Source organism: Medicago truncatula, chromosome 7 (assembly GCF_003473485.1).
Source record: "Medicago truncatula cultivar Jemalong A17 chromosome 7, MtrunA17r5.0-ANR, whole genome shotgun sequence".
Classification (NCBI taxonomy): Eukaryota; Viridiplantae; Streptophyta; class Magnoliopsida; order Fabales; family Fabaceae; genus Medicago; species Medicago truncatula.
Genome location: NC_053048.1, coordinates 19,143,445 through 19,215,533, shown reverse-complemented (window position 1 = coordinate 19,215,533; position 72,089 = coordinate 19,143,445). Strand labels below are relative to the sequence as shown.

Sequence of the window (72,089 nt, the reverse complement as noted above, 5' to 3'; positions counted from 1 at the left end):
CTATGCACGTAACCCGTTCTCAAATTTGATGCACTTTGAAAACTCAGCAGTCTCTGGAGTGTAGTGTGGATAAAACTTTGCCAATTCCACAAACTTGGCAGCATACTCAGTCACGGACATGTTTCCTTGCTTCAGCTCAAGGAATTCGATCTCTTTCTTCCCGCGAACATCTTCCAGAAAGTATTTGCTTAGGAACTCCCTCCTAAATACAGCCCAAGTAACCACAGCACCATCTTGCTCTAAGGTAGGTAGAAGACTCACCCACCAATCACCAGCTTCCTCGGCTAGCATGTGCGTACCAAAACGCACCTTCTGAACTTCTGAACACTACATCACGCGGAACACTCTCTCAATCTCCTTGAGCCACGTCTGGGCTCTATCAGGGTCATATCTTCCCTTAAAAGTAGGAGGATGATTCCTCAGAAAAGTCTCTAGCATCCTCATCTCAACATTCGCATCAGCATTTGCATTAGGCTGTTGTCCCACAGCTTGAGCTACGGCTTGTAGTGCAGCAGCTAACACATCGTCGTTTCTTCCAGCCATCTCTTAGTTTCTACACATTAAGTAACAACAACATAAGATAGTAATATAACTATTACTAAAACTCGACACGACTCTTCTAATTGGCCGGACGGACCGACCTGCTCTGATACCAATTGTAACACCCCGTTTTCCCAACTTAAAAACTTCATGAAATAATCAGAGTAAAACATCACTTAAACGAGATATCACACTTCTAAAAAATCTTAAATAGATAAATAATAATTTATCCTTCATCAACAAAATAGCAGCGGAATTAATTCAATATCATAAAAAGTCTTGGCACGCAGGCCGCATCAAAATATCTCATAAATTCAGTAAAACAACTTATTCATAAATCAAACACGTAAATGAACAAGAAATAGCCAGAAAAGATCCCATCCCGTTACGTATCAGAACACCTAAAGGACACGGTGAGGGATAACCACTCACGACAGCAGCTCCAGCTACTTAAACTTGATCACCTGCAAGTTACCCATACGAAGAGCAACATTTCCAAGTAGAAGGGGTGAGATTTCACAAAACAATAATATTAAGCATATAATTCAACAATTATATTTAACAACATAAAAACATCTTATTAATCAACATTGATAATAATATATCATAAATCACTTCATTCATAATAATCACAACTTAATCATTTTATCATCATCGACTCGAAAAATGCAACTATGCAACTTAGACCTCTTATATACATGTGGTACTAATACAGGGCATGAAGACCCCATCGCTATTTGAGTTTTAATATACTTCCAGGGCATCAAGCCCCCATCGCTAATTTTGAGCTAATGCTCCAACGTGGCGAGTACAAACCTCCAAGGCATCAAGCCCCCATCGTTAATTTTGAGGTAATGCACCAACATGGTGAGTACAAAGCTCCAGGGCATCAAGCCCCCAACAATGAATCCTAATGCATGGACTCGACCTCTTACACAACTTAATTCGACAACCTCTTATATTAATCCAATAATTTGGAACATCTACATCTTCAACAACTTAGACTGACTCATGCAGTTTAGTTAAATAACAATCAGCAACATAAGCAGTATGCAAACCATTATGATATAATAATATCGAATATAAATCAGCAACTCAATTATCAAACTTAAGTCATGTAATGTATATACAATTATATAACATTATAAGCAACATTAATTAATAAGCATCACTCTTACTGGAGCATTAACAGCAAGGTAAACAACTTAGTTTATAACCTCTAAGATCAACTCACATCAATTCGAACGAAAAAGATCACATTTAACCTAAAAAGGCATTCTGTAACACAAACGCTCGCGAGGCGAGAGCCTCTGCTCGCCATGGCGAGTTCGGTCAGATTCTCTAAATTTTCATTCTAAGTCTTTTCAGGTTCAATCTCATTCTACATTCTTTCCTAATCATTATTAGACATGTTCAGGCACTCAAAAGCATCTAAGGTTCAACTCAAAAGTCAAAAATACGAAATCTTGCATGCTCTCTGGTCTAGCTCGCTAGGCGAGTTCATCTGTTCGCTATGGCGAGCTGCAACGTGCAACTCGCGAGGCGAGGGAAAAAGGTTCGCGAGGCGAGCGATGAACTTCATCGCTCGTGAGGCGAGGATCATCGTTCGCGAGGGCGAGCGATGAATGTAGGCTCGGGGAGAAGTGCAGTTTTCACGAAAATTCATCTTTTCTCATGGTTTTAAGCCTAACATTGATTCCAGAATTCATCCTACACATTATCTAAGGTCTAGGAACGGTTTCTACATCAATCTAACAACTTTTCACCGTTTAATCATCCATTCTATCAATTTAACCTAATTTCCGATTCTTCTTAAACTCATCCTAATTCATGTTAAATGTAACCATTAATTCATAGACTTAATAAAATTGCAAAGTTAGTCTCACCCTTACCTTATAGATGAAAATCGCAGCCCTTCTTGGTGGTTCTCCCTTCTCTTGGCTTTTTCTCCCTTTTTCCAAAACTGATCGTACGTACGTTATTTTTTTCTAAATCTAGGTTTCCCTATTTATACCTCCTCCAATTATCTTATCTTATTTCTCTTTCTCCCCCAAAACTCTCTAAAATATCAAAACAGCCCCTAAACTCAATATTTATTTAACTTGTTATTTGGTTTCCCTATTTATACCTCCTCCAATTATCTTATCTTATTTATTTTTATGGGGCCTAAGTGCCAAAACGTTTTATGAATTATGAAATAATTTCCGCTGCAAAGTGTAAGTTATTTGGTTAAATTGTTATTTAACTGGTTTGGATTATGTTAAATGTGATATCCCGTTTGTTTATGCTGTTTACTCTGATAATTGTTTAAGAAATTTTTATATTGGGAAAACGGGGTGTTACAAAAATCGAAGTCATTTCTTCATCCACTTTGGGATGGTCTTTCTTAGAGATTGATAAGGGAGGTGAGATTCTTTCCGCTGCTAGCTTTTTAACCATTTCGAAAACAGCTTTTAGCTTCCCTTTACCTTTGTCAACATTGGTGATGTCTTGTAAAGCAGTTGCTTTTTTCTGCCGCTAGTATCTACGTCATTGAGTTCTTGTCATAGGTTGCTTACCTTTGTAGTTATTATTGTAAGCGTATCTACTAGGCACTTCTGGTGCCTCTTGTCGAGGAACAGGGAGCTTTCTCTTCACCCATTTGGTTGGGGGAGCAGAATATCCAGAATTTTTGCCTTCTGGAAAGACCCAAGTATCAGTGGGGGACCTTACGGATGGGCTGAAAGTTCTCCTCCAATTCTTCCCTCAAGAATCTCCAGCGGAATGATTATTGTACGGGACACCCCTTTTGTCAAAACTAAATTTAGGGCGATTGTCTTTCCATCTGCCTTTGCGCTTTGTCTGTGGTTGAAAACCCTCAATTGCTTTTGCGGCTTCTTTATCGAAGACTGCGCTGCATCTAGGACAGAGCATAGCACTGGTGTTGGAGATTTTGCATCGATTGAGAAAATCAACTAGATCTTCTTCATCCTTAGGATATGCCCCCTTCATATTCTCATTGAATTGGTCTTCAGTGACCATATTGTTATTTGGAACATTGTCTTCAGTAACCATTTCAACATCATTAAGTAGTACCTTTTCTAATGGTAGTTTGCTATCGCTTGACTCTGCAACATCCACCATATTTATACCAATCACTTCAGCATACATGGAGTTGGCTTTCTTTGAAGATTCGACATCAGATTTTGTAGTTGTTTTAGACTTTTCTCCAAATTTCAGCCTTCCTTCATCGAGATCCTTCTACACAGAATCCCTGAAACGAGTGCAACGGGATAAGTTATGTCCCAAAAAACCATGGAATTTACAAAAACCTCTCTTCTTCCTCTGTTCTAGAGGAGGAAGTTTCATGTTGCTTGGCACTAGAATTATGCCATCAGTAACTAGAAGATCAAAAATCTCTTCGCATTTAGATACATCAAAAGTGTATGTTTTCGGGGGATATGTATCATTCTTAGGTTCTTCTATATTTTTTCCATTTGATGGCCGTAGTAACTTACAAGTATAAGGCGGTCCATCTTTTAATTCTGCGAGATTTATTTCGTTATCATCAACATAATCAGATCCCCAATCGAATTCTGGCTCACTATCTCTAGTATCGATATAAGCAACTTTTTGTTTCTTAGGGAACCTATTTGTTTTGGCTTTTTTAGCCTTAAGTCTTTCAACTTGGCGGACTCTATCTGCTAATTGTGCCATATCCCTAAGATATTGTGTATCTAACTTTTTCCGAACAGAATAGTCTAGGCCACCAGCGGCCATTTCGACCAACTCATGCTCTGGCACAGATGTGAAACATCTGGCTTTAAGGAGTCGAAATCTGTTCAGATAATCATCTATTGACTCATGTGTCTTTCGTCGAACACTAGCCAATTCCTTCAAACTAATCTTAGATTGGCCCATGTAAAATTGTTCACGGAATGCCTTCTCCAATTGGTTCCAACTGACTATCGAGTGAGGAGGCAATGTTGTGAACCATGTAAATGCGTTCTTTGTTAGAGAACTTGGGAAGTATTTCATTTTCAAATTCTTATTATTCGCCAAGTCTCCAGCCTCCATAATATATCGAACTATATGTTCGACTGTTGACTCATTTGTTTCCCAGGAAAATTTAGTGAATTTAGGTATTTTGTGGTTTCTAGGCATTTTCGTTTCTAACACAAATTCGGATAAAGCCGAAACGAAATTAGGACGGTGTAATCCAGTATTAAAACCATTTTGGGCTAACAATGCCTTGACTATGTTAGCTATATTATTCTGCCCTCGTAATTGTTTCGACGGGCCTGCATGACCACTTGGTCTGCATTCTGGTGTCTATTCACCATTACAGAAACCCTAACAGGCTCCTCTGGTATTTCAGGCTGCACTTCTTGTGCTTAATTTTCAGGCACTTGATTTATCTGTTCTTCGACGGGTGCCTCTCTTTGCCTGACATTTGTGTTTCGAACCGTTCGCTCGACTCACACTGGGGTTGCGCCCAGAAAATCGGCTATTCGCCCCATCTGGTGTGATAGGGCTTGATAACTGCTATTGGTTTCTCGAATCAAAGGATTGATAACTGTTGTTACTTGTTAAGTAGCAATATTAACCATGTCGTGGTTAGTTTCTTCCATAGTTTGCCTTAACGCACTTAAAGAAGCGTTGGTCAACGATTGTTGAGGCGAACCGAATGGAGTAAACGTTTGTTGGGGTCTCCCAAATGAGATATTTCCCCCTTGGTTGAACAATGGTGGTATGAACGTGTTTAAATTCTCAGAAAATACCAGAGGACTTGTCTGTGAATTTTGCATCTGATGAGTCATTATTATATCTATTTTATCCATAATATTTAGTATTGTTTTATTTAGATTTTAGTTATATTTATATTTATAATATTTTCTTTTTGAATTATATTACTACAATTGCATATTTTATATTTCAGGAATGAATATTGGATGGATTGAGTCTTGGAGCAAAAGAAAGAGGATTGGACCTGATTCGGTGCAGAAATACGAAGATTCGGAAGACAAAATATGTCTCCCCCAAGTCAGAACCTTGGCACGGCCCGTGCTAGGCTTGGCATGGCCGTGCCACCTTCCAATGCCTCTTTTGCTGCTTTTGCTTAGATTTTAAGCTACTCTATTTTTAGCCCAAATGTAATAGCTTAGATTTTAAGTCGAATAAATGCTATAAATAGAGTAGCCATCCATCACAAATAATCATCTTTTCTTGGAATGCAATATGTGACAATTGTCTTTCTAATAAAAGTTCATTTTACTTTCTTGCTATTTACTTTTATGTTTTCTCTCTTCTTCTCCTTGTCCACAATGAACGTCAGTGAGTAGACTTCTCTTGTCTTGGGATTGTTGGATAAGTCTAATGACATAATCCGAATCAAACCAAGCTTTCAACCTTAATCTTATGTAACCCTAATTCCTTATCTAAATTCACCGCTTTAACATGGATCAACCATTATCAAACTGTGGAAACGAAAGTGGAGGGTTTGATAATTGTTTATCCATCATCTCAAATATCAATTCATAAAACGAAAGTGGAGCTTTGATATTCGAACAGGTGAATTTAGACAAGGATTGCAAAGTCAGCGAAATAGGCTTTGCAATCTTTGAGACATATAGTTTCAATCTTCAAGGGAACTAATAACAATCAAGTCAGCGAAATAGGCTTGGTTGTTAGAGGAACCAAAATCTAATAGTAATCAAGTCAGCGAAATAGGCTTGGTTGCTAGAGGAACAAAAGAGAAACTGTCTTGAGAAATTAGGTCTAACATAAAGTTATAAGTTTAATAGTTTGGTTTGAGAAGGACTTGTCGTTAGGATGAACCAATAACCCCAAGGCTTTTATCTTTTATTTTATTATTTGCTTTTAATTAAAAACCCAAACTTTTCTACCTTATAAACCTTTAGTCTAATCATTATCTAAAAGTCAATTAAATTCCTAACTCCCTGTCGGAACGATACTCTATTTTTACTACTTCGATTGAACCGTGCACTTGCGGTTTTATCTCATCAAGTTTTTGGCGCCGCTGCCGGGGAGTTATTGTAATTTGATTAACTTTTTAATAGTGGTTAGTCTATAAAAAAAAAATAATAAATAATATATATATATATATTTATAAAATATTTTATTTCCTTTTCTTATTTTTTTATTTTTTATTTTTATAAAATATTTTATTTTATTTTCTTATCTTTTTATTTTTTATTTTTATATATATATATATATATATATATATATATATCTCTCTCTCTCTCTCTCCCTTTCTCCTTATTTTATTATTTTATTTTTTATTTTATTTTATTTTTATTATTTCTTATCTTTAACCGTTCTTATCTCAGGCATGGCTCAAAACTACTATCCTTGGACTCCTTCCCCTGTTTTGCCTCCTTGTTATGGAATATTTGGTCATGCTGGTCAACTAGGTAGTGTTGTTAGAAATCCTGAGCAAGTAAACTATGCTCAATATAATCAAGGGTTTAGGAACGATCAATTTTTTCAAACCCCTCAAAATCTTTTTGGACAACAAACAACACCACCTGATTTTGAAAATAACCAAGGAATCCCTCAAAGATCCAACTTGGAACTTTTGCTAGAAAATCTTGTATTAGATAACTCTAGGCACAACAAAGAATTTGAATTCCAAGCTAGAAATTTGAAGGACTCTCTCAATAGGCTTTCCTCAAAAGTAGATTCTCTTTGTACTCACAACAAAATGATAGAGATTCAAATCCCTCACGTCGGCCATCAAGTAGCCTCTCCCTCCCAAACCTCCATAATCCTTCCGAGCCAACCTAAGGCTATCCCAAAGGGTCAACCGAATGATGTTACACTTAGGGATGGTAAACAATTAGAGGTAGAGAGTGAAAAGCCACAAAGTGAGAAAGTTGTGATAGAAAGTGAAAAGCCTAACATATCACCACCTTATGAGCCAAAAATTCCTTTCCCACAAGGGTTTGATGAGTCCAAACTAGATGAGCAGTTTAGGAAAGTTATTGAAATCATTCAAGACAAATTGCCATCTAGACTTAAGGATCCTCTGAGTTTTTCTAAACCATCTGTCATAGGATCCGAGATTATAGAAAGAGCCATGTGTGATTTGGGGGATAATGTCAGTTTGATGCCATTGTCCCTTTGAGAAAGATTGGGTATAGGATAGAGAAACCCTTTGACCGTCAAGCTAATGACTTTAAACGAGCGCTTCGTGGGAGGCAACCCACGCATTTAATTGTTTTTGTTTTATTTGTTTCTTTTTGTTTTAAGTTATTTTGTAGTTAATTGTCCAAGAATGATTCAAGAAAAAGAAAATTTTTGAAGTCCCGGTCTCCAGAAGCTTGGCACGGCCCGTGCTCACACTGGCACGGCCGTGCCAGACCTTGCCTCTCCAAAACCAAGCCCAACCCAGGAACTTAGCACGGCCCGTGCCAACCTCAGCACGGCCGTGCCCGACCCCAGCTAAGGTTAAACCTCATTTTTCTTCCCTCATTCACCAAACCAACATCTCTCATCCTTCCATCTCCTCTCTAAAACCTTCATAACCAAAAACAAAAAAAAACCATTCCAACCACAACCTTTCATTCAAAAACCACTTTCATCCACCCCATCCAAAAATCATCCAAATTCATAGCCCTCATTTACCTCACCCAAAACCCACAAATTCATCACCAATTTCCACAACCCAACACCTAAAACTCACTTAAACCTTCTCCCCATCACTAAACCAACCCTTTCCAGTAGCACATTCCCTAAACACAACCACGCTAAATCCAACCAAGGTCAAGGCTATGGCTTCCGAAAGAGGTGGTAAAGAAGTTGCAAGCTCGTCAAGAGGACCTCCCCCAAAGAAGCAAGTTACAACAAAGAATCTTGGAATACAATTCAAGGACAACAAGCAAAGGGATAGGTATAAAATTCTCATCTCTAAATCTATACATGCTTGTAGATATCCTGATTCTTTTAGCTTGAATGTAGTAGGCATTCACGATAATGTGTTTAACTTTCTAGGAAGCTAGCAGCATTCACAACCTTGTGCTTAGGTACCTTCAAAGGGTTATGGCTTGCACAATTTGGGGTAGGATTGAATTGGGGAACACTAGAACTGATGAACTCTTCATGTTGTGGGCTATGCTTAACAACCACCCCGTTAACACTTACTTTTCCATGCTTGATTACCTTTCCCATCTCGGTAATAGGTCTAATGGTAGGGGAGAGATAGTGGTAGGTGGTATCATCACATACATAGTTAGGCAATTGGGAGTGGGTGAAGACCAAGGGATTAACAAGATTGAGGGGGACAATAGGCTTAACATAGAGGCCCTTATTGAAGAGGGAGGTGCACACTTATTGGGAGTGGGTGAAGACCAAGGTATCATCACATACATGAAGAGCACATTATTGAAGAGGAAGGTGCACACTTGCACCAAGAAGAGGATCACCATGACCATGAAACCGGAGGAAACAATGATAATAAAAGATGGACATGGATGCAAACCGAGGTTGAAAGGATAAGCACCAAGCAACTACGACAAGGTGTTGAATTATCGGGACTAAGGAATGATATCCTAAGGGGCAACCGCATATCCGAAGAAAATAACCAAATGCTTCGGAACATGATGCACCATTTTCACCTCCAAGGTCCTCCCTATAGAACTCAATGAAAAATGTGAGCTTTCCTCTTCCTCTCTTCTCTTACTCCTCCTCCTCCTGCTTCTTCTTCTTCTTCTTCTTCTTCTTCTTCTTCTTCTTTATTTCTCTTATTTTGAATCATTGAGGACAATGCTTCTCCTAAGTGTGGGGGGAGCCTAATAAAGTGTCTTTAGTCGTAGTGTTTCCAAACTCCCTTGAACTTTATTCTTTTGTTGTGTTTTATTGTAAAAGGCATGAATAAGTAGCTTGTTTTTATTGTTTTATTATGACATAATTTTTTGTTGTCTCTTCAATGGTCGTTTCTTGTACATGAAAGTGATTTCTTGTGTTATAAGTATTCTTGCTATACCCACATCAAGTTTTATTGTGAAATTAATTCTCCAATGAGAAAAGCACCTAGTTGCAATCCTTGAGTAAGTGTATGAGTAGGTATTTTAAGGAACACGTTCTAGCTCTAATGGTAACCTGGACCCTTAAAAATCTTCAGAGTAAAAGTAGTATAAGTTTGTGTGGGAATAATTCTAATGTGATGAAATGTGTAAACCGAAATGGGGCGGAAGGATATCACCACACGTGGAGGAAAGGATACCCTCTCACTGACTTCCTAAATGTGGTGATGACTTCTCAAACAAATTGTGCTTGAATTAAACCCTCTAAAAAGAGGAACTTCCTAAGTGAAGTAAACAAGTTGTAGCACTACTTAGGGTGATCATAGAAACTTGGAGGAAAGGATACCCCCTCACGGACTTCCAATGTGAAATGATAGCCCCTAGGCATCTACAAGCCGCCAAATGTATAAATTCATCAAGTCTATCTTAACTCTCCCACTTCTCTTATATGAAATGAAGAAAAGATTTTTCTCGGTCATTTTAGTGTTAAGGTTAGAACCTGTTCCTCATAATATCTATCTTATAGAGGAGCAAGAAAAGGGTTGGACTACACACACACACTCACTTGAGATTTGTTTTCGGGTTGAATAAGTTTACAAGGAATGCTTGAAGTTGTGATTAGTGTACATTGAAATGAAACCTCGAGGGAGACATAAGCTTTTATTTAAAGTGTCATATATTAATCCTTTTGTTGCTGCCATATCTATGCCTTTTGCTTGAGGACAAGCAAAGATTCAAGTGTGGGGGAGTTTGATGAGTCATTATTATATCTATTTTATCCATAATATTTAGTATTGTTTTATTTAGATTTTAGTTATATTTATATTTATAATATTTCCTTTTTGAATTATATTATTACAATTGCATATTTTATATTTCAGGAATGAATATTGGATGGATTGAGTCTTGGAGCAAAAGAAAGAGGATTGGAGCTGATTCGGTGCAGAAATACGAAGATTCGGAAGACAAAATATGTCTCCCCCAAGTCAGAACCTTGGCACGGCCGTGCCACCGTCCAATGCATCTTTTGCTGCTTTTGCTTAGATTTTAAGCTACTATATTTTTAGCCCAAATGTAATAGCTTAGATTTTAAGTCGAATAAATGCTATAAATAGAGTAGCCATCTGTTATCTCGATTTTGGGGTATCAAGTCATTAATTAGGCTTGAACCTTTCAATCTTTGATATTCTCTATTTTTTCTTGGGAAGGGTAAAATTGAGAAAACCCTTAGAAACTCTATGTTCGGGGGTCGTTTTCGTTACGGGAAGGTGTTAAGCACCCGTAACGACTATAGTATTCTATAGGAACCGCTTTCCTAGCTTTATGTCTACGCTTTACTTTTATGCTTATTTATTGAAAAAGAGAGTTTATTTAGGTTAAGGATTTGGAAAGAAAGTGTATGAGATTTCATTTTATTAGACTTGGAGAGGTTTTGACCTCTTGCCTACATACCCTTTTAAGGGATCAAAATTCCATGTAGTTCTCTTCCAAAAGTATTTTTGGTGTGTTTCAATTGATTTTAGTTTTTGAAAATGGTTTTGAAGAAGAGAAAGAGGCCGTAAAGGCATGAGAGGAAAAGATAGTGAATTGTTGGTTCAATTATTAACGAAAAAATGTCTAAGTAGAAATTAAGATTCATTTGAATTTGATTAAGAAAATAAAGGAAAATACAATGGAGTTTTGACTCCAAGGTTTATTAGGAAAGATTTGAGTGATGGAATTAATTTGCTTTGAAAAATGAACATTTTCTAAGCATCGCGTCTCCTAAACATACATCTAAAACGGTAAACATACAACGTGTGTGCGTGTCGGTGCTTGTGTCGGTGTACATCACTATAAAGAGTCCATTGTCCTTTACATTTCCCTAGTTTACATGCTATGGTCTTGTAAGGAATTAAAAGGAAATTAAACTACCTAAAATTACATGTCCATTTGACATAGAAATTGAAAGATAAAATGCCTAAACTACAAAAAAATGAAGATAAAGTGATAAGGTGCTTATGAAATGGATGAAACATGAAATAGAATGATTAGTAGAATAAGGCATAAATGGTAAGAAAAAGTAAGCAATTGAATATGAGATAAAACGGTGAAAATGACGACAATAGCCGAAACGTAAAAGGAAACACATTACTAAACACAAGAAACTAAAAAATCACATCTAAAACAGTAAAACAAACACATGATCAGAGGCATATTCATCACAAAATTGCATATCAATCACTCATATCATATATCAAAATATTATGAACAAAAATGTGGCAAAAATTCCCAAGAATCAACTTAAAAAAGAGAAAAAAAAATCAAGAACTAACACACACATTTTATCAATTTCTTAACATGCAAAAATATCACAAAAATATCAAAAATGTATCAAGAAACACATAGAAAATTTTTAGGAATTTTATGGAAAAAAAATAAAGCAAGCAGGAGGTCCACATAGCAAGAAACAGGGGTGTGCATAGCATGAAAAAAAAGTAAAAACGCAGAAAAAAACCAAAAGAAGCAGGCCCAAGCCCAAGCCTAAGGGGTCCGGCCGCATAGGAACCACAGGATTGATCCAGAGGATCAAACCCTAGATCTAACGGTCAAGATCAAAGGATGGTGAACCAAAGCTGGACCGGTCCGGTTCGGTTGCTTATAAAATGTGGAGGGACCGGTCCAGTTTCATTTTTCACTTCCCTCTCTCTCTCTTCACTAATTCTAGTGAGAGAAGCTCTCACTTCTCTCTTCTCCCTCCCTCGCCGGTTTCTGAGAAAGCCGGCCGGAGAGGATGAAGATCTGGCCGGAACCTTCGAGGTCCGCCGAAATCTTCATCTTCTCCAGTGAGATCTGCAGATTCCGACGTTCAAAAATTCCAGAATTCGACCAAAACTACTTCAATCCACTCGCCTTCTAATCCTGAGTATGAATCCACCACTGAAATTTGCAGGCAAGGCTTAAATCAACGTAGATCTAGAAAAAGCTTTACGGTTTTCCGAAGAAAATTTTAGGTTTTTTTACTTTTTTGAATGAAACTGTTTAGAAACTCCAAGATCTACGTTGATTTGTCTGTGTTGATGTGTTTTGAAAGAAAAGGAAGAAAAAGAAATTTTGAGTATGTTACCTCTGGTTTTAATCGGAGATTTCGAGCAAGATTCTTCGAAAACACTTTATTCTCGTTCTGTTTGATGATTTGGTGCTCGGAACCGAAAATAAATCGGTGATTCTTTCATTGATTTGATTTCTTCTTCTTTACCGGTTCAATTTCTCCATTTCTTTCCTTCTTCTTCTCCTTCCTCTGACTTTGTGATCGGTGCTGGAGTTCCTCGCCTCCGGTGAGGAATTCGTGCCTTGAATTGCAGAGGAGTCAATTCAGTGATGAAGATTCATCAATGAATCTATGAGAATTGACGAATTTTTTCATGGATTTGGTTCTGGAAAATTTAGGGTTTGAACTTGTTCTTGTGTTCTTGGTGAATTTTCTGTTTTTGATCCTAACTGACAAGAGAGAGAACATTCTTCTCTGTTTGTGATGTGGCATGTAATGAATGGGATCCTTTTTTCTTCTGACACTGTGCACTATTTATAAGCTGCCAAGTGTGCCTTTGGACCAGTGAAATGGTGACACTTGTACTTGAACTTGAAATGGCTCGGCCTTGTACAATTTGTGACTTGGGACCTTTCTGCAAAATAATAAACTTGAAGGACTAATCTGCAATTGTAAAAAAAAAAATGCAATTTTAAAAAAAAATGGGACCAAAATGCAATTTTAGAAACTGTCTCAGGGGCCAAAATGCAATAAAAATAAAATTGGACTAGAAATTGGTAAATTGGACAAAACGTAAAGTGAAATCTAAAATAAAATCAACAAAAGGACTAAAATGGACCAATTACAAAAATGAGGTATTTTAAAATACCTCTCTGTCGAAATTTTGATGGGAAAAGACCAAAATGCCCCTAGGGACTAAACTGACTCAAACTGACTCAGATGCAATTTTTGAAATGATTTTTTTTTTTAACAAAAACTCAACAATGATTTATAAAACAAGTTGAAAAGACTCAGAGACAATCACAGGGACTAAAATGGGTTCCACTGCAGGAAATGACCAAGATACCCTTCTTGTATGATTTTTGCAAATATTTGAATTAAAGTGCAAGAAAACAAAGCAATGATTCAGAGAGACTTTTTTAATGACTTGTAACACAAGAAAGGACACTTTGGATGGTTTTATGCAAGAAAATCACAGACAAAATCACAATTGAAAATACTTTGAGATAGAGACAGTAAAAGGTGTAGATAAACAAAGTAAAGGTTTAGAGTAAAACAACAGTAAATTGACAATTATCAGTAGTAGAAAATAAATTTGAATGAGTATTTTTAGGTCCAAAATCAGGGTATAACACCATCCATCACAAATAATCATCTTTTCTTGGAATGCAATATGTGACAATTGTCTTTCTAATAAAAGTTCATTTTACTTTCTTGCTATTTACTTTTATGTTTTCTCTCTTCTTCTCCTTGTCTACAATGAACGTCAGTGAGTAGACTTCTCTTGTCTTGGGATTGTTGGATAAGTCTAATGACATAACCCTAATCAAACCAAGCTTTAAACCTTAATCTTATGTAACCCTAATTCCTTATCTAAATTCACCGCTTTAACATGGATCAACCATTATCAAACTGTGGAAACGAAAGTGGAGGGTTTGATAATTGTTTATCCATCATCTCAAATATCAATTCATAAAACTAAAGTGGAGCTTTGATATTCGAACAAGTGAATTTAGACAAGGATTGCAAAGTCAGCGAAATAGGCTTTGCAATCTTTGAGACATATAGTTTCGATCTTCAAGGGAACTAATAACAATCAAGTCAGCAAAATAGGCTTGGTTGTTAGAGGAACCAAAATCTAATAGTAATCAAGTCAACGAAATAGGCTTGGTTGCTAGAGGAACAAAAGAGTAACTGTCTTGAGAAATTAGGTCTAACATAAAGTTATAAGTTTAATAGTTTGGTTTGAGAAGGACTTGTCGTTAGGATGAACCAATAACCGCAAGGCTTTTATCTTTTACTTTATTATTTGATTTTAATTAAAAACCCAAACTTTTCTACCTTATAAATCTTTAGTCTAATCATTATCTAAAAGTCAATTAAATTCCTAACTCCCTGTCGGAACGATACTCTATTTTTACTACTTCGATAGAACCGTGCACTTGCGGTTTTATCTCATCAGCATCGAAGAGGTTGGTATACCATAGGATCCTCTTCCACCGTTGCCAAGATTGAGAAACCTTTGAGAAAACGTACTTTCTGCAGCCTGGGTAGTTTGCCCGACCGTCGTAACCGCTGGAATGGCTCGAGAAGTGGTGTTGGCCATCGTATTCGACGTGCTGGCCTGTGACGTTTGTGAAGTCACATTATCATCCGCTAGGGTGTATACAGGCTCTATTACTTGAGTCGTACTACTAGTCGGGCTAGGTTGCGTAGATCCTGTCGGTACTGGTGGATTGGTCGCTGTTCCTGATGTGGAAGCGGCGTTCGATGCCGCTGCGCCTAGAATGGGAGGAGGACGCGTCATTGCAGGCAGTAATTTATTATTCCTCAAACGCATGCACAACGCAGACCAAACGTTTTAGGATTCTAAAATTTAATAGTAAAAGCACAAAAGGTCCCACTAGGCGTGCCAATTTGTTTACAATGAAATTTGGTAAACAATCACTGGTTTCAAAAATGTTTACTTGCAAGATCAACCAGTAAATCTTAAGAGCATATTGTGCTTTTATTATCCTTTTCAGACGTAACACTTGTTCTTAAAGAACTTTGATAAAAACAAGAATAAAATAAAGATAATCGAATCCAACGCAGTTGAATCCAATCGAAGTTTGGTGCGAATGACAGTAAAGAAAATACTTAAAATGATTAAGTAAATTGCAAAGATGTTTAAAGAAATGTATTGAAATTGCATTGACTTAATGAAAATTGGTGCACATGTTCATACTTTGCAACTTGTGACTCGTTTGTCGCTTCCATACGGACAGTATTTAGTGTAAGTTTTTAGTATGATTGAATTGTGACCTGTTTTTCCTAAGAAAAACTACTATTTATACAAATAGGATAATAACTACCTAGCCATAGCCATTCGATTTGAATATCGAATATAGCCGTTACTATATTTTGTCCTTATCCACAAAGATAACTACTTTTCGATAACCTTTCCGCCCATCGAACCGGAACTAGCATCTTCAATTCTCGCCACGAACGTATATTCGATAGAATTTCGTAAGGTCAAGTCCATCTCCTTAGGTCAAACTCTTTGACCGTATTTAAATGATACCCTTTTCACAAATATTGGCTAACACAACTCAAGCCACCTTCGTTGCCTCATATTTAATTCATTTTGATCAAATAAATATTTCAAACTTTAGTGATCACTAAACACCTCAAATCTGGAACCGTATAAATAATGTCTCCAAATTTTTAACACAAAAACCACCGTAGCCAACTCCAAATCATGCGTAGGATAATTCCGCTCATGAATTCTCAATTGTCTCGAAGCATAAGCTACCACTTTGCCATCTTGCATAAGTACACCACCTAAGCCCAACTTGGACGCATCACAATATACAACAAAAGGTTCATCTGGCTTCGGTAAAATTAAAATTGGAGCCGTCGTCAACCGTTGCTTCAAGTCATTGAAACTATTCTCACACTGAGCATCCCACACAAATGCTTTACCTTTACAGGTCAACTGAGTCAATGGAAGTGCCAACTTCAAAAATCCTTCTATAAACCTGCGGTAATAACCAGCCAAACCCAAAAAACTTCTAATCTCTGTAACTGACTTCGGAGTTTTCCATTGTGATACTGCATCAACTTTTGATGGGTCTACTGCAATATTGTAACGCCCTATTTTAATATTTATTTATTTTATTGAGTTTAGAGTCTATTTTTATGAGTTATGTGATTTATATGATTTTTGTGATGTGTTGTTGATTTATTAAGTGGCTTACTTTATTATTTAATAGAATAAGATTTGAAAATAAAATAAGATTAAGTTGTGGGGGCTGTTTTGGAAATTAGAAGAGTTTAGTGGAATAAGTGGAAATATTATGTTATTTGGTGTAGAAAAATATATGTTATTTGGTATAGAAATATATATGTTATTTGGTGTGGAAATATTACGTTATTTGGTGTGGAAATATTATGTTATTTGGTTTAGAAATATATATGTTATTTGGTGTAGAAATATATATGTTATCTAGTGTAGAAATATATTTCTTATTTGGTGTAGAAATATATATGTTATAAAAATATATTTGTTATTTTTTATAGAAATATTATATATATATATATATATATATATATATATATATATATATATATATATTAGAATAGAATATTGAGACTTGGAGGGCAAATTTGGAAATAAGAGAAAATAAGTAGGTTAAGGATTTATATAAAAGGGAAGAGTTAGAATTAGAAAACAAGGATTACGTGAAACCTGTTTTTGGAGAAAAAGGGAGAAAACCAAGAGAAGAGAGAAGTCAGAGAAGAGAAGAATCTTGTGAGAAGAGGAGCAATCTTGTAGAGTCTGATCATCTAATTTAAGGTAAGGGTGGGACTAACTTTCTCTAATTCTAAGTTGTATAATTCTGAAATTGAGTTTAGCATGTTGTGGGTTGTAGTTATGGGAATTTGGAAATTAGGTTTTGAAGTTGTATAATTTTTTTTCACACGTTTCTGGTTTCAATTGGCCTTTGGTGTAAACATGAAAGTTGTAGATAATTGAGTTATCTTTCCAGTGGCTTTGGTTTGACGTGAAAATGATTTTTGGTTCTTGAGATATGATGAAAATACTCCAAGGAGGTTTTAGTGAAATCTTATGAAAATTCAGCATAACCGTTTCTAAGTTAATCCAAAACTTAAGGAATAATTCTAAACCTAAAAACTAGAAGTACTATGAGTTAAACTAGGGTGTTTAAGAGTATTTAACCTATGTTGTGATGAATCTAATTTGGTTTGACGTGAATATCTTTGTTGGATAATTTGAAATACATATATTATGTGAATGTTGTTGAATAATTTGAGTTACATATATTTATGTGGAAAAGGTATGATATAGAAAATAATGTTGTTATACCTTTCAAGTTGTTATTATTAATGATGCTATGTTGTGAAAGATGTTAATATGAAGTTGTAATGGTTATATTGGATGATTACCGTTGATGTTGACTTGCTGCATATTATTTAATGGTGCTGCATTACTGTCGTGATTAGGATGAAAATGTTGGTCTAAGTTGTTTAAGTTGTAAGATGTTGATCCAAATTATTGGAGTCATATGAGATGTCTAAGTTGTTTAAGTTGTAAGACGTTGAGTCCATGCATACTCATTTAAGTTGAGGGCTTGATGGCCTATAATGTATATTTATACATATTATGTTGAGGGCTTGATACCCTGTAAGTTGAGGGTTTGATGCCCTGTGAGCCTATTTATGCTCAATATGTTGAGTGCTTGATGTCTTGTGAGCCTATTTACGCTCAATACGTTGGGGGCTTGATGCCCTGGTTGGTACCACTTGCATGATTAAGAAGTTGAAGTTGCATTTGTCGAGTTTAAGTTGTTGAAGTCGCATTGTCGTTGTCGTTAAGTTGTAATTTATCAATGAGTTTTTAATGAAGAACTATGTTAAGTATTAATATTTATTAATCGTTGTTGTTTATGTTGTTATATGATGATGTTTATGATGTGAAGTATATGATGTTATAAGATGATGTTTATGATGTGATGCTTATGTTATATTATGATGATGTTTATGATGTGATGATTATGCTATTACATGATGATGCTATGATGTGATGATTATGTTATTATATGATGAATGTATATGAGGTGATGAATATGATATTAATGATGACTAGAAGTTGATCGATGATTTAATGAAGTATTATATGAAGAGTTAATGTTATTAATTGATGAAACTTAAGTTGTTAAATGCATTTGATGAATTATAGCTGTTGAAATCAAGAATAGCTGTTGAAGTGAGATGACTCTCTCACGTGTCGTCGTCTTAGGGTCGCTCTGATATGTAACGGGATGGGGATTTGCTTGTTTTCCATGTGTTACGTATTTATCATGATTTTATGTTGAAGTTTTGTTTAAACTGGATTTTAATTAAGTTGTTTAAGTTGAGCCGTTGTGCCAACATGATGTTGAACTTAGTTGTTTTCCGCTGCAATGAGATTTAATTTGATGACATATGATGATTGAAATAAATAGTAATTTTACTATATTCATATTTGAAAGAAGTGTAGCATCTTGTTTAGTTGTTTTACTCTGATTTATGCAAAAAATTTCAAGTTGGGAAAACGGGGTGTTACAAATACCACTACCAGAAATGATATGGCCAAGAAAACTTACTTCACTTAACCAGAATTCACATTTGGACAACTTGGCATACAACTTCTTTTCTTTCAACACTTGCAATACAATCTTTAAATGCTCTGTATGCTCTTCTTCAGTCTTAGAATAAATCAAGATGTCATCAATAAACACAACTACAAATTGATCCAAATAAGCATGGAAAATTCTATTCATGTACTCCATAAACACACCAGGCGCATTGGTAACACCGAAAGGCATCACTTTATATTCATAATGCCCGTATCGTGTCTTAAAGGCCGTTTTCTGCATATCTTTTTCTTTCACTTTAATCTGATGGTAACCCGACCTCAAGTCAATCTTGTTGAACACGCGTGCACCCACTAACTGATCCATTAAATCATCAATTCTCGGAAGTGGATACCTATTCTTTATTGTCACTTTATTCAACTGAAGGTAATCTATACACAATCTCATGCTACCATCTTTCTTCTTAACCAACAACACCGGCGCTCCCCAAGGTGAAACGCTCGGTCTTACAAACTTCTTATCAAGTAAATCCTCCAACTGTTTCTTCAACTCAGCTAGCTCAGACGCCGACATACGGTAAGGCGCCATCGACACAGGCTTCGTACCCGGAATAAGATCAATTGAAAATTCAACTTCCCTCTCTGGCGGCACATCAGGAATCTCATCAGGAAAAACCTCTGGAAATTCATTCACAACCGGCAATCTATCAATCACAGCCTGATTCTCCAATGACAAGTATGTCATCAAGGAAAAGATTAAGATCCCATCACGTTCTAACTGCTTTAGCTGTTTAGTAGTCAAGAACTCAACTTTACTCTCTTCCTCAGCAAAAGAAAAATGCACTGTCTTACTAAAACAGTTGATATGAACATGGTTATACTCCAACCAGTTCATCCCAAAAATTACATCCATACCCGACAACAGCAAACATACAAGATCAACTTCAAAATCTCTACCAAACATAGACAAAGGACAACTCAAACAAACAAGAGAAGTAGTTATTGAACCCTTAGCTGGAGTTTCAACAACCATTTCTCCACTCATACCTGACAATCAGACCCAACTTATATGCACAATCAATAGCAATGAAACAATGTGTAGCACCATGGTCTATAATAGCAATTAAAGGAGTACTATTAAAGAAACAAGTATCTCTAATAAGTCGGTCCTCATTAATTGTCTGCGTACCAGTCAATGCAAACACCTTTCCACCTGTCTGAGCCTTCTTAGGCTTCCTGCACTGCGAACTAAGATGACCTTCTTCGTCACAATTGAAGCAAACAATATCACCACGCTTGCATTCCGCTATCGTATGCCCTTTCTTCCCACATCGAAAGCACTTTTTCTCATCACCATTGCAAGCATTACTCTTGTGGCCCTTCTCACCACACTTGTAGCAAACAATCTCAGTAGGAACATGAAGGTGAGAAAAACACAAGAAGTGGGGGTTGAATTGTGTTTTCTTTTTCTCTAAAAAAAAAAAAATACTTCTTCTGATAATACTTCAGACGCAGTTTGGGAATGCTTCTGATGTAATGACCAGAATCAGATATGCAGCGGAAAAGATCAAAGCAGAGAAAAGAAGAATAAGACACAAGCAGTTATCCTGGTTCCTTCCACAAATCGGAAGTAGTCCAGTCCCCCTTGCACTTCCAAGGAGATTTCACTATAATCACAAAGATTACAAATGCTCAATACTCTCTAAGTATGAGACTTCTCAAAATGCTAAAGCACACAGGCAAGAGTCTTCCAATGCTCAAGCACTAAGCAAGAGTCTTCTAATGCTCAAGCACGCAGGCAAGAGTCTTCTGATCAAACAAAAATACAGGGAAATATGTTTGACTTGAACACTTGATATACAATCAGTGGTGTTCACAATACAATACAATAAAGACTCTAGACTTGTGAATTTCTAAGATGTATCAAATCAGTGCAGAAATTCAATGTGCTTTGTAGAATCAAATTGACAGAGTTTTGGCGCTTTTTAACTTGTATATCTCTATCTACAATCTTCAAGTCTTCACCCCTTTATATAGAGGCGTGAAAGAGACGTTGAGATGATTACCACGTCTAAAGAGTCGTTGAGTTCCTTTGATCATCCACCAGTAATCCTTTGCATGATTTGGGTGTAGTCCTTTGAAGAATTAACTTCAAATTCATTCCCATCTTGAAGGAACAATTCTGCAGGCATAGTTGTTGTCTTGTCTTGTAGCGTGGACGAAAACAGAGTAGTGGAGGTTTTGGTTGTACACTTGTACTTTGTCAACTCTGTTAACGAAGGACAAGTACTCAGTGCTCTCCAAATGACCGTTGATACCTCCCTTTCAATTCTTCGTTCTTCTTAGACGAGGTTGAAATGTTAAACAGCTACTTTGAATCTTCAGTTTGAAATTTACTGATCAAATGTAACTTCTGGTGATGATTTCGCTTCTGATGAAAACCTTGCTTCTGATGACCTTCTGCTTCTGATGAGCTTCTGCTTCTGATGACGTCATCACTTCAGAGGCACTTGATACTTCAGAAGCACTTCTTAGCTTCAGACGCAGTTTTCTTCAGATGCTTCGAATTCCTTTGCTCTCCATTGTTCTTCCTAGACCTATTGAAATTCATTGACTTGCCTTTGGTCCTGTACACTTGAACAATTATTAGCAATAACCAATTGACAATTTTTAATACCTTGTTATCATCAAAACTCATTAAGGTTTATTGTAAAACACATTTTGTTCCAACAGAACATCCCTTCTCTTAGGTCTCCTCTCATCATTAAATTTTTGCTTCCCTTTGTCAGCAAGAGCACTGTAGGGTTTCAGACGACCTTGCTGACCTTTGTTCCTCCGCTCACTCATAACCTTATAATTAGTTTTGGTATCCTCCTCATAAATTCTACAGTTGCTCACCAATTCGAGAAAATTGTCTGATCTTTTGGTAACCAATGGCTCGCTTAATATCACCACGCAGACCATTCTCAAACTTTATGCACTTTGAGAACTCAACAGTCTCAGCAGTATAATGTGGATAGAATTTAGCAAGCTCCACAAATTTTGCAGCATACTCAGTTGCAGACATATCTCCCTATTTCAATTTAAGAAACTCGATCTCTTTCTTTCCACGGACATTGTAACACCCCGTTTTCCCAACATAAAAATTCTTAAAAACATTTATCAGAGTAAGCATCATAAACAACGGGATATCACATAAAACATAATCCAAAACAGTTAAATAATAATTTAACCAATATCTTAAACATTGCAGCGGAAAATCATAATCATAATTCATAAAACGTTTTGGCACGCAGGCCCCATCAAAAGTTCATAATCAGAATCCATAACATTATAAAAATAACATATTAGTCACGTAAGAGAATGAAGCATGCATAAACATAAACCCCATCCCGTTACGTATCAGAGCGACCTAGACGACACAGTGAGGCAAGGCCACTCACAGAAGCAACTGCACACTAAGCACGATCACCTGCAAGTTACCCATACGAAGGGCAACATTTTCAAGCAGAAGGGGTGAGATTTCATAACAAAATAATGCTAATCAAAGTAATTCGAATCATAATTAACACTAACATCATAATCATTCTTGGATAACTTTGCATATTCAAATAACAAGTATCACGTATTCATATATTCAACAATATCACGTATTCACTTATTCAACCGTCATCAACAACATAGCATTATGGACATGACAATGTGACAATGCTCTTAGACTCCTTATATGCATGTGGTACCAATCGTCATCATAAGTATTAATATACTTTAATCGTGCGGAGGACAAAGCTCCTAATAATCGTGCGGAGGACAAAGCTCCTAATAAACGTGGTGAGGACTAAGCTCAATGAGATGCTATGCATGGACTCTTATGAACAAAACATCGTAATCAACATATCAACATGCATCCAACAATTTGGAGCTAAACGTCATCATTTCATCATATATAAATACATACAATGCACTTAGTTAAATAACAGCAGCAGCATAATCGAGTCACATAACAGGATGATATCATTATATCAATAGCACATCAATTATTTCATAATTAAACTTCCATATCTTACATAAATATACAATACCTTAATCATACTCAATCAATATCAACATATCTTAAACAGCTTACAGACTGCATTTAACGTCATCATTAGGTCTTATTATCATAAGGGGGTTCGCTCTTGATCAAAACGTGCGACACAAATCGCACAAACACTCACAACACTCAAGGCTGGAGGTGCTCGCGAGGCGAGGGTTCTTGCTCGCCATGGCGAGTACTAAACAATTCCCAAACTAAAGTTGTTCTGGGTCTAATCTTGCCCTACATTCATTCCTAATCATTACTAGGTATGTTCAGGCACACTAAGGCATTCAAGGTCCAACTAAAAAGGTCGAAACACAAAATCTAACATGCACTCTGCCTTAGCTCGCTATGGCGAGTAAGGTCGCTCGCTATGGCGAGCTGCATTGCACAACTCGCGAGGCGAGGAAACAGGGTTCGCGAGGCGAGCGATGAATGTTCATCACTCGCGAGGCGAGATTCATAGCTCGCCGTGGCGAGCGATGAATGTCGCTACGGCCAGACTTCCTAAATTCACAAAAACTCGACGTTTCACATGGTTCTAAGCTTGTTTTTGATTCCAAAGTTCGTCCTAAACATTATCTAAGGTCTAGGGACACTTTCTACATCAATTAAACCAATTCTCACCGTTTGATCATCAATTCTAAGGTTTTGACCTAGTTTTCGTTTTCTCCAATTCACTCCTAATTCTTGTTAACTAATCATCAGGATCACATTCAATTAACAATACTGAGTTATTAGTCTCACCCTTACCTGGTTATGAAGAAATCGCAGCTCTCTCTATGCTCTTCTCCCTTCTAAGCTTTTTCTCCCTTTTCCAAAAGTTTTCACGTACAATGAGTTTCTAAAATATTAGGTCTTCTCCTATTTATACCTCTTTCTAATAACTTATCTTATCTCACTTTCTCCCCCAAAACTATCTAAAATATCAAAACAGCCCTCAACTAAATATTTTTCAAATATTTTTCAAATCTTTATTTTATTTAACAATAAAATAAATTCTCTAATCTTATCAAATCCTCCAAAATTCATAACCTAACACGTCATCAATCAAATCACCAAAATCACCACAATTTATCAAAACATATCAAAATCATACATATATTATATAAATATAATATAATCACCTAAACTCGATTAAATAATGATTAAACGAAAGTGGGCGTTACAACTCTCCCCCACTTAAAAGATTTTCGTCCTCGAAAATTTACCTCAAGCAAACAATTCTGGATAAGATTCCAGCATCTTACTCTCAAGCTCCCACGTCAAGCTTTCACCAGTCGCTCCCGACCAAACGACTCTCACGAGAGATATCTCCTTGCCTCTCAACGTCTTCACTTTACGATCATCAATCCTCACCGGTAAAGTCTCTACCGTAAGGTTGTCTCTAACTTGCACATCGTCACTTTGGATCACATGAGATGGATCCGGAACATACTTTCGAAGTTGCGACACATGGAAAACGTTGTGCAAATTCGAAAGATGCGGCGGTAAACCCACTCGGTAAGCCACCGTTCCAACTCTTTCCAATATCTGATACGGACCAATGAACTTCGGGGTCAACTTCTTCGACTTCAAAGCACGTCCTACACCAGTCATAGGAGTGACTCTCAAAAACACGTGGTCGCCTTCTCGAAATTCAAGATCTTTTCTACGCTTATCATGATAACTCTTTTGTCGACTCTGCGACGCCTTCATTTTCTCTTGGATCATCTGAACTTTCTCAGTAGTTTGCTGAACAATGTCTGGTCCTAAGACCACTCTTTCTCCTGATTCAAACCAACACAACGGAGTTCTGCATCTCCGACCGTACAAAGCCTCGAACGGTGCCATTCCAATACTAGAATGATAACTATTATTATATGTGAACTCGATCAACGGAAGATGACTATCCCAAGTTCCTCCTTGCTCAAGAACACAAATTCTCAACAAATCCTCTAGCGACTGAATTGTCCTCTCCGACTGACCATCTGTCTGTGGATGATACGCCGAACTCAATCTCAACTTCGAACCCAAGGCCTCTTGCAAACTTTTCCAAAATCTAGAAGTAAATCTTGGATCTCTATCTGACACAATGCTCGAAGGAACACCATGCAACTTCACAATCTCCTTGATATAAATCTCTGCCAACTGGGCAACGGGGAAACTAATATTAATCGGTAGAAAATGAGCCGACTTCGTCAACCTATCAACAATAACCCAAATTGCGTCGCTCCCTCTAGGAGTATTCGGCAAACTCGTCACAAAATCCATGGATATACTATCCCATTTCCATTCTGGCACGTCTAAAGGTACCATCATTCCAGCAGGTTTCTGATGCTCAACTTTCGACTTCTGACAAACTAAACAGGAATACACAAACTGTGCCACATCTCGTTTCAAACCAGACCACCAGAAAATCTTCTTTAGATCATGATACATCTTCGTAGCTCCCGGATGAATACTCAAGCTACTTCTATGACTCTCTTCAAGAATCATCTTCTTAATCTCTTCATTGTCTGGGATAAAAATTCTTCCTCGGAATCTCAACACACCTTGATCATCGATTTTAAAATCACTGTCTTCAGTCTGATCTCTAGCAACCAACAAGTCCACAAACTTTACATCAACTTTCTCCCACTGTGATACCGCTTCAACTTTAGACGGATCCACTGCAATACCATCACCAGAAATAACATGGCCTAGAAAACTCACTTCTTTCAACCAGAATTCACACTTAGACAATTTAGCATAAAAATTCTTCTCTTTCAACACTTGCAAAACAATCTTCAGATGCTCAGCATGTTCTTCTTCAGTCTTGGAGTAAATCAAAATATCGTCGATAAACACAACCACAAACCGATCCAAAAATGCATGGAAGATGCGATTCATATACTCCATAAACACTCCAGGTGCATTGGTAACACCAAAAGGCATAACTTTATATTCATAGTGACCATAACGCGTTCTGAAAGCTGTCTTCTGCATATCTTCATCCTTTACTTTAATCTGATGATAACCTGACCTCAAATCAATCTTGCTGAAAACACGTGCACCCACTAACTGATCCATCAAATCATCAATTCTCGGAAGTGGATACCTATTTTTGATAGTTACCTTGTTCAACTGTCGATAATCAATACATAGCCTCATACTACCATCTTTCTTCTTTACTAACAAAACCGGCGCTCCCCAAGGTGAAACACTCGGTCTAACAAACTTCTTCTCAAGCAAGTCTTCCAACTGTTTCTTCAACTCAGATAACTCAGAAGCAGACATACGATAAGGTGCCATCGAGACCGGCTTCGTTCCAGGAACAAGATCAATTGAAAACTCAAACTTCAGGAAAATCACACACCACCGGTAACCTATCAATCACTGCTTGATTCTCAATAGATAAAGTAGTCATTAACGAAAACATCAAGATACCGTCGCGTTCCAGTTGCTTCAGCTGCTTAGTAGATAAAAACTCTGCACCACTTTCCTCTTCGACGGAAGAGAAATGCACTGACTTGCTAAAACAATTAATAAGAACGTGGTTGTACTCTAACCAGTTCATACCCAGAATCACATCCATACCGCTCAAAGGTAGACAAACTAAATCCATTTCGAAATCACGACCAAACATAGACAAAGGACATTTCAAACATACGAGAGAAGTAGTCACCGAACCCTTAGCTGGAGTTTCGACAACCATCTCTCCATTCATATCAGACAAATCAAGACCCAAAGCAGAAACACAATCGAAAGCAATAAAACAATGCGTAGCACCAGTATCAATAATAGCAACTAAAGGAGTATTATTAATATTGCAAGTACCTCTGATCAAACGATCTTCGTTCTCTGTCTGAGTACCAGTCAAAGCAAAGACTCTACCAGTAGTTGGCGCCCTCTTAGGCTGAGTACACTGTGAACTAATATGACCCTCTCCATTGCAATTAAAGCACACAACGTCCGTACGATTGCAATCAGCTACAACATGACCTTTCTTGCCACACCGGACACACTTCTTGATTTCCTCAGGGCAGACGTTGCTTTTGTGGCCTTTCTCACCACAATTGAAACACACAATCTCTGCAGCATCCTTCTTCTTAGGCCGCCTAACATCGACATCTTCTGTTTCCCTTTATCAGCAGGGGCACTGTACGGCTTAGGACGACTCTGCTGTCCCTTCCCCTTTCTCTCATTCACTACCTTGTAGTGAGCCTTCGTATCCTCTTCGTAGATCCTGCAGCTATTAACCAAATCCTGAAAAACTCTCAGCTGTTGGTATCCAATCGCCCTCTTGATGTCGGGCCTCAAACCGTTCTCGAACTTGATGCATCTCGAGAACTCAGCATTCTCAGCAGTATAGTGCGGGTAGAACTTTGACAGCTCCACGAAATTGGCAGCATACTCTGTCACAGACATGTTTCCTTGCTTCAACTCAAGGAACTCGGTCTCCTTCTTCCCGCGAACATCTTCCGGAAAGTATCTTCTCAGGAACTCTTTCCTGAAAACAGCCCAAGTCACAACAGCTCCCTCCTGCCCAAGGGTAGGCAGAAGAGCAACCCACCAGTCATCAGCTTCCTCGGCTAGCTGATGAGTACCAAACCGCACCTTCTGATCTTCAGTGCACTGCATAACCCGGAAAATCCTCTCAATCTCCTTAAGCCACGTCTGGGCTCCATCAGGGTCATAACGTCCTTTGAAAGTCGGAGGGTTCTTCTTCATGAAAGTCTCCAACATCCTGGCTTCAGCATTCGCACCAGCATTTGTGTTAGGTTGTTGTCTGTAACGCCCTAGTTACTATTTTATTTTATTTTTAATTATGTGGAGTCTCAAATGTGATTTTATATGATTTTTGGTGATTTATGTGGTGTGTGCATTTTATTATATAGTTTATTATAATAATAATTAAAATAAGTGGAAATTAGTATTATTTTAGAAATTAGGGAGTTAATTAGAATTTAATAAAAATTAAGGGAGTTTAATGTAATAGGGGGAGTTATAGTTTGGGGGAGTTAGGAAAAAGAATAGTCAGAAAGCAGTTTCACGTACAACAGACAAGTTTTGGGAAAAGGGAGAAGAAGAGAAAGAGCTAGAGAGGAAAGCCTAGAAATCGATCCTTGTTGTCTAACTTTCTGCAAAACTAAGGTAAGGGTGAGACTATCTCTCAATAATCATAATCTATAATTTCTGAAATTGACCTAATTGAATAGTTTTGGAAAATAGGATGAAAATTAGGGTTTGATGATGATTCTGATGGAATGAGTAAAGACGATGTTAGTTTTCTTGAAATTTAATGTTAAGAATGGAATCTTAATCCATATGGTTGCTGTAATCCATGAATTGATTGAATTTTGGATGAATTGATGAGATATTGTGTGATGGTCGAATGATGCTATAATTGTTGTTGTTGATGGCTGAATTGTGTTTCTTTATAATGCCTAGTTGAATATAGGACCTGTAAACATCTGTTGGAAAACATTTCGGGTGATCAGGGGATTAAAATGGGGTTTTTGGAGTGAGAAGAGGTCTGAAACCGTAGGTTTTACACTGCCCAGATGAGTGGTCGCTTAAGCGAAGCATCCGTCGCTTAAGCGAGCATTCAAGCAAGCTGCCCAGAATGCGATTTTACCCGTTCGCTTAAGCGAACCGTGAGCGAACTGGTAAGCGAAAATTAAGTTTGGTTCTGCCAAGAATTCGCTTAAGCGAATGGTAAGCGACCCCGTGAGCGAAAAACCAATTTTGATTCTGTCCAAAGTTCGCTCAAGCGAACCGTGAGCGACCCGTAAGCGAACTGAACCTAGAACCTACTGTAAGCTGGTCGCTTAAGCGAACTAGCCGTCGCTTAAGCGAAGTGAACCTTAGTCAGCCTTTTTCTGAACTGTTGCTTAGTGCATGAGGGGACTTCCTGAGCGTTCTTTAACTTCCTCTTTGACTTGTATAATCCTAGTATAGGTATCAGAATCCTACTAGAACAAGCTGGCGATCGAATTGATTGGTGTTAGTAGATGTTGGAGATAATTGAGTAGGAAGATTAAGTGAATATACAACTATTGAATGAAATTGATGTAAGCGCATAATTATAAATAATTATGAATGTTCTGAATTGTTGAGTTACGGAGTAGTAAGTCAATATGAAACATATGCATTAGTTGAGTTGTATGTAGATATACATAGGTGGGGTAGTTGCATAAACATCAAAGTGGGAGAGCTTCGGCTCTGGAACGCCTTGTCGTTCAAAGCGGTGGAACACTAGTTGTTCAAAGCGGTGTGGAGCGGTGAGGACTTAGGTCCTGCTGAGAATGCTTTAACCATTCGACAGCGGTGTGGGTCATGGCCCTGAATTATGGTACCACATGCATAATTGCATTTATTGAGGAGTATTAGATGGGGATGTCGTGTCATAACATGGGTTGCATTTTGTTGATTTGAATTCTATTGTGGATGATTGTTGTTGATTATGAAATAACTATACTTATTGAATAATCTTTGATATTGTAAGGTGTTAGATTTTCAATTGATGTTTTTATAAATTATTTTTATTGATTGAGAATCTCACCCCTTCTGCTTGGAAACGTTGCCCTTTCTATGGGTAACTTGCAGGTGATCCTGAGTAGTAGGTGGTGGCTCAAAGTGTCTAGGGCTCTGATACGTGGGATGGGATTTTATTGTTTTCTTTCATTCTATGTATCAAATTTTGGTTAATGTTGTTGTAGCCCTATGGTTGATGAATTATTTTGGTTGAGGCTTTTTATGCCAAGATGTTTTTGGAAGTTTAAACGGTTAACGTTGTTGCTTAAATATAAATATTCCGCTGCAGATTAATGACATTATTGATGAAGTTTTATTGAATAGTTTTACATTTTTATTTAAGAGTTTTGAAAATGTAGTGTGACATGCCCAATTTGAATTTAATTACTCTGATGTGTGTTTATCTTGTTAAATAAATTATATTTGGGAATGGGGTGTTACATTGTCCCACAGCTTGGGCAACAGCTTGTAGAGCAGCAGCTAACGCAGCATCGTTTCTTCCAGCCATTTCCGAGATTCTACAAAAGTAGCAACATCAACATAAGACAGTAATATAAATATTACTAAGACTCGACACGACTCTCTAATTGACCGGACGGACCGACCTGCTCTGATACCAATTGTAACACCCCGTTTTCCCAATATACAAATTTCTTAAACATTTATCAGAGTAAAAAAACCATAAACGGGATATCACATAAAAACGTAATCCAAAAACAGTTAAATAATAATTTAACTTCCACATAATATCTTAACATAGCAGCGGAATATTAGTTCATAAACCATAAATCAGTTTGGCACGCAGGCCCCAATAAAGTATCTCAAAAGCGTTAATCAAAATAGAAATTGTCATAGCAGTTCACGTAAAAGAATGAAGCATGTTATAGCATATAACCCCATCCCGTTACGTATCAGAGCGACCTAGCCGACACAGTGAAGGCAAGGCCAACTCACGAAAGCAAACTGCACACTAAGCACGATCACCTGCAAGTTACCCATACGAAGGGCAACATTTTCAAGCAGAAGGGGTGAGATTTCATAATCAAATAACATTAATCAATGTAATTGCGAATCATAAATTAACATCATAATCATTCCTTAGATAACATTGCATATTTGCTAAACAGTTATAACATAATCATATATCCAATTATCATGAACAAAATCACATAATTGATAAACACTTATCACGTAATCACGTATTCAATCATTATCAACAAGGCATTTTAATCATGACAATGTGACAATGCTCTTAGACTCCCTATATGCATGTGGTACCAATCGTCATCATAAGTATTAATATACTTTAATCGTGCGGAGGACAAAGCTCCTATAAAACGTGCGGAGGACAAAGCTCCTATTATTCGTGGTGAGGACTAAATGAGATGCTATGCATGGACACTTATGAACAAAAACATCGTAATCAACATATCAACATGCATCCAATAATTTGGAGCTAACTTCATCATAAACTTATGCACTTAGTTAAATAACGGAAGCAGCATAAACAGGTCACATAAACAAAATGATATCATTATATCAACAACTTATATATATTAGGAATATCAACCTTCATATCTTGCACGAATATACAATACATTAGTTCATGTCCATTTAATATCAACATAACTTAAACAACTCTACAGACTGCATTAAACGTCATCATTAGGTCTTAATACCAACTAGGGGTTCACTCTTGATCAGCACGTGCGACACAGATCGCACAAACACTCAAGCAAGTACATTCTGGTTGTACTCGCGAGGCGAGAGTTCTTACTCGCCGTGGCGAGTACCACTCATCTCCCAAACTAAAGTTGTTCTGGGTTCCCTCTGATCCTACATTCATTCCTAATCAATACTAGGTATGTTCAGGCACTCTAGGGCATCCAAGGTCCAACTAAAAATGTCGAAACACAAAATATGACATGCACTCTGCCTAAGCTCGCGAGGCGAGGAAGGGTTGCTCGCCATGGCGAGTTGCACCAAACAACTCGCGAGGCGAAGGGAAAGGGCTCGCGTGGCGAGCGATGAAGTTCATCACTTGCGAGGCGAGGATCATCCCTCGCCGTGGCGAGCGATGAACAGAAGCACGGGCAAACTAGGGTTTTTCTCAAAAATCCAACACACAACATGGTTCAAAGCCTAATTTTGATTCCATAATCCATCCTAAACATGTTCTAAGGTTAAAGGACGGTTTCTACATCAATCTAAACAAGTTTTACCGTTTGATCATCAATTTTTAGGGTTTTGACCTAATTTCCAAACTTTTCTAAAACAATCCTAACTTTGCCATTTAATCATCAGAATCACAGCAATCAACGTTATTGAATTATTAGTCTCACCCTTACCTTGTTTGAAGAAAATCGCAGCAGTCTTGGTCTCTTGCTCCTATCTAAGCTTTTCTCCCTTTTTCCAAAAGTTTTCACGTACAATGGTTTTCTAAAGATATTAGGTCTTCCCTATTTATACCTCTTTCTAATAACTTATCTTATCTCACTTTCTCCCCCAAAACTATCTAAAATATCAAAACAGCCCTCAACTAAATATTTTATATTATTTTCAAATCTTTATTTTATTTAACAATAAAATAATTCTCATATTCTTATCAAATCTTCCAAAGCTCATAACTTAACACGTCATCGATCAAATCATCATAAATCATCAAGACATACCAAAATCATGCATATATTATATAAATATAATATAATCACCTAAACTCGATTAAATAAACGATTAAACGAAGGTGGGCGTTACACATGGCCTCAACATAAATATCTTTCGAGAATTAATCCAACAACAACAGATTGATAATGATACATAAGGAATGATGAATACAACGGCAAAGTTTCCCCATCCAGCTACGTATCAGAGCCCCTAAGACACATGTGAGGGAAGTAAACTCACAACAGCAAATAACATCAACTACTCTGAATTACCTACAAGTTACCCATACGAAGGGAAACATTTCCAAGCAGAAGGGGTGAGATTCACAAACAATAAAAATAGATATATAATTCATTAATTATATTTAACAACTTAATCAATAACATAATTAGCAACATAAATCAAACAATAATGTTCATGCTTCTTCATCTTTGATGACAATTGAAAATTCAACCAACAACAACGACAATAATGCAACGACACAACGACTAATGCATCAATGCAGATGCATGTGGTACCTGATGAGTCATTTATTACCTATTTCTAGATATTATTTAGTTTAGTTTTAATTAGATTTTAGTTTATTTTATATTAATATTATTTCCTTCTTAAGATAGTTTACTACAAATTGCATTTTATTATATTTCAGGAATGAATATTGGATGGATTGAGTCTTGGAGCAAAGGAAAGGGACTTGGAGCTGATTCGGTACGAAAATACAAAGATTGGAAGACAAAATATGTCTCCCCTAAAGTCAGAAGCTTGGCACGGCCCGTGCTAGCATTGGCACGGCCCGTGCTAGCATTGGCACGGCCGTGCCACCCTCCAGAGTTGCTTTTGCTGCTTTTGCTTAGATTTTAAGCTACTCTATTTTTAGCCCGAATGTAATTGCTTAGATTTTAAGTCGAAAGAATGCTATAAATAGAGTAGCCATCCATCACAAATAATCATCTTTTCTTGGAATGCAATATGTGACAATTGTCTTTCTAATAAAAGTTCATTTTACTTTCTTGCTATTTACTTTTATGTTTTCTCTCTTCTTCTCCTTGTCTACAATGAACGTCAGTGAGTAGACTTCTCTTGTCTTGGGATTGTTGGATAAGTCTAATGACATAATCCTAATCAAACCAAGCTTTAAACCTTAATCTTATCTAACCCTAATTCCTTATCTAAATTCACCGCTTTAACATGGATCAACCATTATCAAACTGTGGAAACGAAAGTGGAGGGTTTGATAATTGTTTATCCATCATCTCAAATATCAATTCATAAAACGAAAGTGGAGCTTTGATATTCGAACAAGTGAATTTAGACAAAGATTGCAAAGTCAGCGAAATAGGCTTTGCAATCTTTGAGACATATAGTTTTGATCTTCAAGGGAACTAATAACAATCAAGTCAGCGAAATAGGCTTGGTTGTTAGAGGAACCAAAATCTAATAGTAATCAAGTCAGCGAAATAGGCTTGGTTGCTAGAGGAACAAAAGAGAAACTGTCTTGATAAATTAGGTCTAACATAAAGTTATAAGTTTAATAGATTGGTTTGAGAAGGACTTGTCGTTAGGATGAACCAATAATCCCAAGACTTTTATCTTTTGTTTTATTTTCTTGTAATTAAAAATCCAAACTTTTATCTAAAATTCTTTCATCTAATCATCATTAAAAGTTAATTGAATTCATAACTCCCTGTCGGAACGATACTCTATTTTTACTACTTCGATAGAACCGTGCACTTGCGGTTTTATCTCATCAAGTTTTTGGCGCCGCTGCCGGGGAGTTATTGCAATTTGATTAATTTTTTTTTAACGATTAGACTGAAAAAAATAAAATAAAATTCTCTCTCTTTATTTTTATTCTTTCTTCCTCTTTTTATTTCTTAGTTTTACCCGTTAACTTCTTGGGTTCTCATTCTTTTATGCGAAGAAACAAAAGTCTTGGTGAATTCGTTCCCGAGATCAAAAGATTCTTACATAAAAGAAGATAACAAACACATAATAATAACGATATGGTTGAGGAACGTGCTCTCAAAGAGTATGCAATCACATCTTCTGATGAGCCATACGATGCTATTGTGTACCCAACGGTTGAGGGTAATAATTTTGAAATAAAACCTGCACTTATTTCCTTAGTGCAGCAGAATCAATTTTTCGGATCACCCACTGAGGATCCGAATTTTCATATTTCAACTTTTCTAAGACTCAGTGGAACTTTGAAGGCAAACCAAGAGGCCGTAAGGCTGCACCTCTTTCCTTTTTCCTTAAGGGATAGAGCTAGTGCTTGGTTTCATTCATTGACAATTGGTTCTATCACTTCATGGGACCAAATGAGGCGAGCTTTCCTTGCCCAATTCTTTCCCCTTTCTCAAACCGCTCAATTAAGGGCGAGGCTTTTTCAATACACTCAAAAAGATGGTGAATCTATTTACGATGCGTGGGAGCGTTTCAAATAAATGCTTAGGCTTTGCCCCCATCATGGTTTAGAGAAGTGGCTTATTATCCACACCTTTTATAATGGTCTTTCGTATACCACAAAAATTTATGTTGATGCAGCTGCAGGTGGAGCTTTGATGAATAAAACTTACACAGCAACATATGATTTAATCGAGGGCATGGCACAAAACCACTATCAGTGGACAAGTGAGAGAGTCATCACTGCTTCTTCACCCTCTAAAAAGGAGGCAGGTATGTACAAAATTCCTCCCTTGATCATCTAACTGCTAAGGTTGACGCACTAAGACAAAAATTTGATACAATGAATACTAGTGCTGTCACACCTGCTCCTGTATCACCTCCTTGTGAAGTTTGTGGTGTATTTGGCCATATTGGCATTGATTGCCAACTAGGTAGTGTTGTTAGAGGTCCTGAGCAAGTAAATCAAAATCTTTTTGGACAACAAACAACACCACCCAGTTATGCAAACAACCAAAGAGTCCCTCAAAAATCCAGCTTGGAACTTTTAATGGAAAATTATGTTATAAATCAATCCAAGCAACTCCAAGCGCTTAAAAACCAAACTGAATTTTTGAATGACTCTCTTGCCACAATCACATCCAAGGTAGACTCCATAGCAACTCACGATAAGATACTTGAAACCCAAATCTCTCAAGTGGCCCAACACGTGACTGCTTCCTCTCGAACCACCGGGATCTTCCCAGGTCAAACTGAAACCAACCCCAAAGGCCATATAAGTTCTATTACTCTTAGGGATGGTAACCAATTAAAGGACAATGAGGGAGAGATAGGAAGTGATGAGCCTCAAAGTGAGAAAACTATAGGAGAGAATAAAAAGCCATTTGTTTCACCACCTCATGAGCCTAAAAATCCATTAGCACAAGTTTTTGTCAAATCCAAGTTAGATGACCAATTTAGATTTTTTATTGAAATACTTCCAAACAAATTGCCATCTAAACTTAAGAATCCAGAAAGTTTTCCCATACCTTGTGTCATAGGATCCGAAAGCATTGAGAAAGCCATGTGTGATTTGGAAGAGAATGCCAGGTTGACGCCGTTATCCCTTTGGGAAAGATTGGGTATAGGGTAGAGAAACCTCTTCATTGTCAAGCTAATGACTTTAAACGAGCGCTTCGTGGGAGGCAACCCACGGGTTTAATTGCTTTTATTTTTGTTTGTTTTGTGTTATTTTAATTTGTTTTGTAGGTATTTGTCCAAATATGATGCGAAAAATGAAGAAAATTGAGCCTTGCATGTCCAGAAGCTTGGCACGGCCAGTGCCAGTGATGGCACGGTCGTGCCTATAACCTAGCCATACTTCACCAACTTCCAGAGAGTTGGCACGGCCCGTGCCTGTAGTGGCACGGCCGTGCCATGGTCCCAGACCCTCTTTTACCATTTTTTTTCACTTTTCTCCTTCTTCCTTCATTCTCAAACACCAACTTCCCTCATCCTTCAACTTCCCTCTCTAAACCTCCATAACATCAACATTTAAACCTCCATATCTATCTCCATTCATCATTCCAAACATTTACCACCAATCAAAACCAACATTCATCCATTTAAACACCAAATTCTACACCATTTAACCCTAACCCAAAAACCAAAAAAAATAAAAAATAAAAAATAAAAAAATCTTCACCAATCTCCATCATTAAACTCATCAACCTCGCTTAAACCCCAACCCATCACTAAACCAACCTTACCAAACCCTAACCTTCCCTAAAACCCAAACCAAGTCAACTAGGTCAATGACATCAAAAAGGTAAGGAGATTGAAAGCTCTAGAAGTGGTGCAACGAAAAAGAAAGCAATAGTCAAGAACCATGGCATCAATTTTAAAGATGACAAGCAAAGGAGTAGGTCTAAAGTTCTTATCTCTCAATCTATTTATGCTTGTAGATACACTGATAATAATGCTATGGATAGACTAGGAAAGAGGTAGGGAATGATGAGGTCTGATGAGCTATTTATGTTATGAGACATGCTTTATAACCACCATGTTAAAATTTGCTATTATTTGCTTGATTATCTTGTTTCATTTGATAGAAAGAAAACCGGATGATAAGGGTAATATAATGGTTGGTGGAATCATCACTTTTATTGCTAAGAAGTTTGGGGTGAGTGTGAATCAAGGGATCAAGAGGAAAGAGGAGAACTATTATCTAAACTTATATACTCTCACTACTTTGTCATTCCTTAAAGCCCATGACCCTACTCACAATTACCAATATGAATGGAGAATCATTAGAGCTAATTGTTTGATTATTCTACCTAAATCGGACATTACTAATCCGGAGGTGGTGGAAAATTTGCTTTATGTTGGTACTAACCCACAGGTACAAGATGATGGTGATGATGATGGTGGTGAAGAAGAGGAGGTAGGTGCACAACACCATGAACAAAAAGCCGGTGGAAACTATAATGATGAACGGTGGGCATGGATGCAAACCAAAGTTCAAAGAACATGCACCGAGCAACAAAGACAAGGTGTTGAAATGATCGGGCTAAGAAACGATGTCCTAAGGGGCAATCAAATGACTGAATAAAACAATCAAATGTTCCGATACATGATGCAACACCTTCACCTCCAAGGTCCACCTTATGGACTACAATAAAATTGTGAGCTCTCCTCTTCCTCTACTTGTAACGCCCTAGTTATTATTTTATTTTATTTTGAATTATGTGGAGTCTCAAATGTGATTTTATATGATTTTTGGTGATTTATGTGGTGTGTGCATTTTATTATATAGTTTATTATAATAATAATTAAAATAAGTGGAAATTAGTATTATTTTAGAAATTAGGGAGTTAATTAGAATTTAATAAAAATTAAGGGAGTTTAATGTAATAGGGGGAGTTATAGTTTGGGGGAGTTAGGAAAAAGAATAGTCAGAAAGCAGTTTCACGTACAACAGACAAGTTTTGGGAAAAGGGAGAAGAAGAGCAAGAGCTAGAGAGGAAAGCCTAGAAATCGATCCTTGTTGTCTAACTTTCTGCAAAACTAAGGTAAGGGTGAGACTATCTCTCAATATTCATAATCTATAATTTCTGAAATTGACCTAATTGAATAGTTTTGGAAAATAGGATGAAAATTAGGGTTTGATGATGATTCTGATGGAATGAGTAAAGATGATGTTAGTTTTCTTGAAATTTAATGTTAAGAATGGAATCTTAATCCATATGGTTGCTGTAATCCATGAATTGATTGAATTTTGGATGATTTGAATGAATTGATGAGATATTGTGTGATGGTGGAATGATTCTATAATTGTTGTTGTTGATGGCTGAATTGTGTTTCTTTATAATGCCTAGTTGAATATAGGACCTGTAAACATCTGTTGGAAAACATTTCGGGTGATCAGGGGATTAAAATGGGGTTTTTGGAGTGAGAAGAGGTCTGAAACCGTAGGTTTTACACTGCCCAGATGAGTGGTCGCTTAAGCGAAGCATCCGTCGCTTAAGCGAGCATTCAAGCAAGCTGCCCAGAATGCGATTTTACCCGTTCGCTTAAGCGAACCGTGAGCGAACTGGTAAGCGAAAATTAAGTTTGGTTCTGCCAAGAATTCGCTTAAGCGAATGGTAAGCGACCCCGTGAGCGAAAAACCAATTTTGATTCTGTCCAAAGTTCGCTCAAGCGAACCGTGAGCGACCCGTAAGCGAACTGAACCCAGAACCTACTGTAAGCTGGTCGCTTAAGCGAACTAGCCGTCGCTTAAGCGAAGTGAACCTTAGTCAGCCTTTTTCTGAACTGTTGCTTAGTGCATGAGGGGACTTCCTGAGCGTTCTTTAACTTCCTCTTTAACTTGTATAATCCTAGTATAGGTATCAGATCCTACTAGAACAAGCTGGCGATCGAATTGATTGGTGTTAGTAGATGTTGGAGATAATTGAGTAGGAAGATTAAGTGAATATACAACTATTGAATGAAATTGATGTAAGCGCATAATTATAAATAATTGTGAATGTTCTGAATTGTTGAGTTACGGAGTAGTAAGTCAATATGAAACACATGCATTAGTTGAGTTGTATGTAGATATACACAGGTGGGGTAGTTGCATAAACATCAAAGTGGGAGAGCTTCGGCTCTGGAACGCCTTGTCGTTCAAAGCGGTGGAACACTAGTTGTTCAAAGCGGTGTGGAGCGGTGAGGACTTAGGTCCTGCTGAGAATGCTTTAACCATTCGACAGCGGTGTGGGTCATGGCCCTGAATTATGGTACCACATGCATAATTGCATTTATTGAGGAGTATTAGATGGGGATGTCGTGTCATAACATGGGTTGCATTTTGTTGATTTGAATTCTATTGTGGATGATTGTTGTTTGATTATGAAATAACTATACTTATTGAATAATCTTTGATATTGTAAGGTGTTAGATTTTCAATTGATGTTTTTATAAATTATTTTTATTGATTGAGAATCTCACCCCTTCTGCTTGGAAACGTTGCCCTTCCTATGGGTAACTTGCAGGTGATCCTAAGTAGTAGGTGGTGGCTCAAAGTGTCTAGGGCTCTGATACGTGGGATGGGATTTTATTGTTTTCTTTCATTCTATGTATCAAATTTTGGTTAATGTTGTTGTAGCCCTATGGTTGATGAATCATTTTGGTTGAGGCTTTTTATGCCAAGATGTTTTTGGAAGTTTAAACGGTTAACGTTGTTGCTTAAATATAAATATTCCGCTACAGATTAATGACATTATTGATGAAGTTTTATTGAATAGTTTTACATTTTTATTTAAGAGTTTTGAAAATGTAGTGTGACATGCCCAATTTGAATTTAATTACTCTGATGTGTGTTTATTTTATTAAATAAATTATATTTGGGAATGGGGTGTTACAATTGGTATCAGAGCAGGTTGGTCCGTCCGACCGTGTAGTAGAGTCGTATTGAGCCACCTAGGATAGAGTGTCAAACTCTAATGTTGTTTTGTCGTGTTCTGAACTGTTATCTCTTATGTAGAATTCTGAAAATGGCTGGTTGTAATGATGCTGCAATCGCTGCTGCACTTGAGGCTGTCGCTCAAGCTGTAGGACAGCAACCAGCTGCTGGTAACGGGGAGGTGAGAATGCTGGAGACCTTCTTGAGGAATCATCCACCGGCATTTAAGGGGAGGTATGATCCAGATGGTGCTCAGACTTGGCTGAAGGAGGTGGAGAGGATCTTTAGGGTCATGCAGTGCTCTGAAATTCAAAAGGTGCGGTTCGGGACGCACATGCTAGCGGAGGAGGCTGATGATTGGTGGGTAAGTCTATTACCTGTGCTTGAGCAGAATGGTGCAGTAGTAACCTGGGCTGTGTTCAGGAAGGAATTCCTAAATAGATATTTTCCGGAAGATGTCCGTGGCAAGAAAGAAATTGAATTCCTGGAGTTGAAACAAGGTGACATGTCTGTCACGGAATACGCTGCAAGGTTCACGGAGCTGGCTAAGTTTTATCCTCACTATACTGCGGAGACGGCCGAATTCTCCAAATGTATTAAGTTCGAGAATGGGTTGAGGGCTGATATCAAGAGGGCCATTGGTTATCAGAAGATCAGGACTCTTTCTGAGTTGATAAGTAGCTGCAGAATCTATGAAGAAGATTCAAAGGCTCATTACAAGGTGATGAGTGAACGGAGGGGCAAGGGACAACAGAGTCGTCCTAAGCCGTACAGCGCCCCTGCTGGCAAGGGAAAGCAACGACTGAATGATGAGAGAAGACCCAAGGGAAGAGACACTCCTGCTGAGATAGTTTGCTTTAAGTGTGGTGAGAAGGGCCACAAAAGTAATGCTTGTACCAAAGATGAGAAGAAGTGCTTTAGGTGCGGACAGAAGGGTCACGTGCTAGCTGATTGCAAGCGTGGTGATATAGTATGCTACAACTGCAGTGGGGAGGGTCATATCAGTTCTCAGTGCACTCAACCGAAGAAGGTTAGGACCGGTGGGAAAGTGTTTGCCTTGGCTGGTACGCAAACCGCGAATGAAGATAGACTTATCACAGGTACTTTTTTCTTTAATAGTATTCCTTTAATTGCTATTATAGACACTGGTGCTACACATTGTTTCATTGCTTTAGAGAGTGCATATAAACTGGATTTGATTGTATCTGATATGAAAGGAGAAATGGTCGTTGAAACTCCAGCTAAGGGTTCAGTGACTACATCTCTTGTTTGTTTGAGATGTCCTATATCTATGTTTGGTAGGGATTTTGAAGTAGACTTAGTTTGCTTACCACTGACGGGGATGGATGTTATATTTGGGATGAATTGGTTAGAATATAACCGAGTTCATATCAACTGCTTTAACAAGACTGTGCATTTTTCTTCTGCTGAAGAAGAGAGTGGAGTTGAGATTTTATCTACGAAAGAGATGAAGCAATTAGAGCGTGATGGGATTCTGATGTATTCTCTAATGGCATGTTTGTCGTTAGAAAACCAAGCTGTGATTGACGGGTTGCCAGTGGTGAACGAGTTTCCTGAAGTTTTTCCAGATGAGATTCCAGATGTACCACCAGAAAGGGAGGTTGAGTTCTCCATCGATCTAGTACCAGGAACGAAGCCGGTGTCGATGGCACCGTATCGTATGTCGGCATCCGAACTTGCTGAGTTGAAGAAACAGTTGGAGGATTTACTCAACAAGAAGTTTGTAAGACCAAGTGTTTCGCCGTGGGGAGCGTCTGTGTTGTTGGTAAAGAAGAAGGATGGTAGTATGAGGTTATGCATTGACTACCGTCAGTTGAATAAAGTTACGATAAAGAATAGATATCCGCTTCCGAGGATTGACGACCTGATGGATCAGTTGGTTGGTGCAAAGATTTTTAGTAAAATTGACTTGAGGTCAGGTTACCATCAGATCAAGGTGAAAGATGGAGACATGCAGAAGACTTCCTTTAGGACACGATATGGTCATTACGAATATAAGGTGATGCCTTTCGGTGTTACAAATGCGCCTGGCGTGTTCATGGAGTATATGAATAGGATTTTTCATGCTTACTTGGATAAATTTGTGGTTGTGTTCATTGATGACATTTTGATCTATTCGAGAACTGAGCAAGAGCATGCAGAACATCTGAGAATTGTATTGCAAGTACTGAAAGAGAAGAAGTTGTATGCCAAATTGTCAAAGTGCGAGTTCTGGTTGAGTGAAGTGAGTTTTCTTGGTCATATTATTTCTGGTAGTGGTATTGCAGTGGATCCTTCAAAGGTTGATGCAGTATCACAATGGGAGACTCCAAAGTCGGTGACAGAGATCAGAAGTTTCTTGGGTTTGGCCGGTTATTACCGCAGGTTTATTGAGGGATTCTCAAAGTTGGCCTTGCCGTTGACTCAGTTAACTTGTAAGGGTAAGTCTTTTGTATGGGATGCTCAATGTGAGAGTAGCTTCAATGAGTTGAAGAGAAAGTTGACGACTGCTCCTGTTTTAATTTTACCTAAGCTGGATGAACCGTTTGTTGTTTACTGTGATGCGTCTAAACTGGGTCTAGGAGGTGTGTTGATGCAAGATGGTAAGGTGGTAGCGTATGCTTCTAGACAGCTGAGGGTACATGAAAAGAATTATCCTACTCACGATTTAGAGTTGGCCGTGGTGGTTTTTGTTTTAAAGATCTGGAGGCACTACTTGTATGGTTCCAGGTTCGAAGTGTTTAGTGACCATAAGAGCTTGAAATATTTATTTGACCAGAAGGAGTTGAACATGAGACAGAGGAGATGGTTAGAGTTATTGAAGGATTATGATTTTGGGTTGAACTATCATCCGGGTAAAGCCAATGTAGTTGCAGATGCCTTGAGTAGAAAGACGTTGCACATGTCGCCATTGATGGTGAAGGAATTTGAGTTGCTTGAACAGTTTAGAGACTTGAGCCTTGTTTGTGAATTGTCACCCCAGAGTGTGCAGTTGGGTATGTTGAAGATCAATAATGAATTCTTGAATAGTATCAGAGAAGCACAACAGGTTGATGTCAAGTTTGTGGATTTAATGGTTGATAGTAATCAAACTGAAGATAGTGACTTCAAAGTTGATGAGCAAGGTGTGTTGAGGTTCAGAGGCAGAATTTGTATTCCTGACAACGATGAGATGAAAAGGGTGATTTTGGAAGAAAGTCACAAGAGTAGCTTGAGTATCCATCCGGGAGCTACGAAGATGTATCACGACTTGAAAAAGCTGTTTTGGTGGTCTGGTTTGAAGCGTGATGTTGCTCATTTTGTGTATTCCTGTTTGACTTGCCAGAAGTCTAAAGTTGAACATCAGAAGCCTGCAGGATTGTTGATGTAACACCCCGTTTTCCCAATATACAAATTTCTTAAACATTTATCAGAGTAAAAACCATAAACGGGATATCACATAAAAACGTAATCCAAAAACAGTTAAATAATAATTTAACTTCCACATAATATCTTAACATAGCAGCGGAATATTAGTTCATAAACCATAAATCAGTTTGGCACGCAGGCCCCAAATAAGTATCTCAAAAGAGTTAATAAAAACAGAAATTGTCATAGTAGTTCACGTAAAACAATGAAGCATGTTATAGCATATAACCCCATCCCGTTACGTATCAGAGCGACCTAGACGACACAGTGAAGGCAAGGCCAACTCACGAAAGCAACTGCACACTAAGCATGATCACCTGCAAGTTACCCATACGAAGGGCAACATTTTCAAGCAGAAGGGGTGAGATTTCATAACAAAATAATGTTAATCAAAGTAATTCGAATCATAATTAACGTTAACATCATAATCATTCTTGGATAACTTTGCATATTCAAATAACAAGTATCACGTATTCACATATTCAATAAACTAATATCACGTATTCACTTATTCAATCGTCATCAACAACATAGCATTATGGACATGACAATGTGACAATGCTCTTAGACTCCTTATATGCATGTGGTATCAATCGTCATCATAAGTATTAATATACTTTAATCGTGCGGAGGACAAAGCTCCTAATAATCGTGCGGAGGACAAAGCTCCTAATAAACGTGGTGAGGACTAAGCTCAATGAGATGTTATGCATGGACTCTTATGAACAAAACATCGTAATCAACATATCAACATGCATCCAACAATTTGGAGCTAAACGTCATCATTTCATCATATATAAATATATACAATGCACTTAGTTAAATAACAGCAGCAGCATAATCAAGTCACATAACAGGATGATATCATTATATCAATAGCACATCAATTATATCATAATTAAACTTCCATATCTTACATAAAGGTACAATACATTAATCATACTCAATCAATATCAACATATCTAAAACAGCTTTACAGACTGCATTTAACGTCATCATTAGGTCTTATTATCATAAGGGGGTTCGCTCTTGATCAAAACGTGCGACACAGATCGCACAAACACTCATAACACACAAGGCTAGAGGTGCTCGCGAGGCGAGAGTTCTTGCTCGCCATGGCGAGTATTAAACAATTCCCAAACTAAAGTTGTTCTGGGTCTAATCTTGCCCTACATTCATTCCTAATCATTACTAGGTATGTTCAGGCACTCTAAGGCATTCAAGGTCCAACTAAAAAGGTCGAAACACAAAATCTAATATGCACTCTGCCTAACCTCGCTATGGCGAGTAAGGTCGCTCGCTATGGCGAGCTGCATTGCACAACTCGCGAGGCGAGGAAACAGGGTTCGCGAGGCGAGCGATGAATGTTCATCACTCGCGAGGCGAGATTCATAGCTCGCCGTGGCGAGCGATGAATGTCGCTACGGCCAGACTTCCTAAATTCACAAAAACTTGACGTTTCACATGGTTCTAAGCTTGTTTTTGATTCCAAAGTTCGTCCTAAACATTATCTAAGGTCTAGGAACACTTTCTACATCAATTAAACCAATTACCACCGTTTGATCATCAATTCTAAGGTTTTGACCTAGTTTTCGTTTTCTCCAATTCACTCCTAATTCTTGTTAACTAATCAACAGAATCACATTCAATTAACAATACTGTGTTATTAGTCTCACCCTTACCTGGTTATGAAGAAATCGCAGCCCTCTCTATGCTCTTCTCCCTTCTAAGCTTTTTCTCCCTTTTCCAAAAGTTTTCACGTACAATGAGTTTCTAAAATATTAGGTCTTCTCCTATTTATAACTCTTCCTAATTACTTATCTTATCTCACTTTCTCCCCCAAAACTATCTAAAATATCAAAACGACCCTTAACTAAATATTTTATATTATTTTCAAATCTTTATTTTATTTAACAATAAAATAATTCTCATATCCTTATCAAATCTTCCGAAACTCATAACTTATCACGATGTCAACCAAACCATCAATATAGTCGTAAATCATTCAAATCATACCAAAATCATGCATATATTATATAAATATAATATAATCACCTAAACTCGATTAAATAAACAATTAACAAAAGTGGGCGTTACAACTCTCCCCCACTTAAAAGATTTTCGTCCTCGAAAATTTACCTCAAGCAAACAACTCTGGATAAGACTCCAGCATCTTATTCTCAAGCTCCCACGTCAAGCTTTCACCAGTCGCTCCCGTCCAAACGACTCTCACGAGAGGTATCTCCTTGCCTCTCAACGTCTTCACTTTACGATCATCAATCCTCACCGGTAAAGTCTCTACCGTAAGGTTGTCTCTAACTTGCACATCGTCACTTTGGATTACATGAGATGGATCCGGAACATACTTTCGAAGTTGCGACACATGGAAAACGTTGTGCAAATTCGAAAGATGCAGCGGTAAACCCACTCGGTAAGCCACCGTTCCAACTCTTTCCAATATCTGATACGGACCAATGAACTTCGGGGTCAACTTCTTTGACTTCAAAGCACGTCCTACACCAGTCATAGGAGTGACTCTCAAAAACACGTGGTCTCCTTCTTGAAACTCAAGATCTTTTCTACGCTTATCATGATAACTCTTTTGTCGACTCTGCGACGCTTTCATTTTCTCTTGGATCATCTGAACTTTCTCAGTAGTTTGCTGAACAATCTCTGGTCCTAAGACCACTCTTTCACCTGACTCAAACCAGCACAACGGAGTTCTGCATCTCCAACCATATAAAGCCTCGAAAGGTGCCATTCCAATACTTGAATGATAACTATTATTGTATGTGAACTCGATCAACGGAAGATGACTATCCCAAGTTCCTCCTTGCTGAAGAACACAAATTCTCAACAAATCCTCTAGCGACTGAATTGTCCTCTCTGACTGACCATCTGTTTGTGGTTGATACTCCGAACTCAACCTCAACTTCGAACCCAAAGCCTCTTGCAAACTTTTCCAAAATCTAGAAGTAAATCTTGGATCTCTATCTGACACAATGCTCGAAGGAACACCATGCAACTTCACAATCTCCTTGATATAAATCTCTGCCAACTGGGCAACGGGGAAACTAATATTAATCGGTAGAAAATGAGCCGACTTCGTCAATCTATCAACAATAACCCAAATTGCATCGTTCCCTCTAGGAGTATTTGGAAAACTCGTCACAAAATCCATGGATATACTATCCCATTTCCATTCTGGCACGTCTAAAGGTACCATCATTCCAGTAGGTTTCTGATGTTCAACTTTCGACTTCTGACAAACTAAACAGGAATACACAAACTGTGCCACATCTCGTTTCAAACCCGACCACCAGAAAATCTTCTTTAAATCATGATACATCTTCGTAGCTCCCGGATGAATACTCAAGCTACTTCTATGACTCTCTTCAAGAATCATCTTCTTAATCTCTTCATTGTCTGGGATACAAATTCTTCCTCGGAATCTCAACACACCTTGATTGTCGATTTTAAAATTACTGTCTTCAGTCTGATCTCTAGCAACCAACAAGTCCACAAACTTGACATCAACTTTCTGCGCTTCCTTGATACTTTTCAGGAATTCACTATCAATCTTCAGCATACCCAGTTTCACACTCTGAGGTGACCATTCGCAAACCAAACTCATATCTCTAAACTGTTCAAGCAATTCGAACTCTCTGACCATCATAGCGGACATATGCAATGTCTTCCTACTCAAGGCATCTGCAACAACATTAGCTTTACCTGGATGATAATTCAAACCAAAGTCATAATCTTTCAACAATTCAAGCCATCTTCGCTGTCTCATATTCAATTCTTTCTGATCGAACAAATACTTCAAACTCTTGTGATCACTAAACACCTCAAATCTCGAACCATACAAGTAATGTCGCCATATCTTCAATACAAAGACTACGGCCGCCAACTCGAGATCATGCGTAGGATAATTCTTCTCATGAATTCTCAACTGTCTTGAAGCATAAGCTACCACTTTACCTCCTTGCATAAGTACACCTCCTAAACCCAACTTGGACGCATCACAATACACCACAAAAGGTTCATCGGACTTCGGCAAAATCAAAACTGGAGCAGTCGTCAAACGCTTCTTTAATTCACTGAAACTGTTCTCACAATGGACGTCCCACACAAAAGTTTTACCTTTACAAGTCAACTGCGTTAGCGGAAGAGCTAACTTAGAAAACCCTTCAATAAACCTTCTATAGTAACCAGCTAAACCCAAAAAGCTTCTAATCTCAGTAACTGACTTAGGAGTCTCCCACTGTGATACCGCTTCAACTTTAGACGGATCCACTGCAATACCATCACCAGAAATAACATGGCCTAGAAAAGTCACTTCTTTCAACCAGAATTCACACTTAGACAATTTAGCATAAAGCTTCTTCTCTTCCAACACTTGCAAAACAATCTTCAGATGCTCAGCATGTTCTTCTTCAGTCTTGGAGTAAATCAAAATATCGTCGATAAACACAACCACAAACCGATCCAAAAATGCATGGAAGATGCGATTCATATACTCCATAAACACTCCAGGTGCATTGGTAACACCAAAAGGCATAACTTTATATTCATAGTGACCATAACGCGTTCTGAAAGCTGTCTTCTGCATATCTTCATCCTTTACTTTAATCTGGTGATAACCTGACCTCAAATCAATCTTGCTAAAAACACGTGCACCCACTAACTGGTCCATCAAATCATCAATTCTCGGAAGTGGATACCTATTCTTGATAGTTACCTTGTTCAACTGCCGATAATCAATACATAACCGCATACTACCATCTTTCTTCTTTACTAACAAAACCGGCGCTCCCCAAGGTGAAACACTTGGTCTAACAAACTTCTTCTCAAGCAAGTCCTCCAACTGTTTCTTCAACTCAGATAACTCGGAAGCAGACATACGATAAGGTGCCATCGAGACCGGCTTCGTTCCAGGGACAAGATCAATAGAAAACTCAACTTCTCTCTCAGGAGGCACATCAGGAATCTCATCTAGAAAAACTTCAGGAAAATCACACACCACCGGTAACCTATCAATCACTGCTTGATTCTCAATAGATAAGGTAGCCATTAACGAAAACATCAAGATACCGTCGCATTCCAGTTGCTTCAGCTGCTTAGTAGATAAAAACTCCGCACCACTTTCCTCTTCGACGGAAGAGAAATGCACAGACTTGCTAAAACAATTAATAAGAACGTGGTTGTACTCTAACCAGTTCATACCCAGAATCACATCCATACCGCTCAAAGGTAGACAAACTAAATCCATTTCGAAATCACGACCAAACATAGACAAAGGACATTTCAAACATACGAGAGAAGTAGTCACCGAACCCTTAGCCGGAGTTTCGACAACCATCTCTCCATTCATATTAGACAAATCAAGACCCAAAGCAGAAACACAATCGAAAGCAATAAAACAATGCGTAGCACCAGTATCAATAATAGCAAATAAAGGAGTATTATTAATATAGCAAGTACCTCTGATCAAACGATCCTCGTTCTCTGTCTGAGTACCAGTCAAAGCAAAGACTCTACCAGTAGTCGGCACCCTCTTAGGCTGAGTACACGGTGAACTAATGTGACCCTCTCCGTTGCAATTAAAGCACACAATGTCCGTACGATTGCAATCAGCTACAACATGACCTTTCTTGCCACACCGGACACACTTCTTGATTTCCTCAGGGCAGACGTTGCTTTTGTGGCCTTTCTCACCACAATTGAAACACACAATCTCTGCAGCATCCTTCTTCTTAGGCCGCCTAACATCGACATCTTCTGTTTCCCTTTATCAGCAGGGGCACTGTACGGCTTAGGACGACTCTGCTGTCCCTTCCCCTTTCTCTCATTCACTACCTTGTAGTGAGCCTTCGTATCCTCTTCGTAGATCCTGCAGCTATTAACCAAATCCTGAAAAACTCTCAGCTGTTGGTATCCAATCGCCCTCTTGATGTCGGGCCTCAAACCGTTCTCGAACTTGATGCATCTCGAGAACTCAGCATTCTCAGCAGTATAGTGCGGGTAGAACTTTGACAGCTCCACGAAATTGGCAGCATACTCTGTCACAGACATGTTTCCTTGCTTCAACTCAAGGAACTCGGTCTCCTTCTTCCCGCGAACATCTTCCGGAAAGTATCTTCTCAGGAACTCTTTCCTGAAAACAGCCCAAGTCACAACAGCTCCCTCCTGCCCAAGGGTAGGCAGAAGAGCAACCCACCAGTCATCAGCTTCCTCGGCTAGCTGATGAGTACCAAACCGCACCTTCTGATCTTTAGTGCACTGCATAACCCGGAAAATCCTCTCAATCTCCTTAAGCCACGTCTGGGCTCCATCAGGGTCATAACGTCCTTTGAAAGTCGGAGGGTTCTTCTTCATGAAAGTCTCCAACATCCTAGCTTCAGCATTCGCACCAGCATTTGCGTTAGGTTGTTGTCCCACAGCTTGGGCAACAGCTTGTAGAGCAGCAGCTAACGCAGCATCGTTTCTTCCAGCCATTTCTGATACTCTACAAAAGTAGCAACAACAACATAAGATAGTAATATAAATATTACTAAGACTCGACACGACTCTCTAATTGACCGGACAGACTGACCTGCTCTGATACCAATTGTAACACCCCGTTTTCCCAATATACAAATTTCTTAAACATTTATCAGAGTAAAAACCATAAACGGGATATCACATAAAAACGTAATCCAAAAATAGTTAAATAATAATTTAACTTCCACATAATATCTTAACATAGCAGCGGAATATTAGTTCATAAACCATAAATCAGTTTGGCACGCAGGCCCCAAATAAGTATCTCAAAAGAGTTAATCAAAACAGAAATTGTCATAGCAGTTCACGTAAAAGAATGAAGCATGTTATAGCATATAACCCCATCCCGTTACGTATCAGAGCGACCTAGACGACACAGTGAAGGCAAGGCCAACTCACGAAAGCAACTGCACACTAAGCACGATCACCTGCAAGTTACCCATACGAAGGGCAACATTTTCAAGCAGAAGGGGTGAGATTTCATAACAAAATAATGCTAATCAAAGTAATTCGAATCATAATTAACGTTAACATCATAATCATTCTTGGATAACTTTGCATATTCAAATAACAAGTATCACGTATTCACATATTCAATAAACTAATATCACGTATTCACTTATTCAATCGTCATCAACAACATAGCATTATGGACATGACAATGTGACAATGCTCTTAGACTCCTTATATGCATGTGGTACCAATCGTCATCATAAGTATTAATATACTTTAATCGTGCGGAGGACAAAGCTCCTAATAATCGTGCGGAGGACAAAGCTCCTAATAAACGTGGTGAGGACTAAGCTCAATGAGATGTTATGCATGGACTCTTATGAACAAAACATCGTAATCAACATATCAACATGCATCCAACAATTTGGAGCTAAACGTCATCATTTCATCATATATAAATATATACAATGCACTTAGTTAAATAACAGCAGCAGCATAATCAAGTCACATAACAGGATGATATCATTATATCAATAGCACATCAATTATATCATAATTAAACTTCCATATCTTACATAAAGGTACAATTCATTAATCATACTCAATCAATATCAGCATATCTAAAACAGCTTTACAGACTGCATTTAACGTCATCATTAGGTCTTATTATCATAAGGGGGTTCGCTCTTGATCAAAACGTGCGACACAGATCGCACAAACACTCATAACACACAAGGCTAGAGGTGCTCGCGAGGCGAGAGTTCTTGCTCGCCATGGCGAGTACTAAACAATTCCCAAACTAAAGTTGTTCTGGGTCTAATCTTGCCCTACATTCATTCCTAATCATTACTAGGTATGTTCAGGCACTCTAAGGCATTCAAGGTCCAACTAAAAAGGTCGAAACACAAAATCTAACATGCACTCTGCCTAAGCTCGCTATGGCGAGTAAGGTCGCTCGCTATGGCGAGCTGCATTGCACAACTCGCGAGGCGAGGAAACAGGGTTCGCGAGGCGAGCGATGAATGTTCATCACTCGCGAGGCGAGATTCATAGCTCGCCGTGGCGAGCGATGAATGTCGCTACGGCCAGACTTCCTAAATTCACAAAAACTCGACGTTTCACATGGTTCTAAGCTTGTTTTTGATTCCAAAGTTCGTCCTAAACATTATCTAAGGTGTAGGAACACTTTCTACATCAATTAAACCAATTACCACCGTTTGATCATCAATTCTAAGGTTTTGACCTAGTTTTCGTTTTCTCCAATTCACTCCTAATTCTTGTTAACTAATCAACATAATCACATTCAATTAACAATACTGTGTTATTAGTCTCACCCTTACCTGGTTATGAAGAAATCGCAGCCCTCTCTATGCTCTTCTCCCTTCTAAGCTTTTTCTCCCTTTTCCAAAAGTTTTCACGTACAATGAGTTTCTAAAATATTAGGTCTTCTCCTATTTATAACTCTTCCTAATTACTTATCTTATCTCACTTTCTCCCCCAAAACTATCTAAAATATCAAAACGACCCTTAACTAAATATTTTATATTATTTTCAAATCTTTATTTTATTTAACAATAAAATAATTCTCATATCCTTATCAAATCTTCCGAAACTCATAACTTATCACGATGTCAACCAAACCATCAATATAGTCGTAAATCATTCAAATCATACCAAAATCATGCATATATTATATAAATATAATATAATCACCTAAACTCGATTAAATAAACAATTAACAAAAGTGGGCGTTACAGTTGACGCCGTTGGATGTACCAGAGTGGAAATGGGATAGCATTTCTATGGACTTTGTGACAAGTTTACCAAACACTCCGAGAGGACATGATTCTATTTGGGTTGTGGTCGATAGGTTGACGAAGTCGGCACATTTTATTCCTATCAATATCAGTTTTCCGGTGGCGCAGTTGGCGGAGATTTATATCCGGGACATTGTGAAGTTGCATGGTGTTCCGTCGAGTATTGTATCAGATAGGGATCCGAGGTTCACATCTAGATTTTGGAAGGGTTTGCAAGATGCTTTGGGCTCGAAGTTGAAGCTGAGTTCGGCTTATCATCCTCAGACAGATGGACAGTCAGAGAGGACGACACAATCCTTAGAGGACCTATTGAGGGTGTGTGTACTTGAGCAAGGTGGAGCTTGGGATAGTCACCTACCGTTGATAGAGTTCACTTACAACAATAGTTACCATTCGAGTATTGGTATGGCACCGTTTGAAGCATTGTATGGACGAAGGTGCAGGACTCCTTTGTGTTGGTTTGAATCGGGAGAAAGTGTGATGTTGGGACCAGACATAGTTCAACAAACTACAGAAAAAGTTAAGTTAATAAGAGAACAGATGAAAGCGTCGCAGAGTCGACAGAAGAGCTACCATGACAAGCGTAGGAAGGACCTTGAGTTTCAAGAGGGAGATCATGTGTTCTTGAGAGTCACTCCTATGACAGGTGTAGGCCGTGCATTGAAATCTAAGAAGTTGACTCCAAAGTTTATTGGCCCATATCAGATATCTGAGAGAGTTGGAACAGTGGCTTATAGGGTGGGTTTACCCCCTCATCTTTCGAATTTGCATGACGTGTTCCATGTGTCACAGTTGCGGAAGTATGTACCGGATCCTTCGCATGTTATTTCAAGAGATGATGTGCAAGTTAGAGATAACCTGACGGTGGAGACCTTACCGTTGAGAATTGATGATCGAAAGGTGAAGTCTTTGAGAGGTAAAGAGATACCTCTGGTAAGAGTTGTTTGGGGTGGAGCAACTGCTGAAAGTCTAACTTGGGAGTTGGAGAGTAAGATGCAAGAGTCGTACCCGGAGTTGTTTATTTGAGGTAAGATTTCGAGGACGAAATCCTCTAAGTTGGGGAGAGTTGTAACGCCCTAGTTATTATTTTATTTTATTTTGAATTATGTGGAGTCTCAAATGTGATTTTATATGATTTTTGGTGATTTATGTGGTGTGTGCATTTTATTATATAGTTTATTATAATAATAATTAAAATAAGTGGAAATTAGTATTATTTTAGAAATTAGGGAGTTAATTAGAATTTAATAAAAATTAAGGGAGTTTAATGTAATAGGGGGAGTTATAGTTTGGGGGAGTTAGGAAAAAGAATAGTCAGAAAGCAGTTTCACGTACAACAGACAAGTTTTGGGAAAAGGGAGAAGAAGAGCAAGAGCTAGAGAGGAAAGCCTAGAAATCGATCCTTGTTGTCTAACTTTCTGCAAAACTAAGGTAAGGGTGAGACTATCTCTCAATATTCATAATCTATAATTTCTGAAATTGACCTAATTGAATAGTTTTGGAAAATAGGATGAAAATTAGGGTTTGATGATGATTCTGATGGAATGAGTAAAGATGATGTTAGTTTTCTTGAAATTTAATGTTAAGAATGGAATCTTAATCCATATGGTTGCTGTAATCCATGAATTGATTGAATTTTGGATGATTTGAATGAATTGATGAGATATTGTGTGATGGTGGAATGATTCTATAATTGTTGTTGATGGTTGAATTGTGTTTCTTTATAATGCCTAGTTGAATATAGGACCTGTAAACATCTGTTGGAAAACATTTCGGGTGATCAGGGGATTAAAATGGGGTTTTTGGAGTGAGAAGAGGTCTGAAACCGTAGGTTTTACACTGCCCAGATGAGTGGTCGCTTAAGCGAAGCATCCGTCGCTTAAGCGAGCATTCAAGCAAGCTGCTCAGAATGCGATTTTACCCGTTCGCTTAAGCGAACCGTGAGCGAACTGATAAGCGAAAATTAAGTTTGGTTCTGCCAAGAATTCGCTTAAGCGAATGGTAAGCGACCCCGTGAGCGAAAAACCAATTTTGATTCTGTCCAAAGTTCGCTCAAGCGAACCGTGAGCGACCCGTAAGCGAACTGAACCCAGAACCTACTGTAACCTGGTCGCTTAAGCGAACTAGCCGTCGCTTAAGCGAAGTGAACCTTAGTCAGCCTTTTTCTGAACTGTTGCTTAGTGCATGAGGGGACTTCCTGAGCGTTCTTTAACTTCCTCTTTAACTTGTATAATCCTAGTATAGGTATCAGATCCTACTAGAACAAGCTGGCGATCGAATTGATTGGTGTTAGTAGATGTTGGAGATAATTGAGTAGGAAGATTAAGTGAATATACAACTATTGAATGAAATTGATGTAAGCGCATAATTATAAATAATTGTGAATGTTCTGAATTGTTGAGTTACGGAGTAGTAAGTCAATATAAAACACATGCATTAGTTGAGTTGTATGTAGATATACACAGGTGGGGTAGTTGAATAAACATCAAAGTGGGAGAGCTTCGGCTCTGGAACGCCTTGTCGTTCAAAGCGGTGGAACACTAGTTGTTCAAAGCGGTGTGGAGCGGTGAGGACTTAGGTCCTGCTGAGAATGCTTTAACCATTCGACAGCGGTGTGGGTCATGGCCCTGAATTATGGTACCACATGCATAATTGCATTTATTGAGGAGTATTAGATGGGGATGTCGTGTCATAACATGGGTTGCATTTTGTTGATTTGAATTCTATTGTGGATGATTGTTGTTGATTATGAAATAACTATACTTATTGAATAATCTTTGATATTGTAAGGTGTTAGATTTTCAATTGATGTTTTTATAAATTATTTTTATTGATTGAGAATCTCACCCCTTCTGCTTGGAAACGTTGCCCTTCCTATGGGTAACTTGTAGGTGATCCTGAGTAGTAGGTGGTGGCTCAAAGTGTCTAGGGCTCTGATACGTGGGATGGGATTTTATTGTTTTCTTTCATTCTATGTATCAAATTTTGGTTAATGTTGTTGTAGCCCTATGGTTGATGAATCATTTTGGTTGAGGCTTTTTATGCCAAGATGTTTTTGGAAGTTTAAACGGTTAACGTTGTTGCTTAAATATAAATATCCCGCTGCAGATTAATGACATTATTGATGAAGTTTTATTGAATAGTTTTACATTTTTATTTAAGAGTTTTGAAAATGTAGTGTGACATGCCCAATTTGAATTTAATTACTCTGATGTGTGTTTATTTTATTAAATAAATTATATTTGGGAATGGGGTGTTACACTACTCTTCTCTACTTCTCTTCTTTCTTCATCATTTTCTTCTTCTTCTTCTTCTTCTTCTTCTTTTTCTTCTTCTTCTTTTAAATCATTGAGGACAATGCTTCTCCTAAGTGTGGGGGGAGCCTAATAAAGTGTCTTTAGTCGTAGTGTTTCCAAACTCCCTTGAACTTTACTCTTTTGTTTTTGTTTTATTGTAAAAGGCATAAATAAGCAGCTTGTTTTTATTGTTTTATTATGACATAATTTTTTTTTGTCTCTTCAATGGTCGTTTCTTGTACATGAAAGTGATTTCTTGTGTTATAAGTATTCTTGCTATACCCACATCAAGTTTTATTGTGAAATTAATTCTCCAATGAGAAAAGCACCTAGTTGCAATCCTTAAGTAAGTGTATGAGTTGGTATTTTAAGGAACACGTTCTAGCTTTAATGGTAACCTGGACCCTTAAAAATCTTCAGAGTAAAAGTAGTATAAGTTTGTGTGGGAATAATTCTAATGTGATGAAATGTGTAAACCGAAATGGGGCAGAAGGATATCACCACACGTGGAGGAAAGGATACCCTCTCACTGACTTCCTAAATGTGGTGATGACTTCTCAAACAAATTGTGCTTGAATTAAACCCTCAAAAAAGAGGAACTTCCTAAGTGAAGTAAACAAGTTGTAGCACTACTTAGGGTGATCATAGAAACTTGGAGGAAAAGATACCCCCTCACGGACTTCCAATGTGAAATGATAGCCCCTAGGCATCTACAAGCCCCTAGGCATCTACAAGCCCCCAAATGTATAAATTCATCAAATCTATCTTAACTCTCCCACTTCTCTTATATGAAATGAAGAAAAGATTTTTCTCGGTCATTTTAGTGTTAAGGTTAGAACCTGTTCCTCATAATATCTATCTTATACATGAGCAAGAAAAGGGTTGGACTACACACACACACTCATTTGAGACTTGTTGTTGGGTTGAATAGGTTTACAAGGAATACTTGAAGTTGTGATTAGTGTACATTGAAATGAAACCTCGAGGGAGACATAAGCTTCTATTTAAAGTGTCATATTTTAATCCTTTTTGTTGCTGCCATGTCTATGCCTTTTGCTTGAGGACAAGCAAAGATTCAAGTGTGGGGGAGTTTGATGAGTCATTTATTACCTATTTCTAGATATTATTTAGTTTAGTTTTAATTAGATTTTAGTTTATTTTATATTAATATTATTTCCTTTTTAAGATAGTTTACTACAAATTGCATTTTATTATATTTCAGGAATGAATATTGGATGGATTGAGTCTTGGAGCAAAAGAAAGGGACTTGGAGTTGATTCGGTACGAAAATACAAAGATTGGAAGACAAAATATGTCTCCCCTAAAGTCAGAAGCTTGGCACGGCCCGTGCTAGCATTGGCACGGCCGTGCCACCCTCCAGAGTTGCTTTTGCTGCTTTTGCTTAGATTTTAAGCTACTCTATTTTTAGCCCGAATGTAATTGCTTAGATTTTAAGTCGAAAGAATGCTATAAATAGAGTAGCCATCCATCACAAATAATCATCTTTTCTTGGAATGCAATATGTGACAATTGTCTTTCTAATAAAAGTTCATTTTGTTGGAACAAAATGTGTTTCACAATGAACCTTATTAAGTTTTGATGATAACAAGGTATTAAAAATTGTCAATTGGTTATTACTAATAATTGTTCAAGTGTACAGGACCAAAGGCTACTCAAGTTATTTCAATAGGTCTTGGAAGAACAATGGAAAGAAAAAAGAAATTCTGAGCATCTGAAGAAAACTGCTCCTGAAGCTAAACTGCTCCTGAAGAGATGACGTCATCAGAAGCAGAAAGTCATCAAAAGCAGAAAGTCATCAGAAGCAATATCTTCACCAGAAGCTACTTTTGATCCTTTAATCAAACTGAAGATTCAAAGTTGCTGATTCTCAATTCAGTCTTATCAAAGAAGAACAAAGAATTGAAAGGGAGGTATCAACGGATATATGGATAGCACTGAGCTCTTGTCTCTCGTTAATAGAGTTGACAAAGTACAAGTGTACAACCACTACCTCCACTACTCTGTTTTCTGTCTACGCTACAAGACAAAACAACAGCCATGCCTGCAGAATTTGTACACTCAAGATGGGAATGAATTTGAAGTTTATTCTTCAAAGGACTACACCCAAATCAGGCAAAGGATCACTGGTGGATAATCAAAGGATTTCAAACGACTCTTTAGACGTGCTGATTATCTCAACGTCTCTTTCACACCTCTATATAAAGGAATGAAGACTTGAAGATTTTAGAGAGAGATACATAAGTTTAAAAGCGCCAAAACTCTGTCAATTTGATTCTACAAAGCACACTGAATTTCTGCACTGATTTGATACATCTTAGAAATTCAAAGTCTAGAGTCTTTTCTGTATTGTATTGTGAACACCACTGATTGTATATCAAGTGTTCAATTCAAACTCAATTCTCTGTATTTTTGTTTGATTAGAAGTCTCTCGCCTGCGTGCTTGAGCATTAGAAGTCTCTTGCTTAGTGCTTGAGCATTGGAAGACTCTTGCGTGTGTGCTTGAGCATAGTTTTGTGAAGTCTCATACTTAGAAAGTATTGAGCAGTTGTAATCTTTGTGATTATAGTGAAATCTCCTTGGAAGTGCAAGGGGGACTGGACTACTTCCGTGTTGTGGAAGGAACCAGGATAACTGCTTGTGTCTTTGTCTTTCTTTTCTCTGCTCTGTTCTTTTCCGCTGCAATCTGACTCTGATCATTTCATCAGAAGCAATCAAACTGCTTCTGAAATTTTATCAGAAGAAGTATTAATTAAGAGAAAAAGAAAACACAATTCAACCCCCCCCCCTTCTTGTGTTTTTCACCTTCAATTGGTATCAGAGCTTGCTCTGTTATCACAGCACTTAACCGTGTTACAGTTCAAGATCTATTAGAAAAACATGTCTGGAGATGAGGAATCAGCTACTACAAAATACACAAGTGTCAAGCATGACTATGATACTGCTGACAAGAAAACAGACTCTGGAAAAGCTCCAAAGTTTAATGGAGATCCAGAAGAGTTTTCATGGTGGAAAACTAATATGTACAGCTTTATCATGGGATTGGATGAAGAGCTATGGGATATACTGGAAGATGGAGTTGATGATCTGGATTTGGATGAAGAAGGAGCTGCTATAGACAGAAGAATACATACTCCTGCTCAGAAGAAGCTTTATAAGAAACACCACAAGATAAGAGGAATCATTGTGGCTTCTATACCTCGCACCGAATACATGAAAATGAGTGACAAATCTACTGCGAAGGCTATGTTTGCTTCTCTATGTGCAAACTTTGAAGGCAGCAAGAAAGTAAAAGAGGCTAAAGCTTTGATGCTAGTTCATCAGTATGAACTTTTCAGAATGAAAGATGATGAGAGTATAGAAGAAATGTACTCAAGATTTCAAACTTTAGTTTCTGGATTGCAAATACTGAAGAAAAGCTATGTTGCTTCTGATCATGTTAGTAAGATTTTGAGAAGCTTACCTTCAAGATGGAGACCCAAAGTAACTGCTATTGAGGAAGCTAAGGATCTAAATACTTTAAGTGTTGAAGATCTTGTTAGCTCACTCAAAGTGCATGAAATGAGTTTAAATGAGCATGAAACCTCTAAGAAGAGTAAATCCATTGCTTTACCATCTAAAGGAAAGATCTCAAAATCTTCCAAAGCCTACAAAGCCAGTGAATCTGAAGAAGAATCACCTGATGGAGATTCTGATGAAGATCAATCTGTAAAAATGGCTATGCTGTCCAACAAGCTTGAGTATCTGGCAAGGAAGCAGAAGAAATTTTTGAGCAAGAGAGGTAGCTACAAGAACTCCAAGAAAGAAGATCAGAAGGGATGCTTCAATTGTAAGAAGCCTGGTCATTTCATTGCTGATTGCCCTGATCTTCAGAAGGAGAAGTTTAAAGGCAAATCCAAGAAATCAAGCTTCAATTCCAGTAAATTCAGAAAGCAAATCAAAAAGAGCTTGATGGCGACCTGGGAAGATTTGGATAGTGAATCTGGTTCTGATAAAGAAGAAGCTGATGATGATGCTAAGGCAGCCGTTGGGTTAGTGGCAACAGTATCATCAGAAGCAGTATCAGAAGCTGAATCAGATTCAGAAGATGAAAATGAGGTATATTCCAAAATCCCTAGACAAGAACTTGTTGATTCTCTAAAAGAACTTTTATCACTGTTTGAACACAGAACCAATGAGTTGACAGATTTAAAAGAAAAATATGTTGATTTGATGAAACAACAAAAATCAACTCTATTGGAACTGAAAGCTTCTGAAGAAGAACTCAAAGGGTTTAACCTCATATCAACAACATATGAAGATAGACTCAAGAGTCTTTGTCAGAAGCTACAAGAAAAATGTGATAAAGGTTTAGGCAATAAACATGAGATTGCCTTGGATGATTTTATTATGGCTGGAATAGACAGAAGCAAAGTTGCTTCTATGATCTACAGCACATACAAGAACAAAGGCAAAGGGATTGGATATTCTGAGGAGAAATCCAAAGAATACAGTCTCAAGAGCTACTGTGATTGTATCAAGGATGGATTGAAATCCACCTTTGTGCCTGAAGGTACAAATGCTATAACTGCTGTTCAGTCAAAACCTGAAGCTTCAGGTTCACAGGCTAAGATCACATCAAAGCCAGAGAATCTTAAGATCAAGGTAATGACAAAATCTGATCCTAAGAGTCAAAAGATTAAAATTCTGAAAAGATCAGAACCTGTTCATCAGAATCTGATTAAACCAGAATCTAAAATTCCAAAACAAAAGGATCAGAAGAACAAAGCAGCTACTGCTTCTGAGAAAACAATACCAAAAGGTGTCAAACCTAAAGTATTGAATGATCAGAAGCCACTCAGCATTCACCCTAAGGTACAAGGGAGGAAAAGTAAAACCTCCAAAACTAACCCAAAAGGACCCATGAAGATATGGGTACCTAAATCTGAATTGGCCAAAAATGCAGGTGTGCTTAAGGGCAAGAGAGAAACAAAGGTCATGGTACCTAGACAGCGGATGTTCAAGGCACATGACTGGAGAGAAAGCTTTGTTCCTTACCCTTACAATGAAAGATGGAGGAGAAGTGAAGTTTGGTGGCAACCAAACTGGAAAGATCATTGGTACAGGTACTATTGGTAATTCCTCCATCTCAATTAATAATGTGTGGCTAGTAGATGGTCTGAAGCATAACCTATTGAGCATTAGTCAATTTTGTGACAATGGGTATGATGTAACGTTCAGTAAGACCAACTGCACACTAGTCAACAAGGATGACAAATCCATTACCTTCAAGGGAAAGAGAGTTGAGAATGTCTATAAAAGAAATTTCTCTGATCTGGCTGATCAGAAGGTAGTTTGCCTTCTGTCAATGAATGATAAAAAATGGGTATGGCATAAAAGGTTGGGTCATGCTAATTGGAGATTAATTTCTAAAATTAGCAAGTTACAACTGGTCAAAGGATTGCCTAACATTGATTATCGTTCAGATGCACTTTGTGGTGCATGTCAGAAAGGGAAAATTGTGAAAAGTTCGTTCAAATCTAAAGACATTGTATCAACCTCCAGACCCTTAGAATTACTCCATATTGATCTTTTTGGTCCAGTTAACACTGCATCCTTATATGGAAGTAAATATGGATTAGTCATTGTTGATGATTACAGCAGATGGACTTGGGTAAAATTCATTAAAAGTAAAGACTATGCATGTGAAGTGTTTAGCAGCTTCTGCACTCAAATACAATCTGAAAAAGAATTGAAAATTTTGAAAGTCAGAAGTGATCATGGTGGAGAATTTGAAAATGAGCCATTTGAACTTTTTTGTGAAAAACATGGGATTCTCCATGAGTTTTCCTCTCCTAGAACTCCACAACAAAATGGAGTTGTAGAGAGAAAGAACAGAACTTTACAAGAAATGGCCAGAACCATGATCCATGAAAACAACTTAGCTAAACATTTTTGGGCAGAAGCAGTCAATACTTCATGTTATATTCAAAATAGGATCTATATCAGACCTATGTTGGAGAAAACAGCATATGAACTCTTTAAAGGAAGAAGACCCAATATCTCTTACTTTCATCAGTTTGGATGTACCTGTTACATCTTAAACACTAAAGACTATCTGAAGAAATTTGATGCCAAGGCTCAAAGAGGAATCTTTTTAGGTTACTCTGAAAGGTCAAAGGCATACAGAGTGTATAATTCAGAAACACAATGTGTTGAAGAATCTATGCATGTAAAATTTGATGATAGAGAGCCTGGAAGTAAAACTTCAGAGCAAAGTGAAAGTAATGCAGGTACAACTGATTCTGAAGATGCATCAGAATCTGATCAACCTTCTGATTCTGAAAAGTATACAGAAGTTGAATCTTGTCCAGAAGCTGAAATCACTCCAGAAGCTGAGTCTAATTCAGAAGCAGAACCTAGCCCAAAAGTACAGAATGAAAGTGCTTCTGAGGACTTTCAAGATAACACTCAGCAGGTTATTCAACCTAAATTCAAGCACAAATCTTCACATCCTGAGGAGTTAATCATTGGAAGCAAAGATAGTCCTAGAAGAACAAGATCACATTTTAGACAAGAAGAGTCTTTAATAGGACTGCTTTCAATAATTGAGCCTAAAACTGTTGAAGAAGCTCTCTCAGATTATGGATGGATATTAGCTATGCAAGAAGAGCTAAATCAATTCCAAAGGAATGATGTGTGGGATCTGGTACCCAAACCTTCTCAGAAGAACATTATTGGAACAAAATGGGTATTCAGAAACAAGCTGAATGAACAAGGAGAAGTAACCAGAAACAAAGCCAGACTTGTTGCTCAAGGCTACAGTCAACAAGAAGGCATTGATTACACTGAAACATTTGCTCCAGTTGCAAGATTGGAAGCAATCAGGTTACTTCTATCCTACGCAATTAATCATGGCATAATATTATATCAAATGGATGTCAAAAGTGCATTTCTTAATGGTGTCATTGAAGAAGAAGTGTATGTTAAACAACCTCCTGGGTTTGAGGATCTTAAGCATCCTGACCATGTTTATAAACTTAAGAAATCACTATATGGCTTGAAACAAGCTCCCAGAGCTTGGTATGATAGACTAAGTAATTTCTTAATTAAAAATGATTTTGAAAGAGGACAAGTTGACACAACACTCTTCAGAAGGACTCTTAAGAAAGATATTTTGATTGTGCAAATATATGTTGATGATATAATATTTGGTTCTACTAATGCATCTCTTTGCAAAGAATTTTCTAAGTTAATGCAGGATGAATTTGAAATGAGTATGATGGGAGAATTGAAATTCTTTCTGGGAATTCAAATCAACCAAAGTAAAGAAGGAGTATATGTTCATCAACAAAATATACAAAGGAGCTTCTGAAGAAGTTCAAGCTAGAAGATTGTAAAGTGATGAACACTCCAATGCATCCAACCTGCACCTTAAGCAAAGAAGATACTGGAACAGTAGTAGACCAGAAGCTATACAGAGGTATGATTGGTTCTCTGTTATACCTCACTGCATCTAGACCTGATATTTTATTCAGTGTATGCTTGTGTGCAAGATTTCAATCAGATCCTAGAGAATCTCATTTAACTGCAGTTAAGAGAATCTTCAGGTATCTGAAAGGAACAACTAATCTTGGACTCCTGTATAGGAAATCCCTAGATTATAAGTTGATTGGATTCTGTGATGCTGATTATGCTGGTGATAGGATTGAAAGAAAATCAACCAGTGGAAATTGTCAATTCCTGGGAGAGAATCTGATATCCTGGGCAAGCAAAAGACAAGCAACTATTGCTATGTCTACAGCAGAAGCAGAGTACATTTCAGCTGCAAGTTGTTGCACACAACTACTTTGGATGAAACATCAGTTGGAAGACTATCAGATCAATGCTAACAGTATTCCCATTTATTGTGATAATACTGCTGCTATTTGTTTGTCAAAGAATCCAATTCTACATTCAAGAGCCAAGCATATTGAAATCAAACACCATTTTATCAGAGACTATGTTCAAAAAGGAATTTTAGATATACAATTCATTGATACTGAACATCAATGGGCTGATATATTTACAAAACCTTTGTCTGTTGAAAGATTTGATTTTATTAAGAAAAATTTGAACATGCATTTTGTGTCTGATTGAAAAATTGCTTGCCTCTGAATAAGAAGTTTGGTTCTGAAGTTTATTCAGGAGCATTTTGGTTCATCAGAAGCTCTTAACTGAGGTTCTGAGGAAAATGTGCTTCTGAAGATGACGTCAGCACTAAAACTTCAGAAGTGTTATTCTTTGCTTCTGAATAGCTTGGTTAGTGGGAACGTTGGTAGTTACTTTATGTAAACAGCTGTCCCATTACCCAAAAAGTAGTTTTCTGAAGAGTCTCTGACGTGGTCTATTTGTATTGGAGTATAACAAAAAGGGCAATGATGTTTTATTCGCTTTTTAACATACTTACACGCGCCCCCAATTTGTCATTAATGCTGTGTTTGTTTGTCCCTTCTGAATTACAAACGTTTTAATAAAAAACACTAAGTCATTTCACACACTTCTCACTTCACAACAAACACTTTCTAATTTCTTCTCAACCCTCTGTGTAAGTAAGCACATTCTCTCAACCTCTCAAAACACCTTAGAACCCTAATTCTACTTAAAATCAATGGCATCTTCAAGTTCTGCCGGTGGTTCTTCATCGAATATGGATATAGATACTCCTGCTTATGAAATCAAAGGAAGAACTATGTCGATTGAGGAATGGGATCTAATCATTCAAGCGGAAAATCCAGTGGATTTCACTTCTCTAACTCATCATGGATGCGACTTGGTAAGATTCTACAAAAAGCAGAAGCTGATGAGTTACTTCAGTCTTCTCAACGGTCCTACTTATGAAGTGCTTGTCAGACAATTCTGGGTAAGAGCTTCAGTGTTTGACAAAGTTGCTGCTAAACAGGAAGAAGCTCAGATGATTCTGGTTGATCCTACTTTGGAGGGAAAAACCAGAGAAGAAATGGGTCTACTCGCCTTCACTGGGACTGAGATTAGATCAAACGTCATGGGGATTCCTGTAACAATCAATGAGCATGTGATTGCTCAAGCCATGAGAAGGGATGCTTCTGGGACATACGATGGAGAAGAGATTCCTAACCCCAGAACAAGCCCATGGAAGGAGATAGTAAACAACACTATCTACGGATCAAAGGATGCTAAGCCTTACAGCACCTTAAGCATGGAAAAGAAAATGCTGCTGAAGATCCAAAATGAAAACATTTTTCCCAAAGGTGGAGGAAATGATCAACCTTCACTTGGTCACAAAGTCTTTCTGCATCACACCATCTCTCAGGAAACAACAATGAATGTTCCCAAGTATATGTTTAAATACATGATCAAGGAACTCAAGAAGAGCCAGATGGAGAACAGGAAGTTTGTTCCCTATGGAAGGCTGCTCTCCATAATCTTTCAAGAAGGAGGACTCCTAAGTGCCCTGAAAGACGTGGGTATTTATGATAATCAGAAGCTGGGAGCAGTCACAGGAAAAATAATCAATGGGGCAACTCTAGTCAAGATGAGGCTGATTTCAACTTGCAAGAAACTAGATACAGATATGCATGAATCTGATGTCATATCTGATCTAGTCACTCATCACATCCCTATCTGCAAGAAAGATCCCCTGGATGTGCAGAGGGCCTACATCTTGGACTACTACAAGAGCTACAACAAGAAAATCAGCCTGAAAGATATCCCAGAAGAAATGTATGGTGGTGATCTGCCTGTGGCCAAAGGCAGAAAATCTAAAAAGAAGCAGATCACCAAGGAAGAATACCTTGCTGAAGATGCTACTGAGGTGGGTGCTCAGAAGCATAAGAAAGCTAAGAAGGAAAAATCTGCTATGTCCACCATTCTTGAGGAAGTGGAGGATTTGGATGATGTCCCTCTTATAAGAAAAAGGACAAGGAGTACTCAAGAAACAGCAGAACAGCCTGCTTCTGAACAAGCTGGTTCTGAACAAGCTGCTTCTGATCAAGCTGCTTCTGAAAAGCCTTCAAGTCCCAAAAATAAAAGAGAAGCTGCTCTTCAGACCATCAAAAGGAAGAGGTCTAATTCAACAAGAAATCTGAAGACAGCTGAAGGAAGAAGGGAAGAAATGTTGAAAGAACTGGAAGAGAACTGGGATGAAGACTCTAGCCCCAAGAAGGCAAAAATGACTGCAACTTCTGAGCCCATAGTCATGCCCAGTTTTGAAATGACTGAAGAAATGAGGCAGTACGCTAGAGAGGTTTCTGCATCCAAGATAGCAGAAAAGAAAAGGTTGAAGGAAGTGTTTGAGAAAGAAAGGGATGAGCGTCTCAAGGCTGCAGGGTATGTGCCTACTCCTGACATTGCTGCTTTAGCGTCTGAGTTAGAAACAGTTCAGTATGGAGCAACTCTGCTTTCTCAAGCCTTGAAGAATAAGCAAGCTTCAGGAGCAACTTCATCAGATCCAGTTTCAACAGCTCCAGAAGCAATTCATCCAGAAGCTCAGTCCTCAGGTAATCCATCTAAAGCTCCAACTAATACTCAGTCTCTATCTCTACCCTCTTCACCCTCTTCATCATCCACAGAATCAGATGACCAACCCCTTAGCCAACATATAAACAAGCTTCTAAAAACCAAACCTACCAAACTAACAGAGTATGGAACACTTGACTATGAGAGTACTCAAATAGAATTTTCAAAAAATAGGATAAAACTTTGTGAGAAATTCAATTTGCCTACTACTCATCCACTATATCCAGATACTCCAGAACCTGTTAGTATACAACAACCTGAACCTACCCAAACAAACTCACCAAATAACCAATCTCCACAAAAAGCCTCTGAAGTAGCTTCAGATGCAACTACTTCAGAAACCCCCCAACACCAAGAATCCTCAACCCTTCACAACTTAGAAAAACATCTAGGTGGTGAAATGCAACCAACACCCACTAAGGCCTCTAAGACAGTTTCTGAGAAGACTGTCTTGGAAACCCAAACAGAAACCCAAACCATCCCTGAGCAAACTGTTCAGGAGCAAACTGCTTCTGAACAAGTTGCTCCTGACCAAACAACTTCTGACCAAACAACAGAACAACAACAACAACCAGACTCACCCACTATAATAGACTTAACCTCTGACCAACCTTCCACATCACATACAACTCAAACTGAACCTTCACCCATCCCTGACCATATCCTGGAGTCTGAGTATATAGAGGAACAGCTGATTAGACTTAGTGATGAGATTCAGGCACTGATTCTTCGCAGAACAGTTCCTGCACCTCCTATTCACTATTATGATCAGTGGATGGATCTACAGAAGAGCTTTGATGAGCTGCTGGATCAGCTTAGAACTAAATGTGTGTCATCTCACTCTGCTATGCTGAAAAAGCTTTTGGATGATATGCATGAAGCAGCTAAGGAGAAAGAGCTGAATTTTGTGCCTCTGCTGGACATCACTCCTTTCTATCCAGAAGAAGAGTACATCACTAGGGCTGCTAGAATTCAGGCTGGATATAAACGAAGAATGAGGGAAAAGGATGAGCTACTTCAGAAGAAGGATGATCAGATCAAGTATCTCTTAGAACAGTTGTATAAGCAAGCCCAACCTTAGTTGCACACCCAACTCTAGCTTGTTTTTTACTTTTGTTCTTCGTAGCTGTGTCCTTGTATCTTAATCTTCTTTATATATATTATCATTGTTTCTGGATCTTGTGCTTTTTCACCTTCAATATGTTTTACAAGCTTTAACTCTGATGATATTTACTGTTTAATGCTGCTTGCTCTGATACTCTTTCTTTTGTTTCTATTCTTTTTGTTGATGACAAAAGGGGGAGTAAATGTATAGTATTTGTTAAGGCACTGAGCCCTACTATAACCACTTCTAAATTTCTTTTAAATACTTCTGATTTGATTTTATAAGTATTTTATTGAAATTTAATTAATAAGAATAGAACTTAGGGGGAGCTTACAAACCTCACTATAACCACTTCTAAATTTCTTTTAAATACTTCTGATTTGATTTTATAAGTATTTTATTGAAATTTAATTAATAAGAATAGAACTTAGGGGGAGCTTACAAACCTCACCTTAAAGAACTATTAGACTCAGGGGGAGCTTACAAACCTCTGTCCCAGTAGTCAACTTATTAATTAGATCAACAACAATTGAACATTTTAAATACTATTGTTTGTCATCATCAAAAAGGGGGAGATTGTTGGAACAAAATGTGTTTCACAATGAACCTTATTAAGTTTTGATGATAACAAGGTATTAAAAATTGTCAATTGGTTATTACTAATAATTGTTCAAGTGTACAGGACCAAAGGCTACTCAAGTTATTTCAATAGGTCTTGGAAGAACAATGGAAAGAAAAAAGAAATTCTGAGCATCTGAAGAAAACTGCTCCTGAAGCTAAACTGCTCCTGAAGAGATGACGTCATCAGAAGCAGAAAGTCATCAAAAGCAGAAAGTCATCAGAAGCAATATCTTCACCAGAAGCTACTTTTGATCCTTTAATCAAACTGAAGATTCAAAGTTGCTGATTCTCAATTCAGTCTTATCAAAGAAGAACAAAGAATTGAAAGGGAGGTATCAAGGATATATGGATAGCACTGAGCTCTTGTCTCTCGTTAATAGAGTTGACAAAGTACAAGTGTACAACCACTACCTCCACTACTCTGTTTTCTGTCTACGCTACAAGACAAAACAACAGCCATGCCTGCAGAATTTGTACACTCAAGATGGGAATGAATTTGAAGTTTATTCTTCAAAGGACTACACCCAAATCAGGCAAAGGATCACTGGTGGATAATCAAAGGATTTCAAACGACTCTTTAGACGTGCTGATTATCTCAACGTCTCTTTCACACCTCTATATAAAGGAATGAAGACTTGAAGATTTTAGAGAGAGATACATAAGTTTAAAAGCGCCAAAACTCTGTCAATTTGATTCTACAAAGCACACTGAATTTCTGCACTGATTTGATACATCTTAGAAATTCAAAGTCTAGAGTCTTTTCTGTATTGTATTGTGAACACCACTGATTGTATATCAAGTGTTCAATTCAAACTCAATTCTCTGTATTTTTGTTTGATTAGAAGTCTCTCGCCTGCGTGCTTGAGCATTAGAAGTCTCTTGCTTAGTGCTTGAGCATTGGAAGACTCTTGCGTGTGTGCTTGAGCATAGTTTTGTGAAGTCTCATACTTAGAAAGTATTGAGCAGTTGTAATCTTTGTGATTATAGTGAAATCTCCTTGGAAGTGCAAGGGGGACTGGACTACTTCCGTGTTGTGGAAGGAACCAGGATAACTGCTTGTGTGTTTGTCTTTCTTTTCTCTGCTCTGTTCTTTTCCGCTGCAATCTGACTCTGATCATTTCATCAGAAGCAATCAAACTGCTTCTGAAATTTTATCAGAAGAAGTATTAATTAAGAGAAAAAGAAAACACAATTCAACCCCCCCTTCTTGTGTTTTTCACCTTCACATTTTACTTTCTTGCTATTTACTTTTATGTTTTCTCTCTTCTTCTCCTTGTCTACAATGAACGTCAGTGAGTAGACTTCTCTTGTCTTGGGATTGTTGGATAAGTCTAATGACATAATCCTAATCAAACCAAGCTTTAAACCTTAATCTTATGTAACCCTAATTCCTTATCTAAATTCACCGCTTTAACATGGATCAACCATTATCAAACTATGGAAACGAAAGTGGAGGGTTTGATAATTGTTTATCCATCATCTCAAATATCAATTCATAAAACGAAAGTGGAGCTTTGATATTCGAACAAGTGAATTTAGACAAAGATTGCAAAGTCAGCGAAATAGGCTTTGCAATCTTTGAGACATATAGTTTTGATCTTCAAGGGAACTAATAACAATCAAGTCAGCGAAATAGGCTTGGTTGTTAGAGGAACCAAAATCTAATAGTAATCAAGTCAGCGAAATAGGCTTGGTTGCTAGAGGAACAAAAGAGAAACTGTCTTGATAAATTAGGTCTAACATAAAGTTATAAGTTTAATAGATTGGTTTGAGAAGGACTTGTCGTTAGGATGAACCAATAATCCCAAGGCTTTTATCTTTTCTTTTATTTTCTTGTAATTAAAAATCCAAACTTTTATCTCAAATTCTTTCATCTAATCGTCATTAAAAGTTAATTGAATTCATAACTCCCTGTCGGAACGATACTCTATTTTTACTACTTCGATAGAACCGTACACTTGCGGTTTTATCTCATCAGTACCATTTTAACGCGTTTGAATGAACGAGCATTCACAGGGCATGAGCACTCAACAATTTGAATGAACTAGCATTCACAGGGCATAAGCCCTCAACAGTTGGAATGATTAAGCATTCCCACGACATGAGCCCTCAACAGTTTGAACGACAGGGCGTTCACAGGGCATGAGCCCTCAACAGTGTATGAGTATGCAATGGACTCAACTTTGTGTATATCAACATACAACTCATCAACAACAGCATGGACAACGATATCTACTACACAACAGTGCATATATAAATATGACTTATACTTCAACATGGTCAAACAGTGATACAACAACCTTCGACAATGAAATTCAACAACTTGTATAATTTATTTACATGCAATTATACATAGATCAACAATCATCAATCAATCATATTCAAATCAGCAACTCTAGTAAAAATAGCATAATTAATCATAATCATTTATTCTACCTAAGGATCCAACCTAACAATACTTAAAACACAGATGCGGCTTCAGCCACTGTACAACTGGCCAGGTGAGTGCACTGCTCGCTAAGGCGAGCTCAAGAAAATAGGCTACTCGCTATGGCAAGTAAGTTGTTCGCCGTGGCGAGCAGAAAATTGCTGCTCTTGGGAGTTTTGACATTTTTCTCACTAAATCCTCATTTTCAAGCTCCCTAATCCTCTTTTTGATCTAAAAACTTGACCAGTCCTCTCTATAAACATCCAGGCACTCAAAAACATCCAACCCACGTCCTATAACAACGTTTTGAAAAATTATGATTACTCCCTCGGGTACTCGCTATGGCGAGCGTTCTTGCTCGCGAGACGAGCGATGAATTGGCTTACTCGCCAGACGAGTCAGCTTACTTGCCATGGCGAGTTGCGTCAGGTCAGACTAAGTGAATTCTGCAGATTTTCACCAAAAGTCCCAATTTTCCCCAATTCAATCCCCAAAACTGATTACAGAAGTGTTATAAGTTTCTGCCTATGACCTGAACACAATCTAACACTATTGCCATGAATTCTACACTTTTCAATTCAAAAATCAACAATTAAAACCTAACTCCAATTCCCAAATTTAACTTGAACCCTTGCTAAATTAAAATCAGAATTATACAGACTATAATTATTGAGAGTTAGCCTCACGCTTACCTTAAATTGATGAACAAAGCTCTACAAAATCAGATTCTCCTCTCTAGGCTCTTCTCTTGGTTTTTCTCCCAAAACTTGAATCATACAGACTATAATCATTGAGAGTTAGCCTCACGCTTACCTTAGATTGATGAACAAAGCTCTACAAAATCAGATTCTCCTCTCTAGGCTCTTCTCTTGGTTTTTCTCCCAAAACTTGTTTGTACGTGAAATTGTTTCTGACTTCTCAATTTTCTTAACTCCTAAACTTAACCCCCCCCCCCTTTATTTTATTTAACCCCCAAAACTCCAATAATTACTAATTCCCACTTATTCTATTAAATAATAAAAATAGTCATTTAATAAAATACACCACACCATAAAATTAACATAAATCATTTAAAATCATATAAAAGACTTTAAATCAACTAAAAATAATTAAATAACAACTAGGGCGTTACACGATGCGGTGGATACATGAACTTCAATTTACAAATGTTGATTTCGAGGTTGACTCAAAAATAGTTGCTAATTATTTCAACAAAGGTCGTGGAGATGTCCCGAATTTGGTTTTATCATTGATAATAGCATCCATTTCTGTAACAATTATTTAACAAACTCTCATGTCGAATTTATTAGGAGGCAAGCAAATGAGGTTGCACATACTTTAGCTAAGACAATCACATCTAGTACTAACTTCAATATCTTTAATGATATTCCAACATGTATTACGGATCTGATTTTTAATTAAAAAAAAAGAAAAAAAGATGTGGTCTGGTCTCAAACGAGTAATTAATAAATGCCTCTCACATTTTTTCCCCAAAATAAATTAATTAATGTACTTTAATTTATTCATTAAATTTGTTTCTATTTTTTAAGTCTAAATTAATGTACATTTTAATTGCCTAACTGTACACGGTGTAAATATACGAACATTTATGATATTTAATTATACGAACATTTATAATTTAATCAAACAAGAAAATATTCTATACAACACGGTGTAAATATACGAACATTTACTGTGTAATTAATCTAAAACTATCATGGTGATTTGATTCATCCATAACATTAATTTTTGAAAATTGTTGTTGACATATATGAGAAGACTGAGAAACACCAGTAAAAGATGTAAATGTTCCTGCGGCAGTGAACTGCCGAGAAATTAAAAACACGGCTGCAGTTAACTGCCGAGAAAAACATCGGCAGTTAACTACCGAGGAAAATTTCGACAATTAACTGCCGAGGAAAATGTGACTGCAAAATTAATTGTGTTTAAAGGCTATTCATGTTTATGAATATAAATGGAAAATACAATAATTTACATTAATGAATGGTTGATTTTTGGAGCGGTTACTTTTGTTTTTGGTGGTGTATTTTTTGTTATAACCGTTGCATTTTTAATTGATTTAATTACCGAAAATAATGAGATGAATTAGTATTAAAGACGTTGACTACAACTCATTCATTTTCTTTTGTTTACAAAAATGTAGTATTAATGGCATTTATTTTTGCTAATATGAGTAATAAAGACATTGATAGCTAATAATCTTCGTTGATTTTATATATATATATATTTTTTTGTAATTTGCTTCGTATAAGATTGATACATAACTAAAAATTTTGACTTTTGAAATTAAATATATTAATTAAATTTATTATTTTGTTATTTCAATTTATGTTACAATT

General features: G+C 37.6%; 1 non-coding gene across 1 annotated transcript; it reads right to left on the bottom strand.

Annotated features, from left to right (window-relative positions):
- Positions 1 to 34,560: 34,560 nt before the first annotated feature.
- On the bottom strand, positions 34,561 to 34,668 carry LOC120577265 (small nucleolar RNA R71). The gene has a single exon (XR_005643338.1). It is a non-coding gene; the product is annotated as a small nucleolar RNA R71 (small nucleolar RNA).
- Between the last annotated feature and the right edge of the window lie 37,421 nt (positions 34,669 to 72,089).